Source organism: Schistocerca americana, chromosome 11 (genome assembly GCF_021461395.2).
Source record: "Schistocerca americana isolate TAMUIC-IGC-003095 chromosome 11, iqSchAmer2.1, whole genome shotgun sequence".
In the NCBI taxonomy this organism is placed as follows: domain Eukaryota; kingdom Metazoa; phylum Arthropoda; class Insecta; order Orthoptera; family Acrididae; genus Schistocerca; species Schistocerca americana.
Genome location: NC_060129.1, coordinates 92,776,779 through 92,848,867, shown reverse-complemented (window position 1 = coordinate 92,848,867; position 72,089 = coordinate 92,776,779). Strand labels below are relative to the sequence as shown.

Here is a 72,089-nt window from a genome sequence, read left to right as displayed (position 1 = left end):
TCCTGAGGAAATGCAATCCGAAAACAAAGGAAGTAGGTTACAGTACGCTTGTTCGCCCACTGCTTGAATACTGCTCAGCGGTGTGGGATCCGTACCAGATAGGGTTGATAGAAGAGATAGAGAAGATCCAACGGAGAGCAGCGCGCTTCGTTACAGGATCGTTTAGTAATCGCGAAAGCGTTACGGAGATGATAAACTCCAGTGGAAGACTCTGCAGGAGAGACGCTCAGTAGCTCGGTACGGGCTTTTGTTAAAGTTTCGAGAACATACCTTCACCGAAGACTGGAATAGAAGGGAGAACCGATAGAGGTACTCAAGGTACCCTCCGCCACACACCGTCAGGTGGCTTGCGGAGTATGGATGTAGATGTAGAAGGTCTTTTGCTTCATTGTTATTTCGTTTCGTTACGAATTACCGATCTGACAGTTAAACAGGTATTCTCAGAGTCTTAAACTTTTAATTTTAGTTTGTTTTGTGTCTGACTTGTCGCACGATTTAATATTTTGTACCTCATATCGGTACAAGGGCCCCCTGGTATGAATGGGCCAAACACACCCGCGGTTTGCGAACAGTCATACCACCATTATAACAACACACGTAACTTCTCACACGTCTGTTTTTATACACATGTTACTTTACGTCTCTTTTGTTTATTACACATGTAAATGCACGCATAAGCTGACAAAATGTTTTGATTAGTTCACAATCACTCCTCAGCCGTGTCACCTGGTTGTTGTTTGTGTATGTAGTTTGTTTTGAACGTCACTAGTGCAGCACTTCACAACATTTAGGATTACTCTTGTACTACCTCACTGTTTAATAAAATGCAAAGCTGATAGCTTGTCAACACCTCCCGTCACGCACGCACTGCATTCATACAGTCGTCGTGTTCCGTTAGGGTTTTCTGTTGTATGTTTGTCCACCTGTCACTTACAGCGTTCAGACGTCCCGTGTTTTCACGTTACTCGCTGCAGTTTGACACTACATCCAACACTTTTATGCATGTGATATTTCAACAGCTTCGTACATTGCATACGTGAAAACTTCACATTAATGCTTAGATATTGCTACACGCTACGGACTTGGGCCATAAATTTACGTACTATTTACAGGTTCAGTCTTTTCCGTGTATAACAGTTGTTATTCCTTGCTGTGGCTGCGCTCACCTATTTTTTGCAACTACACAGTTCGTGGATTTGTCGTTTGTTGAAAGGTTTTGGCCTTTCTACTGTCGCTACTTTAGCGTCCAGATTGTTCGATACTCAAAATGCACGTTCTGCACAAAGTTTGTATTTTGTACATTTGAAGAGCCCATTATGTAGCACCTTAACTTTTACATTATGTAGCACTAATGGTACATATTTAACAATAAGTCTTTATATTTCTCTAGGATTCATGTAGCCAGTGTCACCTCACGCAGAAAGGTCGATCAATTGGTCACCAAGACTATTCCGTTTAGTATATTTAACCATCATAGTTGCTCTCAACACTGATTCATTCTCTAGTGTTTACTTTGCTTTCTGACAACATTATCTGAGCTCATTACTGCCAAGTATCTAACGTCTGAAAGATTTATACCTTCCACCGTGATAGTTTACTATCAATACTTATGTTTCACAGTTCTGTCATTATGGTTATTCTATAATTCTTTGATACTGGTCTATGATTTAGAGGGGCATATTAGTCATCTGGGGACCATGCAAACTACCCACATTTCCTTACTCACACGCACAGGGTAAATGTGAAAATGTAATTCACTACTGTTTCTGTGTCAAAGGGAAGAACGCGTGCACGTGTTTCAACTTCACTGTGTACCACGCGGGATGCACTGCCGATGCTTTCAAAGTTCATCTTGAGAACACTGTCCAGTTAGGAGTAAACATTGCTTGTTCCTGCCCTCTTGCGCGCACCATAGTTGGTATTACAGTTATATCTGCACAAAATGTGCCTATCTTGTCACCTATATTTTTCTTTTTAAAAATTATCCAGGCTACAGCTAACCAGTCTTTTGAAGACAGGTTATTTTGCACCGAACACCTTTTGCAGGAGTGAAACGAATAGCTAGAATCGTCACTAGCTTTAACCTTTCGTGATTTGATTCATCGACCATGACAGACACACACTTAGCATGTTGAAATTCTGACTGAACTTCATGCATTGTGTAATGCGGTAAAACGTTCACTAAAATTGCCTCGCATTTTGTCCTTGAACATGCGAATTTCTTCTCGAATAGGTTTCCGACGAGAAGAGTCTTGCCGTTCATTGAATGGAAAGAAAGATTGTGTCTTGCGGTATGGAACCCAAACAGCACTTGTTCCGCGTTAGCCTTCGTGTGTTTGCAGTTCATTCGTTCTTACAGAGGAAGTGACGCAGCTACAAGTCCTCTCAGAAACTGCCAACAGGTGCTTCATTTTCTTTGTGCTTCGTTGTATCGGTAAGTCCTCAGTGTTCAGTGGAAAACACTGAATGACACAGCGTGCATACCGCCTTCGTACTCGCGGTTTCCATCAGGTAAAGGAATCCTCTTTTCAAGAAAGAAACTTTATTTTCCCCATATTAACGGGCAGGAATTAGTTTCACACACCGGACTGAGGTAAGCTCGTCGAACCGAGTGTTGAAACTGCCGCCAACTTCTCACTGTTGTAACAGTGCGAAGACATCGCGTCTGTTGCATCCACTGCAAATTTGTCATTTAGCAGTGAATAGCTAATTTGTAACTACGACTAGATAGTCCTATAACGTTCTTTAACGAAAACTTGTTACATCCGCGCGTCACTTCTGCGGTAGCAGATAATCGATACGAATCGCGAAACTCACGCGTAGGTCACTGGCAGTAAACACGATGACGGAAAATGTTCTGTTCTCACCTCTCCTCATTCCGTGATCAAAATAAACCTTCTTTATTCCATCTTTGCCTTCAAGACAAAGCAAGACTAAAGAAAATGTTAAGAAACTATGACGCTAAATTAATGTAAAAGTAAATAAAAACGAAAGTGAAACATCAAAGATAAGGTTACTGCTGATTACGAAAAACCGTTAGATTTGGCATCCCGTTGACTGTTCTGCGGGACAACGGGAGACGGAACGATATAGGAGTCCCTTTAAAGACCGGACTCGTGGTCACGCTAGCACAGGCCCTAGTGTGAACGCCCTTTAAAATGGCTCCTGTCACTACGTTTACATGCTACACGTCTTCCGAAAGACGAAAACCGAATTTCGGAAACGGTTTTTCGCCGCCGTTTTTACATGTTAAGGTCTGAAGCAGATTCGCCATCCCAGTTAAATATGTCGCCTGGAAAACGCATGTTGCAGTTTCTCATTTAGTCAGCACAGTAGCTATTTCCCTTCAGTTAGAGGAGGTGTAAATAGCTTATGTCTAATTTTTCTACTTGTCCTTCACTGTACATAAAGCCACTCCGGCCACATTAGCCGAAAATTTTTGAAAAAGAGACGAAGCCTGTCAGCCCAAGGATTTTTCAAAACCGGTTGCGTTTACGTGGGAGTGAAAATTGATTGCGCAGTTCGGAAAATCGGCAACTGGAGGCGGATTTCCAGAATAGATTTACGTGACTACCCAGAATCGGTATTCGGAAATGTGATTACGGTATCTGGTGTTGGGAGTCCCGTGTAAACGGGGCGGGCTTCGTGTTGCCAGCTGTGTACGGCAGTGCGAGACAATCCGGTGTGGGTGGAGGCAGGCGTAGACGCCTCGCCGGCTCTGCCGCAGCCGCTGCCTCGGCTGCCGGGGGCCGACCTGGCAACGCCGCAGTCGTGTCAAGTTCGCACCCCTCTCACGAGAAATACGCATTTCTTTCATAGTTCTCGATAGATGTGCCAAGTTGCAGAGTTCTTTGTACAAAATTTCAATAGTCCTGCAGAATTTAGCGAAGAAAACAAGAATACTCGAAAAAATTTCGTATCGAAAACATTCTTTGTCAGTTTTAGCAAAATATATATTCGTACAACAGTTCTGAACAGAACACCAAGACCTCTATCGAAAATCCTAATATCTTTTTGTGGCGATGATAGTTCATACAGTAGCTGCTTTGATCTTCGACCCACTGTCTCCACAGAAAGAAAGAAATTCGTACAACAGTTTTGATGAACACTTCTGGATAACACCCCAGGACTTCTATCGATAGTCATAACATTTTTTGTGGTTATAATAGTTTAAGATAATTGATTAATTGTGGAACTCACTTCCTCTACAAAAAATTGTCTATTCGTACGTTCTGATGACAGCTCTGGATAGCATTGTAAGAGTGCTGTCGAAAATACTAGTAACATATTCTGTGCTGGTAATTGTTTACGTAGTAACGGCATTTATTAAGGTTTGCTTATGAGCATTTCCCGTGAAGTTTGTACCCCATTTACGAGGGATATAAATTTTTTTCATAGTTTTTTATATGTATGCAATAGTTCTAGAGTTCCCTGCTCAAAACACGAATAGTTCCGCAAAATTTCGGGAAGGAAACAATAACTCGGCAAAATTTTGGTATAGTAAAAAATTAGTCAGTTTAGAAAAAAAATAAATTTGTGTAACAGTTCTGTTGGCAGTTCTGGATAGCACCGGAAGAGTTATATTGAAAATAGGAACATTTTTGTGGAGATAATAGTTTATGCGATTATTGTTTTAATCTGATACTCACTTTCTCTACGAAAACAAAATTCGTAGAATAGTTCTGACGAGAGGTCTGAATAGCACCCACAGAGTTCTACTGGAAACTATAACAACATTTTTTGTGACGATGACATTATATGAGAATTAATATGGGACTCACTTTTGTCATGTGAAAGTAATAAATTCGTACAAAAGGTCTGATGGCATTTCTTAATAGGACCCTAAGAGTTCTACCGAAAACTGTAATAACATTTTTTGTGGGGATAACAGTTAATGAGATAATATCATTTACGAGAGTCACAACATTTTTGTGGTGCCAATAGATTATGAAATAGATCGTGTGTTCAGTCTGCAGTGGGTGTGCGCCGATGTGAAACTTGCTGGCAGATAAAAACTGTGTGCCGGACCGGGTCCCGAACCCCAGGCTGTGACGAAGCAATATCGTCACAATATCCTTTCTTCCAGGAGTGGTACTGCTGCAATTTTCGTAGGATAACGTCTGCGAATTTTGGAATGCAGGAGATGAGGTAGTGCTGGAAGTACAGCTGTGAGGACGGATCGTAAATTCTCAATTTTATTTTGGAATTATGTGAGACATAAATAGTTTGCAGTGACTACAACTAATAAGGTCATCTGCGTAGGCGACAATTCCGTCTGACCTGTCATCCCCATCCAGAAGTTGTAGGAGGGGTTCGATTGCTATGTCCCAGAAGATGGGGCCGCAGATCGACCCTTGAGAGAGCCTTCGGTAATTCTTTTAATTTCTTTCCGGCTGTCCATCTGCCATTCGACCACTCGGTCTTTACAGTAGTCTACAGTGATAGCGGTACCTCCAGATGTCTTAGCCTCTGAAACAGTGCGGGCGACCAAAGATTATCAAATGCTCCGGCAATGACAATCATTATTGCCATGGCGTATTTCTGTTTTGTGGCGTTAACTATGTGCAGGGCCTGGTTGATGGCATCATCTATTGATCTGCCAGATCTGAAGCCGAACTGGTGTTGGCTCATACCCCTGGGAGCTCTGTGTGTTTGTAGGCGCTTACACAGTAGCCTCTCCTGAATCTCTGCTAGGGTGTTTTATTAGGCATATTGGCCTGTAAGTCTTTGGATTTCTTAATAATGACTGCTTTGGAGGTTTTCCATACTGTAGGTACCCTGCCCAGCCGTAAGGCACCGTTCAGTAACGTTGTTAGGTACGTGGTGATCTGCGGTGCTAGTTTTTCAGTGTTTCCGAGTGGATACCATCTGGTCCAGGTGCTTTTTTGTTTTTGAGCTCTGAGATTGCTAGCGCAACCTCTTCTTGCACAAAAGGACGGGTGACAGTTGCAGCGTTGTATGGTGTGTGTAGGTTTTCTCATAGTGTTGCATGGTATTGTGTGTCTGTATCAATAACGTCGTCAGGGAGCAGTTTATACAGCAGAAACGCCGCTGTATTCCTCCATCCCCTCATCGTGCCGTCATCCTGCCTTAGCGTTCCCAGAACTAGTGGCGTTTTTATCTTCTCTGTCAGTATTTTGTATGGTTCCCCCCATATATTTAGCGCTGTGTTGTTTCAAATAGTTCCCATTGTTGTCTACGCGTGTTGTAAAGTGTGTGTGTGTCTTGTGCATGCCTATATGCTTAGTCTTATTCGTCTGTCCCTATCTGCTATCGCCCTTTGATATAATTTTCGTTTGCGTCTTGTGTGTGTCTCGTGAGTTCTTTGGTCCATGGTACTGGTGAGCAATTTGTGTTCTTTGCTGTCGGTATTGAAGTGTTTTGTGCATGTTGTATTACCTGTGTTAACTTCTGTGCTCTATAATCGATACTTCCATTGATGTTTTCTAGATCGTGTCGTTGGATAATTTCCGTTAATTTGTTCCAGTCTGCTTTGCGCAACAGCAAGTGTCTGGTGTGTGATTTGGTCATTGTGTTCTTAGTGTGAGTTAGTGTGTCTGTTACGACATTATGATCTCTACTGGTTATGTTGTCGTGTACAGTCCAGTTTGTTACGTATGCCATTGCTGCATTATTTGCCAGCGTGAAGTCGATATTACTGCTCGTACCATCGAACCCTGCATATGTTGGTATAGGTCCTCCCGTATTCATTACATGTAATTGTGTTTCTTGTATTAGATCAGTGATTGTCCGTCCTCTGTCATCTGTTCTGAGTTCCAGAGGGTCGATCTGGAATTATGTCAGCACTTATCTCTAATTTTTTGCCTCTGGCACACGTTACTAGTTCTCTGATATAGTCTGCGTACGGCTTTATTTGATGGCTGTATTGGGCGTACATGGATGCAATAACCCATGTGACGTTCCCGTTAGTTATTTCTATGGTAACCAAGTGTTGATTGCATAACTGTGTTACCTTAATTAGAAGTTCTATTTAGAATTACTATTGCAGCCTTACAGTCATTGCTGCATGTTATTCTGGTAGCATGTTTTGGTAGACATATCAGTTGCCCGTTTCTATTATAAGGTTATTGTAAGCACATGATGTCTGCCTGCAAGTCTTGTGCTATTTTATGGATTTCCGCGCTGACTGTCGTACTGTTTTTTGTTTTTTGTTGTAAGATATTCATTTTTTGCCTATGTCCACTCAACGCAACAACCAAAAGTGAGCGCAAAGCACTTTCAGTATCACGAAACTCTGTCGTGTAAATATGGGCCAAAACTCGAAGGTAAAGTTGTTTGACTTGTGACTTACCTCCTGAGAAGCATTTCCACCTCGAAATCATGACCATAAAATGGTTTAAATCTATTCTCGAACAACACGAGGGCAGAATTACTCTTTCATGCAAAACAATATGACTATAAAACCTTTTCAAATAATCTGTTAAGCCCGAGCAATTGGCTATTGCTTTAGAAATGGCAACCAACAAAGCCTTACCGAAATCAGTTACCATGATTTTTGGTTTGGGATTTCCAGATCTGACGATTTCCATAAAGAAAAATGACAAGAATAATGCGTCACGCCTAGAGGATATCATCTGATAAGTTGGGCAACTGATTGATGATATTTGGATCTTTACTAGTGACGTTTACTACGCGGATGCGTATGTACTCATACAGGTATATGTACTTTGACTTAATTTCCACACAGTCAGCTCTGTTTGACAGATCCCCAAACCGTGATATAACTCGAAATACAACGCCACCCGTAGCATCTACTGAATCGTATACACTGCTATTCATTTGATGACAATATTTGTGCAAGTGACTTTGATCTTTCAGCCAATATATACAGAAGAATGGGTCCAATCCAATTGCGTGAATTTCGTCCAGTTGGTTGTATGTTTTGCAATTTGCAAGTTTTAAACAGGCTTACTAGTTGTTATACCAAATCGTTTGTCCCTTTACTCTTCTTTAGCCTTTCTCAAGACAACAGCATTGTGTAAATTTGGAGGAATCATGTCTCCGATAGAGGTATTTTTCGCTTCATCATTTCGCCTAAGAGCTGCAGGCATCCTGTTATCAACCAATTTCGTGCCACGAAGTTGTCTTCTTTTCAGGTGAATACTATCGTCTGAAAAGTTTGAAAGTCTGCAGTTTAGAATAATAACGTTGTCCTTTTTTGGCTTCTTTAGAGCAATCCCTTCGAAAGTGGCTCCACATTCTGTACATCTTCCTTTGATCTTCAAGAAGTACTTTGAACTTGAACATTCACACACTTTTCACGTATTTGAAAGAAAAGGCACATGCAATTTTGTGTTGTTCATAAATTTTATCAGCCATCAAATCTGTCCTTTTCCCTATTTCCAGTCTTGAAAGGCCGAAGTGGCCGTGCGGTTAAAGGCGCTGCAGTCTGGAACCGCAAGACCGCTACGGTCGCAGGTTCGAATCCTGCCTCGGGCATGGATGTTTGTGATGTCCTTAGGTTAGTTAGGTTTAACTAGTTCTAAGCTCTAGGGGACTAATGACCTCAGCAGTTGAGTCCCATAGTGCTCAGAGCCATTTGAACCAGTCTTGAAAACTTTCCAAGTTTTCTCTTTGTTGGTTTTACGGTGGACCATTTTTTCTGCTGACAGTAGTAGGTCAAATTGCTTTGTCATGCCCTTGTTGCACGAAAAACCAAAAACATTCCACGACTCACCTCTGCTGTCGTCTTTTTCTTCAACGAAACATTCCAGCCTGAAGGTCTTTCTAACAAAAGTAAGCAGATGACGACGATCATCTTTAATTGTTGTGTAAATATTCTTTGAAGACATTTTCGGACAGTTTTTGGAAGACCAGATGAGACGGAGTGAATTGAATGCCTCTATCATCGATTACTTTAAATTCCTCCATGCAGAGAAGATTGTACATTTTTATGGGTATTTCGGTTCATAAATATCACTTGCACAACAGGCAGCGACTTTACAACGGGCACAGACTGTACGAGAGCTGTGACTGAACGAGCATAATGATTATTCGCACGAGTGTGAGTAGTTTAGTTACGTTTAGTCATTGGGGGCAGAGCAAGGAGCGAAGTGCAGCAGTGGCGGGCGCCTTCACACGACGCGGCGCGCGCCACCCAAAAACTGCAGCTGTTGTTGTCGTCAGCTTTGATGCTACCGCGAGCAGCTTTGATGCTACCTCTATTGTAACTGCTACGCCGACGTCACTTGCCGATTGTTTAAAAGACGCAGTTCATGTGTTCATTGTTTCCAGATGTAGTGCCACGACGTTTGCATAGCTGCTGTGCTTTGTTTATTATTATTTTTTGGTCTTGATAGGTCTCAGGGACGTATCATAGTTTCTATTATCCTTCCATCGGGCGCAGCTGTTCAGATTGATACATGTGAGAATTTTGTGTAAATTACTTTTCATCAATTGGCAGCACTGGCGCCTTTTCGTTATAGCTTCCTTTCTCTGTACGCCTTTCATTGTTGTATGATTCAGTATGGACGCTAATGATCTCCTTACGAGATATGAGCCGATTGCTCGTTTTTATCCACTGTGCCGTTTCGTATTTCATTTCAGCAATTAATTTGTTTATCAACGTAGAAAGTCGTACAAAGCTGATCCAGAATGTGAAATGTGATTAAATTCTGTTCGAACTGTCTAATGGTCAGTGTCCGCTGTCTGAACGTCAAATATCAAATTAATACACTGCGCCTGGTTGCGTTAATTTATAGGAATGTTATTATTTTAAGTGGAACATACTAGATCATGTTGAAGAAATCCAAAGCATATTGTTCGACGAGGATAATATTATTTGATGCTGTAATTGCCTCATAGATGACGATATTTGTCTATTGTAGTTATGTATTGCAATCAGCAATTTGAGAGCGTCAAAGCTTCATTTCAGCGTGAGGGAGGGGTAAAATCAATAGATGTTATTGAATTGAAAGCCTTCATCAGTCTCTTGTTTTTAATTTTTGTTAACAAAAGCAGCAGATGAATCCTGGAAGATCTCTGTGGAGGTGATGGGGATGGCATTGAAAAATTTCACCTCGCAAATGAACGTAAAGCGTTTCAAATTTATTGTGGGGTGTCTTAGATTTTACAGTCGCGCTATTCGTGATGAAATGAGACAATTGGAGAAGCTAACAGCAATTCGGGAAATATTTACTGTTTGTACGCAACTACGAAGAATCTTATACCCTCGGAGAAAATGTTGCAGTAGACGAGAAGCTGGAAGGATTCTGTGGAAGGTGCAGTTTTCGCCAAATGTACGTATCAAAACAAACAAGTATGGATTTAAAATCTATGCTTTGTGGATTCTTAAGTATTTTACCCGTACAGTTTGGAAATATACGCTGTGTTGCAACCAAAAGGATTTACCAACTGAGCAATACATTTTGACGTTGTTCTGTGACTGTGTAAACCTACATATCAGTCAGGTCGAAATGTGAAAGCGGACAACTGGTTTACTAGTACTGGAATGATGATAGAGTTATGAAGGAAGAATTTTTCTTTTGTTGGCACGATGAAGAAAAACAAGCGTGAGATTTCTCTAGAGTTTCCTATCATTAAAAGAAGGGCGGCCCAGAGTTCCTGTTTTGGCTTCCACAAGACTGAACTCTGGTTTCCTCCGTACCTAAAGAGGAAGTCTGTGATCCTGGCATCACGTTTGCGTGAAGATAATTCGATAGATGCTGACTCTGTAGATAAACGAAAGATGATGTAAATTGTACAATAGCGTCAAGTGTGGTATTTTCACAGCGGATAAGCTGAATGCTTGGCACAACGCCGCAAGAAATGTCCGCCGATGGTCAATGGTTATATTTTTGTAATGATCAATACGGTTTGAATCTATGCACAAGTGATTTATCGTGGCAACAGTGAGAATTGTATCGTAAGGAAAGGGTCCTGAATCACCTATGTTATACATTGTTTTCTTCGCTAAATTCTGCAGAACTATTGAAATTTTGTGCAAAGAACTCTATAACTGTGACACATCTAGCAAGAACCGTGAAAAAAATGTATATTTCTCGAAAAAGGGTCGCTAACTTCCCAGGACTCGACGCGGCGTGCAACGGCGGTTGGCGTGGGTCAGTCGTGGAGTGGGGGAGGGGCCAGGCGGCCAGTGCCAGAAGGTCCTCAGGGGAAGGCGGGCAGCTGGTCCCGACCGCAGTTTCCGGACGCCGCGGCTGTTCCTTTGTTTTGCTCGCTTTTGTGTAGTCCGTCCCGTTAACTCACGAGAGAGCAACGTCAGCAAACTGCTCCTCTCTAATACATTGTCTTAATTAAAAAAAAAAAAATAGCATTGCTACGAATGGGGAATAGTGTGTTAAATTACTGAGTCGAGTGTTTCATTGCTCGTTATTTATCGCCGTTCTAGTCATTTAAGCGCTGAAAACCTGAGAGGGAATAACGTTGAACGAGCGGAAAATAGCGCCACGTTCAGTCGGACATTGTTTCGATGTGCGATTCGAGATTCCTTCAGAATTCTCGCACGACACATATTTAAAATAAATACAACATGTTATTTATTATGTCACTGCGTGGAAATAACGTGTCTTCATACGACACAACTTTGCGAAAGCCATCAACTGCAGCACTTTGGCATAAATGAGTTTTGGAGCGACACCACGTCTTATGCCTCCGATTCCGTGAGCCGTAGTCATCTCCATTACGGAATCTCCAGCAGAAATGTTTCACGTAAACTGAGCGAATTTAAACGTCCAAAATGCTTCGGTAATCCACTCGTAAAGTAGTATAACCTTAGGGTACGGTTTTCACGCAGTAAGAGAAGTATCAGTTGGAAGCTTAGCGTGTCTCGAGGAAACGGAACTGAAGGCGGTGAAATAACCGGACATTATTCAGATGGCTCTAACAAGGGAACCTCCCCATCGCACCCCCCTCAGATTTAGTTATAAGTTGGCACAGTGGATAGGCCTTGAAAAACTGAACGCAGATCAATCGAGAAAACAGGAAGAAGTTGTGTGGACCTATGAAAAAATAAGCAAAATATACAAACTGAGTAGTCCATGTTGAAGATAGGCAACATCAAGGGCAATTTAAACTTAGCAGTGCCGTCGTCCCGAGGTTAGCGTGGGCAATTGCGGAGCGAAAGGTTCTTGGTTCAAGCCTTCCCTCGATTGGAAAATTTAATTTCTTATTTTCAATTTATGTCACAAACTCTTATGTTTTCATTACTTTTTTGGGAGTGATTATCACATCCACAAGGAAACCTAACCAGGGCAAGGTAGAAGAATATTTTTACCCATTCGCCAACTTTACAAGTTAGGTGGGTCGACAACATATTCCTCTCATGTGACGCACATGCCGTCACCAGTGTCGTATAGAATATATCAGACGTGTTTTCCTCTGGAGGAATCGGTTGACTATGGCCTTGCGATCAACTGCTTTCGGTTCCCATTGGAGAGCCACATCCTTTCGTCTACTAATCGCACAGTTTTGCGGTGGGGTCGCAAAACACAGGCACTAAACTTATTACAGTGAACAGAGACGTCAGTGAACGAACGAACAGATCACAACTTTGCGAAAATAAAGAAAATAAATTTTTCGCTCGAGGTTAGACTTGAACCAAGGACCTCTTGTTCCGCATCTGCTCTCGCTAACCACGGGACCACGGCACTGCTCAACTTAAGAGTCCTTGATGTTGCCTATCTTGCAGATGGACTACTCAGTTTGTATATTTTGCTTATTTTTCCATAGTTCCACACAACTTCCTCCTGTTTTCTCGATTGATCTGTGTTCAGTTTTTCAAGCCCTATCCACTGTGCCAACCTATAACTAAATCTGAGGGGAGTGCGATGGGGAGGTTCCCTTGTAAGCACCATGGGACTTGACATCTGAGGTCATCAGTCCCCTAGACCTAGGACTACATCCATGCCCGATGCAGGAGTCGAACCTGCTACCTTATCAGCAGCGCGATTCCGGACTGAAGCGCCTAGAACCACTCGTCCACAGCGGCCGGCGGTTATTATTCACCCAGTATTTCAGAATGAGGCAGCTTAGCGATTTGCGGTACTCAACTTGCTATCAAAGACTGAGATATTTTTCTCGCTAACGTCATTCCCCCGGCCCTAAAAACAATGTTCTTGTTGTTGTGGTCTTCAGTCCTGAGACTGGTTTGATGCAGCTCTCCATGCTGCTCTATCCTGTGCGAGCTTCTTCATCTCCCAGTACCTACTGCAACCTACATCCTTCTGAATCTGCTTAGTGTATTCATCTCTTGATCTCCCTCTACGATTTTTACCCTCCACACTGCCCTCCAATACTAAATTTGTGATCCCTTGATGCCTCAGAACATGTCCTACCAAACGGTCCCTTCTTCTGGTCAAGCTGTGCCACAAACTTCTCTTCTCCCCAATCCTATTCAATACTTCCCCAGTAGTTATGTGATCTACCCATCTAATCTTCAGCATTCTTCTGTAGTACCACATTTCGAAAGCTTCTATTCTCTTCTTCTCCAGACTATTTATCGTCCATGTTTCACTTCCATTTATGACTACACTCCATACAAATACTTTCAGAAATGACTTCCTGACACTTAAATCTATACTCGATGTTAACAAATTTCTCTTCTTCAAAAACGCTTTCCTTGCCATTGCCAGTCTACATTTTATATCCTCCCTACCTCGACCATCATCAGTTATTTTGCTCCCCAAATAGCAAAACTCCTTTACTACTTTAAGTGTCTCATTTCCTAATCTAATTCCCACAGCATCACCCGACTTAATTCGACTACATTCCATTATCCTCATTTTGCTTTTGTTGATGTTCATCTTACATCCTCCTTTCAAGACTCTATCCATTCCATTCAACTGCTCTTCCAAGTCCTTTGCTGTCTCTGACAGAATTACAATGTCATCGGCGAACCTCAGAGTTCTTATTTCTTCTCCATGGATTTTAATACCTACTCCGAATTTTTCTTTTGTTTCCTTTACTGCTTGCTCAATATACAGATTGAATAACATCGGGGATAGGCTACAACCCAGTCTTACTCCCTTCCCAACAACTGCGTCCCTTTCATACGTCTCGACTCTTATAACTGCCATCTGGTTTCTGTACAAATTGTAAATAGCCTTTCGCTCCCTGTATTTTACCCCTGACACCTTTAGAATTTGAAAGAGTATTCCAGTCAACATTGTCAAAAGTTTGCTCTAAGTCTACAAATGCTAGAAACGTAGATTTGCCTTTCCTTAATCTTTCTTCTAAGATAAGTCATAAGGTCAGTCATGCCTCACGTGTTCCAGTGCTTCTACGGAATCCAAACTGATCTTCCCCGAGGTCGGCTTCTACCACTTTTTCCATTCGTCCGTAAAGAATTCGCGTTAGTATTTTGCAGCTGTGACTTATTAAACTGATTGTTCGGTAATTTTCACACCTGTCAACACCTGCTTTCTTTGGGATTGGAATTATTATATTCTTCCTGAAGTCTGAGGGTATTTCGCCTGTTTCATACATCTTGGTCACCAGATGGTAGAGTTTTGTCAGGACTGGCTCTCCCAAGGCCGTCAGTAGTTCTAATGGAATGTTGTCTACCCCCAGGGCCTTGTTTTGACTCAGGTCCTCAAGTGCTCTGTCACTCTCTTCACGCAGTATCGTATCTCCCATTTCATCTTCATCTACATCCTCTTCCATTTCCATAATATTGTCCTCAAGTACATCACCCTTGTATAGACCCTCAATATACTCCTTCCACCTTTCTGCTTTCCCTTCTTTGCTTAGAACTGGGTTTCCATCTGAGCTCTTGATGTTCATACAAGTGGTTCTCTTATCTCCAAAGGTCTCTTTAATTTTCCTGTAGGCAGTATCTATTTTACCCCTAGTGAGATAAGCCTCTACATCTTTACATTTGTCCTCTAGCCATCTCTGCTTAGCCATTTTGCACTTCCTGTCGATCTCATTTTTGAGACGTTTGTATTCCTTTTTGCCTGCTTCATTTACTGCATTTTTATATTTTCTCCTTTCATCAATTAAATTCAATATTTCTTCTGTTACCCAAGGATTTCTACTAGCCCTCGTCTTTTTACCTACTTGATCCTCTGCTGCCTTCACTACTTCATCCCTCAAAGCTACCCATTCTTCTTCTACTGCATTTCTTTCCCCCATTCCTGTCAATTGTTCCCTTATGCTCTCCCTGAAACTGTGTACAACCTCTGGTTCTTTCAGTTTATCCAGGTCCCATCTCCTTAAATTGCCACCTTTTTGCAGTTTTTTCAGTTTTAATCTACAGGTCATAACCAATAGATTGTGGTCAGAGTCCACATCTGCCCCTGGAAATGTACTGCATGACAGAACGGCGATGTACTTCCAACATGATTGATGTCCGGCACATAGCTCGCGTGTGGTTGAAGCGGTGTTGAATAGCTTATTTCATGACAGGTGGATTGGTCGTTGAAGCACGATACCGTGGCCCGCACGTTCACCGGATCTTACAATTTAAAACCTGGTTCCTAAATCTCTGTCTTACGGTGATACATTACCCGTGTTAAAATGGCCCGTTGACCAATTGCGGAAAAGGTCGATATCATGCTGATATGTGGCTATTGTGAACAAAATGCCCAATGGGTGTGTGCTACGTATGCTGCTCGGTATCCTGGTCGACATCATCCAAGTGTCCGGACTGTTCGCCGGTTACTTACGATATTTAAGGAAACAGGAAGTGTTCAGCCACATGTGAAACGTCAATCACGACCTGCAACAAATGATGATGCCCAAGTAGATGTTTTAGCTGCTGTCGCGGCTAATCCGCACATCAGTAGCAGACACATTGTGTGAGAATCGGGAATCTTAAAAATGTCAGTGTTGAGAATGCTACATCAACATCGATAGCAGAATGCTACATCAACATCGATAGCACCCATACCATATTTCTATGCACCAGGAATTGCATGGTGACGACTTTGAACACTGTGTACAGTTCGGCCACTGGGTGCAAGAGAAATTACGGGTCAGTGACAGATTTTTTCCACGCGTTTTATTTAGCGACAAAGCGTCATTGACAGAAAGCAGTAACGGAAACCAGCATAATATCCACTATTGGGCAATGGAAAATCCACGATCGCTGCAACAAGTGGAAATACAGCGACCTTGGCGTGTTAATGTATGGTGCGGCATTAAGGGAGGAAGGATAATTGGCCCCTATTTTATCGATGACAATTTAAATGGTGAATTGTATGCTGATTTTCTATGTAATGTTCTGCCGATGTTACTACAAGGTGTTTCACTGCATGACAGAATGGCGATGTAGTTCCAACATGATTGATGTCCGGCACATAGCTCGTGTGTGGTTGAAGCGATATTGAATAGCTTATTTCATGACAGGTGGATTGGTCGTTGAAGCACGATACCGTGGCCCGCACTTTCACCGGATCTGACATCTCCAGATTTCTTTCTGTGGGGAAATTTGAAGGATATTTGCTATCGTGATCCACCGACAATGCCCGACAACATGTGTCAGCGCATTGTCAATGCATGTGCGAACATCATGGAAGGCGAACTACTCGCGTTGAGAGGAATGTCGTTGCACGTATTGCGAAATGCATTGAGGTTGACGGACATCATTTTGAGCATTTATTGCATTAATGTGATATTTACAGGTAATCACGCTGTAAAAGCATACGTTCTCAGAAATGATAAGTTCACAAAAGTACATGTATCACATTGGGCCAACCGAAATAAAATGTCAAACGTACCTACGTTCTGTATTTTAATTTTAAAAACCTACCTGTTACCAACTATTTGTCTAAAATTGTGAGCCATATGTTTTTGACTACTACAGCGCCATCTATCACAAAGTGAAAAAAGTGGTCCAGCTAAAGCATTCATATTTATGTATGTAGTACATGAATATGTAATAAAAAATGGGGGTTCCTAATTAAAAAAAGCAGTTGATATCCGTTTTACCTAAGGCAGTACCATCTAGCGGGCCAACCATAGCGCCATCTGCTTTCCCCCTTCAAGCTAGGCAAGTTTCATTCTTTGTAGTTATTTCATCTGAGGCTTATTTCGTGAGATATTTGGCCGGTTCACAATCAATCACCACCCTGTACATAGATATAAAATTTCTGCAAAGAACAGTTCCATAAACAGATTCAATTATAAAGACGGAAATTGTATTTCTAGAACTATCGTGTTATATATAGCTTTGTATTTCTTGACATCTTGAACCAAACACGAAATGACTTCTTTTTCGCAGCATGTGTTGTCAAGTTTATACAACTGTGCACTGTGACTTTGTAATGACGAGACACTCACCTTTCACGTAACGGAGAATGAGACTCGAACAGCATCTTTCCTACAGGGCCGTGAAAGGAACTGATTAGCAAGAGGCGTGCAGTTAATGTCAGTATCTTTAAATTCATTCGATACCTGGAAAATGTGCCCTGCATACCAGTTTTCATCATATTTGAAAGCCACATAATGCCCAACTTGCAGTTGTTCCAACAAAGCATTTTCACAAGCTTCCACAGCAACAGTGCGCCCATTTGCATCTGTTTACAGCCTCTCCATTAGAAGGGTGTTAGTAGAAAAGTGCATGAAGTGACAGTGTTCCTGGATCTGTCCTCATCGTACCCCCCACCACACACACACACACACACACACACACACACACACACACACACACACACACACACACACATCCCCACCCCAGGGCTAACTAGTCAAATTTGACTCTTTTGTGATTGAGACATCTTTAAGTGAAGGTAAGAAATACCAACTGCAATGCCAAATACTTTTCATTATACTTAATTGTAGGACTGAAGAGTTACAGGGCAGAAGCTGAAGTCTGTACTGCTTCCCTGTGCAAGTTACAATATGTTTAAAAATCACAAATTTGAAGGACAGCACGGAAAAAGGATGCTTTTCAACATTTTTCATAAAAAGTTTGAATGATGGATTATACTTCTTACATGTTAGATCAACTTGATGGACTACGTACTATATGCATAAAAAACTGAGGTCAGTAGGTTAAGTCGTTACTGAGTATTAGGTCTCTGAAAATTGGGAAATTGGTGCCTGACTAATAACTGGGTGTGTACCCTTGAGCCTTCAAACCTGAATTTGTCAAAAATGGTTACAGTTAGGACAGTTTTACTGTTAATCCATGTAGGTAGCCATGTACCAAATATGACTCAATTCTGAGATGGGTCACCTTACCACCACAAGCTTCCATTCTCTTGTTCTCTGAACTGATCATCGTCCATATTTCATTTCTGTATAAAACTACACTCCAGATGAATATCTGTGGGAATGACTTCATGGTACTTCAGTTGACATTCTCCATTATCAATTCCTCCTTATCAGCCGTGGTTTTCTTTTTTTTTTTTCCCCCCCCCTATGCAAGTGTGTGTTCTATGTCATCTGTACTTCGGTCATTGTGAGTTATTTTGCTGCCCAAATAGCAAATTCATCTACGACTTCTCGTGTCTTGTTTCCTAATCCAAATCTCCCAGCATCGCCTGATTTAATTAAACTACATTCCATACCCTTGTCAAACAAAAAAAAAAAAAAAAAAATTCCAGTTTGGAAAATCAACAATTTAAGGAAAAGATGAATTGCTGCTTACTATAAAAACAAGACATTAAGGTGCAGAGAGGTGCAATGAAAAGACACCTACACATCATCTTCCATCAGAAAACAAAACAAACACACACACACACACACACACACACACACACACACACACACACACACACACCTCATTCACATATGACTGCCATCTCCAGCAGTGTGGACCAGAATGCACATCACATGGATGAGAAGCAGAGAGATCTATCCCACAAGTTCAGTACAACCTCTAATCCCTGCTTAAGCCTGAGGGCCTTCCCGGAACCTCTCCCCTGAATCCATTTCCGTCCTCGCCGCTACGACATCCTGCATACCCACCTTCTACACGCTCCCCAAAATCCACAAGCCCGACAATCCTGGACGTGCGATTGTGACTGCTTATTGCACCCCCACTGAAAAACTTTCGCTCGTCATTGGCTGACACGTCCAACCGATTGCTCGTAATCTAGCCTCCCACTTCCTTCGACCTCCTCGATCCCTACTCGTCACAGTGCACACCACCTCCCTGTGCACCGACATCCCTCACGTCCGTGGTGTTATCACTGTTGCTCGCTACCTTTCTTGACGTCCTTCAGACTCTGAACCCACTACCTCGTTCCTAATTCACCTTACTACTTCTCCTTTGAAGGTAAGATTACAAACATTCACAGCACAGCCACGGACACCTGCACGGAACCCTGCTATGCCGAGTCTGTGTATACTTCATCTAGAGGAGACCTTCCTAGCCTCCCAAAATGCCAAAGCCGTGGTCTCATTAAGGTTCACTGGTGATATCTTCACGATCTGGACTCACTGCCGCGACAACCTATCTTCATTCCTTCACAACTTCAACACCTTCTTTTCCATCCACTTCACCTGGTACTCCTCAACCCAGTGTTCCACCTTTCTGGGTGTTGAAACCTTCCTCTACGATGGCTCCATCCACACTTCTGTCCACACGAAACACACCAACTACCAACAGCACCTACATTTTGGCAGTTGTCATCCTTCTCGTACAGCCTGGCCACCTGGGGACGGCGTATCTGCAGTGACGAGAACTCCGTTGCCCAGTATGCTGAGGGTCCCAGACGTAGTTAGCAAACGGATCTCCTGTGCCATTTCCCTTCACACCCCCAATCCTCCCACCACCCCCCAGAACCGTCCACAAAGGAGTGGCCCCTTTGTCACCCAATACCACCCTGGGCCGAAACAACTGAGCTACATCCTTCGCCAGGTCTTCGATCGCCTTTCGTTGTGCCCTGAAATGAGGGACACCCTGCCCGAGATCGTTCGCACTCCTCCTAAAGTTACGTTCTGTCTCCCACCCTACCTCTACGACATTCTAGCTGATCTCTGTGCCACTTCCGGTGCCACAGGGATCATTCCCTGTGGAAGACCCAGGTGTGACACCTGGCCAAATCCACCAAAACAGCTCTTCCTATTCCAGTCCTGTCACAGGCTTATCTTCCCCAATCAGAGGCCACCTGAAAAAGCAGCCATGTTGTATACCAGCTCGGATGCAATCATTGCACAGTTTTTATATTGGTGTGTATACCAACCAACTGTCCACCAAGATGAACAGCCACTACTAAACTGTAGCCCAGACAGTGTAGCACATCCTGTGGCTCGACATGCAGCTGAACGTAACTCGCTCAGTTTCAGTGGCTGCTTCACTACGCAAGCCATCTGGAGCCTCTCATCTACCCACAGCTTCTCTGAACTGCACAGATGGGAATTACACTTACAACTCATTGTCCATGCCCGAAATTATCCCGGCCTCGACCAACGGTAACCTGTCGTCTCGCACCCTCCGTCTGATAGTTTGTGCCCCTTCTGTCCTATCACCTTCTCCCTATTCTCTCTTCCCACCCTCTCTATGTTCTGTCCTCTGCTAGTGCACCCACCCATAATTTCCAGATCCTCCCCTTTTTGGCTCCATTTTTCCCCACCTCCCTGCCCCACAGAGACTTGACGATATGTCTATTGGAGGTCTAGTCCCTGCACATAGCCTCATGCAGTGCTCTTCTCTCCACCCCTACCCCCTCACCTGTACCCTGCTATATGTTGTGCTTCCTGCCCCCTCCAGATGCTTGCATTCTATGTGACAGCTACATTCCTGTCCAAGCTGCCAGTGTGTGTGTGTGTGTGTGTGTGTGTGTGTGTGTGTGTGTGTGTGTGTGTGTTTTCTTTTCTAACATAGGCTTTGGCCAAAAGCTAATTGGTGTTTTGTTGTGCCTGTCTGCAACTTAACATTTTATCTTTACAATAAGTAGCTCTCTATTTTTTCCTTAGATTATTGATAATCCTTACCCTTGTTTTACTTCTGTAGGAGTTCGTCTTATAACACATTTTTCAAGACACTGTCCATTCCGTTCAGCTATTCCTGTAAGTCCTTCGCCATCGCTAACGGAACCACAATGGTGTCTGCAAACATTATGCCTCAGGTCTGTTCAACGTGGCAGTACCGCAGGCGATCTGTGATCGTGGAATTCTGTCTCTGGATTTGATTGAATTTATTTACATAGTGTTTCAGTCTTTTTGGTCATACATGAACCGTGATTAGGGGTGGCAATTATGTTAAAGACATAACATTTCCTATTTCAAGGAACCATTACATTCCAAAACCTTGCAATAAAAATGAGATTTTTCTGGGACTCACAGCTCAGATTCTGTTGGTGACAGAAATGTAGGGTCGTGTGTTTTGGATAGCCCTTGGACCAGGGACCATTTGCATTCCCAGCAAGAGGATTGTCTTACTGTAACTATCCTACAATACGAGGTCAAAATTTGGTTTTTGAGTGCCAAAACTGAGCTGCGTATTCCGAGATGGTTGTGCACACCAGACAGTTGTAATCCTTACAATATATTCCTAAGATCCTGATGTTGAACATCCGTTAAAATTGTTTTGATATCTTCACCCATTTCCGAGGTACAGAGATTCAAAGTTACTCTACTTATACACACAAAAGATGGACACGAGATGAAAACGTAGCTTACAAAGTTATTTAGCGAGGAGAAATATGCTGTAAAGTATGTCTGTTATCGTTGTAAGGGTCATGGGAACCCCAAGTTGTGGCACTGAAGCACGTGCAGATTTTTATGCACTTAAAATCCAGTCTGAGGTGTAAAAATAGTTTTGCATTATTTCAGTTTTGTGTAAGTATACAGTCAAAATTTAATGATCCATAAAGTTATTTTCATATCAGAGACATGCCTTGCTGTAGCAGGCTAAAGAAGGGAACCAGTGGAAAGGCCGAATATGCTTCCGTTTGAGAGGCTCTCGGCAGAAAATTGGGGGACTAGCTGCCTCTGCGTACGTTCCTCAACACGTTTAAAAAAAATTACCAACGTTTTTGGCATGCAAACATATCTGTGGTTAGAGAGGAGGAGACGGTGGCATTTAGAAAAAGACAGAAAATTAATAAGTACTGGAAAATAGTAAACAGTGGTTCTGCTCCAGAAAGAGTGAAGGAAAAAGTGGCAGAGAGAGAGAGAGAGAGAGAGAGAGAGAGAGAGAGAGAGAGAGAGAGAGAGAGAGAGGGACACTGCGGCAGTGGAACATAATAGGCAGATTGACGGAACAGTGCTCGGAGAAGAGTGAAGAAGACAGAGCCAGTGATAGAGAAACAAAGATGAGGGGGAAGTGGAAGTGGGTAAGAGCCAGTGATAATGAGAGATCAGAGTGTATGGCAGTGACAATGAGAAGAGACAGCAGCAGTGGGAAGGAAGTAATGAGGTGGTAGGACTAAGGTAGAGGAAGACGGAGACTGTGATGACGATGACTGTGCGAGCAGAAGAGCACAAATGGACTAGTGGGTGTTGAGTGCAGTACAGTAAGGGGAGGTTGTGGGAGTGAGAGGCGAGTTGCAAGCATGAATATGGTCAAATGCCAAATGTTTGAGAAAACTTGTGAAGGTGCTGAGGAAGGTAGACTGAGGTAGCCAGTACCATACTTTTCATTCAGAGGCTTTTAAACAGGAGCATATTTGCCCTTTTTTGTACTCATTTATTTACATAAATAAGAGGTTTTTTTATATGTCCGGCATGTGGAATTTCTGTTGGTTTTCAAAGGTTAATAACTGATGCTACATTTCAGATTTATGTTTAAATAAATGAGTAATTTTTAATCTAAATTTATTGAAGAACTGTTAGAAGTATTTTTTGTGAGAAATATTTGTCATGGGTCATTTGTTTTCTGTAAATTAATAAATATAGTTTCATAATAAGAATCATCCTTGCAGTTATTGTACATCGTATTGAATTTATCTCGAGGATCACTTTCTATGGAGTCATAAGATTTCCTCCATTCCCGTGCCTCTATTCATTTTGGTATTCTGCATCAGATGCTGAGTTCGCTATTAAGAAAACACCTATTATAAGCGTGGACAGAAAACTTAACTGAAAGCTACCTATTGGCACTCAAATAGCAAGCAAATATCGGAACGGCGTAACAGTGACGACAAATGTTAACAGAGTGTTGTCAACAGTAATGATTTAACAGTGGCAAAACAGTTGAATGTTTTCATTTGGTTGCTCCCACATATTGCTTTCATTCAAAGACTGAATGAATAATTACACTCAATATGTAAAATTAAAACTGAATGAGTAGATTGTTTTCCACCAAATGACTGAATTGATTTTCATTTGATTTTCCCCATTGCTGTGTTACAGATCTCCCTTCCTTGGAAACAATTTGAAGACGTTTCGGAAATCGAACCAGCTTCCTCCCACACCGAGGGTAGCCACATTAACCGCCCATCTGTGGAGCCGGTACGTCATTAGCTTTTTATTTCTTAATTTCCTTTCTAAATAATACTAAATATATAAAAAACCAACATGTTAACATATGGCACTCCTGACATTATAATGAAGTATAATGTTCTTCAGCACTAATACAAATGTGCAACACTTGATATGTCTTCTTTTTCCATTTGGAACACTGTTTCAAGTTGGCTGCCCGGGGATATACCACGTGTAGCATCCAGCAACAGTCAGCTATCATACTGACATCCCTTCGGCTCTGATACCTTACCTTCCTTTACTCTCTCGGTGGAACCTTTCACACTGCTTCTCACTCACAGAACCTAGATTGTTTTTGGAAAATAGGTAATTGGGAGTTAGTGAAATGCAGCATTGAGGCACCCAGTACCTTCAAACTATCCAGCACGTTTCTCATTATTTTGTTGTAACGGAGAGCTTGCCGAGAAACTTGCTGATACCTTCTTTAAAGGATATCTGAGTTGACCTTTCAGTGTTGTCGGTCTTATCTTCAAATGTTTTATCTTTCTTTAGTTTCCAAATGTCAGAGCTGTCAAAAACTACTCCATTCAGCTGAGCTTCTGGCAAAACTTTGAGATATGGAAAAGTGCCAATCACGCGAGCCTTTATTAAGATTTAAATCAAACTTCAGTAAAAGACTCATGAAGGTGAGCACATAGACAATATAATACAGGTCTCACCTCACACACTCATATTGGACAGTGCTGTTGTCTATTCGAAGAATGTAAACTTTTCGAAGAATGTTACATTGTCACGACTGTTAGAGGGCTATGAGCCCAGATACATTTTCAATGCTTATGAAACTGGCATCTGTTATAATTTACTTCCTGCAAAATCATATTCAGTTAAGGTAGAAAATTGCCACGGAGGGAAAAAAAGGTAACTATGCTGTTGTGTGTAAATAGCAATGGAAGTTGCCTCCTCTAATGATTCTCAGATGTTTCCAAAATGTAGAAATGCTGCTTTGTGCATATGAGTACAACCGCAGACCCTGGAGATACCAGAAATCCTTAAGACTTTTTCAGGCGTTAGATACCAAGATGAGCGCAGCAGAAAGGAATTGGACTTACTATTAACATATGCCCTGTACCTCCTAAGGAAACAATTAGTGAGGAATGTAAATGTTGTGTTCCTTCCTCCAAACTCTGCCTGGGCATAGTACACTCTGTTCAAGATAAGCACAAAATAGCAGTTTTGCAGAAGTCAGTTTCATTCTTTGAGAGGAAGGATGTAATAACAGTCAGCCTCATACAGCCTGTACAACTGTTTGTTGCTGTCTGGAATTCTATATCACAACAGACAATGTAAAATTGTTTCACAAAGGGTGACTGAGGTACATCAGTTGCTGCTGAGGCTGACATTGTTCCAGGAGGAGGATGGGGTAGAAAACTGATTTTTCTGAAAATGTCAGATTCCAGACACTGTTGTGATTAAGGTGTTCTGACTGCCATACCTGAGACTGATGAGAATAAAATGCTTACATTTATGCCTATTAGGTGCTGGCAGTAACAATGAGGAAGAAGAAGAAGAAGAAAAATAGGAGGGCATTGGGTCAGGTTTTGCTGCTGTTGTGCGAGGAATTGATACTGTCAGAAATTTCTTTTTGTCTTTTAATGTACATGACTGAATTCTAAATTATATCAACCAGTTGGAGCAACTGCAGTATGCTGGAAGGACAAACTGAACTAGACTTCTTGATTTTTTCTTTTTTTTTTTAAAGAAATTAAGGTTGCGTTCTGTGAAAATTGTCTATGTAGTGCTTTCAAATTTGAAGCACAGGATATTGGCAATTTTGTAATTAAATAACGCTTATTTCATCTTTTGGGATTATATAAAGTATGTATGGTAATGTAGGTTAAGATCCCAGGTATCACACACACTGCAGCCATTCACCCAGATGGGCCCTCATTTGCGAGTAATTGACGAAAAAATTCATAATTTTACTCGATGCTCAAGTAGTATACAGGGTGAGTCATTAACAGTTCCCACCTAGAATAACTCCAAAAGTATCATAGTAGCTGAAAAGTTTGTGGGATAAAAGTTGCATGGGACAACGGGGGCCATAATATGACGTTGGTTTTTTGTTGCTACGTGGGGTCGCGTCAGTTATGAAGGTCAACTGTGTGTGTGTGTGTGTGTGTGTGTGTGTGTGTGTGTGTGTGTGTGTTTGTTTAATGGGATGCTATAGTTCAGTACTTATTTTCTGACAGCAGCTGTCGAGACAAATCCAATGATGTGTAACAGTAAGGTCTCCGAACGTCAGCGAAGGTCACAAAGGTGGCATGAACATCCCATTTACAGGTGTTTGAAGGGATGACCATTGGTGTCAATGCAGAACTGCAACCTTCTTATTATGGATTGAGTGGCATTCCTTATCACTTTGGCACTTATTGAAGCACATGCTCTTACAATTCTCTCTCATATATAGTGAAAATAGTAAATAATTACCAAACACAGCATATCCGTCTAACGTGCCATTGATATATAAATAACATTAGACGGTTTCTCAATACAATACTAATAGGAATGGTAAGACTAGTATTGTCGAATCAAGCAAATGTGAATGATTTATTCCTTCAAAGAACAAGTCGTTATGCTTCTCATTTACTGAGAATGCCAACGAAATTCAGTGAGAGCTAGACACTTATATGCTGAAAGATATCTTCAACATACTCACCCTACACCTCATACATTTAAATATGTGTAAGATAAATTGAGAACAACTGGATCTTTAACGCATCGGAAACATATCGGGCAAAGGAAAGTTAGTAACAAGGAAGTGGAAAGTGATACTCTTGGTACTGTGGTTTGAGATCCTTGTCACTTCGTGTCAAAGACATTGTTTATAAAGACGTTCCAATTAAACTTGAAGATACGCGAGAGAGGATTGTCAGAGCATGTGCTTTGATAAGTGCCGAAGTGATAAGGAATACCACTCAATCCATGATAATAAGATTGCAGCGCTGCATTGATACCAATGGTCATCACTTCGAACACCTTCTGTAAATGGACGTTCATTAACCGCTATCAGAAAATAAGTGCCAAACTATAGCATCCCATTAAAAAAAAGAAAGGGGGTTGACCTTCATATCTCTGAAGTGACCCCACCTAGCAACAAAAAACCAATGTCCCATTATGGCCCCTGTTGTCCCATGCAACTTTTCAACTCCTATCATAATTCCAGAGTTATTCTTGGTGGCAATAGTTAGTGACTCACTCTGTATAACAGACTAGTTGTAATGGATAGGATAAGCTCTTCACGTGCAGAAGGTTGTAGAGTCAAATCTCAGCAGATGCTTTCCATTTTATATTTTTAAATCTTTCCATTTTCTTTTTTTTAAATATTTATTGAAATGACTTTGATCATTATTTTTCTTCAATTAATTGGTTTTAAACGTAATTTTTTTTATTCATATGTCACATCTTTTTAGTCATTATATGAATGTTTACATTTGTCTCGTTTTTCTCTTTATATGATTCTTTTTCCACTTGGAATTTTTGTGAATGTGAATCTGATTGTTTATCTATTATAATATTTAAATATTTGAAAATTTTGATCCATCAGTTAAAAAACAAAAGATGATATAATCTGTTTATATTCACTGTGCAATGGCGTCAAAAAAAGTATTTCTCATTACAAGATGCCAGATGTGCTTTCTTTTGGTAATTGTCATACAGACATTTAAAACATAGCCTAAATTCCCCTTGCACTATAGATGAAACAAAACTGGTGACGATTTAAGTGAAAGAAGGAATTACAAGTAAAGTTAAATGAGGAATAGAAATAATGGATGCAACAGTGTCAACGAAAAAATAGGAAGTCAAAACAGAAGAAATTAGATTGAAACTAATACATAAATTAATTGAAATCACATAAAGAAAGACTTCAAGCACAAAAAAATAATAGGAAAAAAATGAGAGCATATGAAGATGTTGTGATAACTAAAATGTGACAAAAGGAATAGAAATTTAAAAAAAATTACATTTAAACCAATTAATTGAATAAAAATAATGATTAAGGTCATTTTGATAAAAAGTGAAAAATAAGAAAAGATAATTAAAGTACCAGATCAGATTCAAACCTGTGACCTCACGCATGTGAAGCCACACCCTATCTGTCACACGTGCAACCCTCCGATGTCACATTCCATTTTTAATGCTGTTGAGCACCACGTGAAATTCTGAAGTTTTTTCCATCAGTTACTCTCAAATGAGGGCTCACCGGGATGAATGGCTGCAGGGTGTAATACGTAGGACTAACCGACATTACTGTATGGCCGGTTTCAGAAACTCGATCCCACCACTGGAGACCTCTCCTTGTCAGTTCTGGTTTCAAGAACATTTTTAGCATATGAATGTATCGAGGCACAGTAACAGGGACTGCGGCCCCATACTGTCGGAAAAAATACAGTCCAAGTGTGACGGATACTGATGAGTAAAGTGTGAATGCTCAGGAGCACAATAAAGCAGGTTTTGTTTACAGGTGGTCCCATTTGCTTGAAAATGAGCTTCATCACTCATCGGCAAAATCACTTGCATTCTACAAGCAAAGTCGTTGCATACAGCGAAATCAGTTGGCTTGAGTTGTTGCACAACAAGAAGTTTGTACTGATTGAATATTAATGTGAGCAAAATGTTTCTAACAAATTGATGACCGATTGCTAGTTAACTTGCATGACGGCTAGCTGACTGTCACGGGCATCTGGCTCTCGCATCCATTAGCCCTGTAACATTTTCTGGTACCATTGCATTGCTTCTTGGGCCTGAACACTTCGTATGCGTTATGTTCCCAGTTGATCTGAAGTTTTGCACCCATCTGAAGATTGTGTTAAGACTCAGGACAATCTCGTGTCATCTGAGATTGACTCGTACACAAAACATTTGCTGCGTAGCTGCAACAGACCCACCACTTCTGAAGAAGCTGTCATAGACGAACAAACGATGTTGCAAGTCACGCTGCTCCATTGTAACTGAAACGGTATGTCATGTGGAGGGGAACTACCCCCATCGTGACCTAAAACCGACCCTCTGCTATGTGTCATCCTGTAGTTGTGGTTCACTTACAGCTTTATCTTAATAGTTATGTGAAATATCGCCTGTTCCTGCAATGAAACTTGTACTTGAGTTTTGACTCCAGGCTTTGCTCAAAATTTATTGGTCTGTATGACTCACCTGATGTCGAACTCAAAAAGCAATTATCCTTACATTCACAATCACTTGGAAATGTTACACACTTACAGTTTTATTGTATTGCAGCTGTTAAAGTTCACTCACGTAATGGTGTGACACGACTCAACCCCCCACCCCCACCCCTCTAGAGCTGAGCTCGGAGGAAGTCTTGCCTGCTGTGCCGGAGCGTGTGCGTGTGATTAGTGTGTCATACTGTAACAATACGACTCAACATAGATGTAACAGAACTTCAATAGCGTATTTGACTCTATTGGTTACGGTAGAGAGATCGATCTTTCGGTCCTGTCTGTATATTTATATATAATATATCTAAAAACAAAGATGATGTGACTTAACCATACGAAAGCGCTGGCAGGTCGATAGATACACCAACATACACACAGAATTCTAGCTTTCGCAACAAACGGTTGCTTCGTCAGGAAAGAGGGAAGGAGAGGGAAAGACGAAAGGATGTGGGTTTTAAGGGAGAGGGTAAGGAGTCATTCCAATCCCGGGAGCGGAAAGGCTTACCTTAGGGGGAAAAAAGGACAGATATACACTCGCACACACACACATATCCATCCGCACATACACAGACACAAGCAGACATTTGTAAAGGCAAAGAGTTTGGGCAGAGATGTCAGTCAAGGCGGAAGTACAGAGGCAAAGATGTTGTTGAAAGATAGGTGAGGTATGAGCGGCGGCAAATTGAAATTAGCAGAGATTAAGGCCTGGCGGATAACGAGAAGAGAGGATATACTGAAGGGCAAGTTCCCATCTCTGGAGTTCTGACAGGTTGGTGTTAGTGGGAAGTATCCAGATAACCCGGACGGTGTAACACTGTGCCAAGATGTGCTGGCCGTGCACCAAGGCATGTTTAGCCACAGGGTGATCCTCATTACCTACAAACACTGTCTGCCTGTGTCCATTCATGCGAATGGACAGTTTGTTGCTGGTCATTCCCCACATAGAAAACTTCACAGTGTAGGAAGGTCAGTTGGTAAATCACGTGGGTGCTTTCACACGTGGCTCTGCCTTTGATCATGTACACCTTCCGGGTTACAGGACTGGAGTAGGTGGTGGGAGGGTGCATGGGACAGGTTTTACACCGGGGGCGGTTACGAGGGTAGGAGCCAGAGGGTAGGGAAAGTGGTTTGGGGATTTCATAGGGATGAACTAAGAGGTTACGAAGGTTAGGTGGACGGCGGAAAGACACTATTGGTGGAGTGGGGAGGATTTCGTGATGGATGGATCTCATTTCAGGGCAGGATTTGAGGAAGTCGGATCCCTGCTGGAGAGCCACATTCAGAGTCTGATCCAGTCCCGGAAAGTATCCTGTCACAAGTGGGGCACATTTGTTGGTTCTTCTGTGGGAGGTTCTGTGTTCGAGGAGATGAGGAAGTGGCTCTGGTTACTTGCTTCTGTACCAGGTCGGGAGGGTAGTTGCGGGATGTGAAAGCTGTTTTCAGGTTGTTGGTGTAATGGTTCAGGAATTCCGGACTGGAGCAGATTCGTTTGCCACGAAGACCTAGGCTGTAGGGAAGGGACCGTTTGATGTGGAATGGGTGGCAGCTGTTATAATGGAGGTACTGTTGCTTGTTGGTGGGTTTGATGTGGACGGATGTGTATTTATTATTTATATATAATATTGAATATAATAGAGGGAAACATTCCACATGGGAAAAATATATCTAAAAACAAAGAAGTGTAACAGAGCTAAAGACTCAGCGAAGTAAGGAACCAGAAAAAGAAATGTCGGGTACGGCCTTTCTGCCATACATTCCCAGAGTGACGGACAGAATCGGCCGTATATTGCGCAAACACGGCGTAAAGACGATTTTCAAACCGACAAGGAAGATCAAAGAGTGTCTTAGATCGGCGAAGGAGAAAAGAGACCCACTTGCAATGTTGGGAATATACCGTATACCTTGCACATGCGGAAAAGTTTATGTCGGAATGACTGGACGATCCATTAACACCAGGATCAAAGAGCATAAGCGACATTGCAGGTTGGGGCAGGTGGAGAAATCGGCCGTGGCAGAGCACGCACTGAATGAGACCGACCACGTAATAAAATTCGCCGACACGGAAGTTCTGTCTGTAGAGAAGCACTATCACACGCGCTTGTTCAGAGAAGCTGTAGAAATCCAAAAACACGCGAACAGTTTCAACAAGAAAGAGGAAAGCCTTAAGGTAAACGGATCCTGGCTTCCCGTACTGCAGCGAACGACCATCGCAGGTAGCAAGAGGAGAAACGCACCGGAAATGACTGCAGATAAGCCCTCGGACGTTGGCGCGCCAGATACATATAGCCTGTGGCCGCGAGCTCGCCTCCAGTTCACCACCGGCAATGGAGGGTGAAGCTTTGACAATGCCAGCCACTCGTGCTGGCGAAACGTCGGAAAAATCATTAGATGAACGTCGGCCGAAGAACCCGAGACAGAAGCCGATAGGCAGTTTGTCAACAAGTGGCCACGAAAGCCTTAACAATTTTGTATAACCAGAGACTCATGGCACCCCTGCTATACGTAAAACCATTTTGACACTCTAAATTAGTAATTCATTTATTTTATTTTTATGATTTTGGGTTTATAGCCATTCTCAGTTGCAAATTGACAAGCCTAAATGACATAAGCAACCATTGAGCATGACAGTTATTATAGGTCAGTATAATAACTGATCAGTTAGCTGTGAATATTGTTCTGTTTGTAAACAAACATATATGGATGGATTTATGTATCTCTCTCTCTCTCTCTCTCTCTCTCTCTCTCTCTCTCTCTCTCTCTCTCTCTCTCACACACACACACACACACACACACACACACACACACACACACACACCTCTCTCTCTCTCTCTCTCTCTCACACACACACACACACACACACACACACAAGCATGTGTTTGTGTGTGCATGCATGTCTAATCAGAGATTCTGTAACAATTAGAAGTGCAATCTGTGAATGGTGACTGATTATTAAAATAAATTTATAACAGTTTTCAAAAAATGTACAGAAATGAATGATAAGTGATGCAACTCACTGTTAGCCCATAAATACAAGTTGTCGTGACCAAACGAATACAGAAATAGTTTGCTTTTTAGTCACAGAGATATAACATTGAAGTCTCTCTGTGCCCAGTTACTGTTTGACACTGCACATTTTCTCACGGTGAAGACGGAATAAACGAGAATGCAACTGTCTTGTTCGCATTGAACGAAATTTGTGAGTTTTTCGGCTGAAGCGTGGACTGTAACGTGAAACTTATTGGAGATGTCACTCCTCCTCTATTGGAACAGTTTTGTAGTGGTGTACACTACATCAGTTGATTTTTGTCTTGCACCTTCCACAGTCTCACAAAAAGCAGCCTTTTTAAAGGCCACCTGATTCTGACAATCGGCCATTCCGCCTCACGAGTGCTACTTCGCACCAGTGAGATCGAGTACTCGACTTCCGCACTAACGCCGAATCACGACCAACCCTACGCTTCAGTAAGGGAAAAAAAGTCGACGGGTACAAAGCGACTGCAGCGCGACAGTTCAGACTTGTCATACTTGTGGAATTACAGTGGGAACGAAGGAAGCCCCACACGGAAGTAACACAGTACCTCAAATTGTAAAGTATTAGGCCTGTACTCACTCACCCTTCTGATCTGTCGGTGACCGGGCACATGCTATGAACTGCCTCATCTCGTGCTCCCTAATCCTTTTAAATTGTCGATGCCACACCCAGACTGGCAGTTGCCCTTACTCGCTTTCCAGGCCAGCCCTTCTCTACGCTGTGATTTCAGAATGTACTAAAGTTTGAACGGATTTATTAAACTTTTGAAAAAATGCTGCGAACTCGTGCACCAGAGGAATATATTGTTATTGCTTGTCTGGAAACACTGTACGTGTTTGCATCTTTGATGTACTGCTTGTCTTAGAGAGCAGTGACCCTATCTCCACAGTTGTGCAATTCCAACCTGCAATTATATGGAAGATTTTGCTTGCTCGGCACCCTGTTCTCTGTTGTGACATTATTATCTGACGGCTATTCTCCGCTTTGTATACGGTTACATCTGTAAGGAAGCGGGAACCCCACTACAAACTGCTGGAAGTCCTCATCGTCTGAGCAATGCATCCTTCGAGACTGCCGGTAATGAGGAATGTGGCCGTGCAAAGAATTATCGACTTTGGCTCTTTCGGGAACTTATTTTCGGGAGAACGTATGTGGTCTTGGACTGAATGACACCACCTGTATGTTACGTTTTGCTCATTATAAACAAAAATGAACGTATAAAGTGATTATATCTGAGTACACTTAATGCTCTAAATTGCCACAAGAGCTTCCTGTATAGATGCAAAAGTGTATGCTGCAAGGAAGATTTTCCTCTCAGATTTGGAAATGTGAGATTTTTCATCCAGATAATTCACTTCTTTTGGAAGCCTATTCAAAATGGTTGGTATAGAACACTGCACATTTTTCTGTACCATTCCACAGTTTCCTCTACTACTGAAGCTTTATTCACGCTGAATTTGAATACAGTTATGCGCATCCAGTATCTCGGACTTATCACACTAAATATACCAAACTAAAATTGACGGAACTTCACAAATCGAAATATGTTTCCTTTTTGGCAGTGAAGTTATAAACAAATATAGTGCATTGCATTACTGTCTTCGTTTACTCGAGCTTATTTTTCAATTTTTGTAGTTCATTTTCATGCTTTAATGCTCAAAATAGAGGCTGAGGCAACCATGTTGCAAAAGCACTAATTGAATGTGTTTCATCATCAGAAAGATTTGTATTCAATAATCTCCTTACCTCAAAGTATATTTACAGTTGTTCATCCACACGAAGTCACCACAGTAGTGTCAGTGAATGAGAGGTAAACAAGATAAAAACCGTAAGTCAATAAGAATTTCATGGTCACTTCCTTTGTTAGTATGCCATCTCCTTGCAATGTAGCCCATCAGCATCAGTGAAAAATAGAACCGTGTACACTGAGAGGGAAATTGGTAACATACGAGGTGTGTTCAAAAACTAATTGAACTTTTGAAATAGCACACCAACCAGCAGAGAGAGCATGCTGGAGCTACTGAGCACACCTAGCAGCAGGTTTAAACAACAAACAGCCATTTGCCTCGCATCGCTCGGACAATTAGCGAGCGAACGACAGCCGCTAAAGCAAGCACGTGTACAGCCTGCTCATCGGATTAGTGCAATGAAGGAGCCTGGAGAACAATTTGTGTGAGTGAGTGAGTGTGAAATTCTGCTACAAATTTGGCAAAGCTTTCAGAGACATTTCAAATGCTTAGCCAAGCATACGGGGAGGACTGTATGAGTTGCTCGCAGTGCTACAAGTGGTTTAAACATTTTCAACAGGGCATAATGTTGGTCTGTGACGCTTCCGGGTCTGGACGTCCTTCCAAATCGACAGATGATGGTGACGCGGATAGCGTTCGTGCCGTGATTCGTGGAAATTAACTGTTTGGGATGTTGCTCAGGAGGTGGGCATCAGCGTAGGATCGTGTTATCAAATTTTGAGTGAAATGCTTGAGATGCGTCATGTCAGTGCGAATTCGTGGCACGTTTGTTGACCGAAGATCAGAAACAGACCTGTGTTGAAATGTGCGGGGAACTGCTTGCCACTGTTAATGACAATGAAAACTTCTTAAGAACATCATAAAAAAGTTCATGAGAAGTGAGGGTCACTTTGTCCAAAGAAAAGCACGCATGAGTAGGTCAAAGATCAAGGTGATGTTGGTTTTTTTTGTGACCGCAAAGGCATTATCTATCACAGATTTGAACAACATGGTCAGACGGTAAACGGGGAAGTCTAACAGGGAATACTAGTGCGCACGATGGATGCTGTGCGCAGGAAGAGGCCTGAATTGTGGGAAAACCAGAGTCGGATGTCTCATTGTGACAATGTGCCGGCTTACGCGTCACTCCTTGTCTGCAGTTACCTAGCAAAACAGCACATTCCCATTGTGTCCCATCCACCATATTCTCAGGACCTAGCCCCAGCACATTTTTCCCTGTTTCTCAAACTGAAAAACACATTCAGAGGACGTCGTTTGCAAACCGTAGAAGAAACACAGGACAATTGACGAGAAACCTGTGAAACCTGTGTGCCATCCCACGAAAAGCATTCCAGGTGGTGTTTGAAAATGACAAGAAACAATGGGAACTGTATTACCAGTGGAGAGGACTATTTTGAAGGGAACAATGCTTGAAATGTTGTACAATAAGCAATAAGACTGATACAGCAAAAGTTCTTTTTTAAAATGCTGAACTAATGGGCTACATTTTAAGGTGACATAGTCACAGGGGAAATGATCACACAATTTTTATTGTCTTTTATGTATTTTTACCCTTTATCTTCTTTTGAAATTTATCATTGCTTTAATCCATATTCATTAAAATATCCTGTTTTAGGTGAAGCTCGGTTTCTTCAGAAGGCTATTTTTAAAAAAATTGTAAAAATATAAGTCGAGCAGTGTCTCTTATCTTACAACTCGCATCCTCCAGGACTGGATTTGTGAGCACGAAGGCTAATTGTCGCGCCTCAGCTGGTCGCCACAATCGTCAGATGTCAATATTTCTGAGTCTCTGTGCTCTGCTTCAGAGAGACGGATACTCGGTCGCTATCCTTCTCCGTCATCGTTTTCTGAACCTGCCACTATTTTGCAGGAAGAGTGGTATAAGACTGCTTCAAAAATCGTGCTAGAGCTGTATTTATCCGTTGCGAGATGACTGGGAGCTGTTTTGAATGTCTACAGGTTTCCTACACCGTATTTGGCATGCTAGTGTCTTGTGTTTTTGGTGTTTCCATATACCCCCTGTGTGTTTCTTATTTATGTACGTGTGTTGTTCATTACTGTTTGTTATTTTGTTACTTGCTACGACCCATCAAGTGATCTCCAAGTCCTGATGTCATGACGAATGGTGTCCCTTCGTGAACTCCCAGACGTTGTTTTGTTCCTCAGTTATTCCAGTGTCCTCCCAGTGGTTTCTTTGATGTCTCCTATTCATGTCCTCCTGTCTTTTCCTCTCTGTGACCTTCCATCCTTCTGAGCAGTACAGTTTATTGTAGTGAGTCTTAGGCTCCTTCTCCAAACATATATTCCAAAAGAATCACTTTTCTTGCTGTCCACTTTTTTATTGTCGACTACTCGTATCTGTACAGAGCTGTGGGAAAGATCAAGGTTTTATGTATTTTTATTTCCTCAGTGTCGACAGTTTCACTGCCTGTAGTTACTTGCCTAATTTAATTTTAGTGGATTTTTCAAATTGTTCCATCCTTGCTTCAACAGTGTAGGAGCCGCTTTTTGTTCTCGTGAATCCTAAATGTCTTTATTCCTGTTCTCACAAAGTCAGTAATATAATTTTTGAATCTTCTGTAATGCAGCACCTCTTTGTCACAGGAACCCGAGTGTATTATCGTGCAGGAATAAGATCTGTCACGACGCCTTGCAAACTGGAGCGCTACGACCCAGACAGGTAGGAACAAACTTACGTTTCCAAAAAGTTTTTTTCTTTCCTCTTCATAACCATTTATATCTAATTTTAAGACGAGGTTTTGTAGTACTGACAAAACCTGACACTGGTTACGATGATACACACTAGCTCGTGCTAAAGTGTGTACTGCTGCTACTAGTAGGTGCGAGTGTCACATGCGTGCAGATATTGGCTGCTCGACTTCAGAATGTGAAATGTAGCAATATTTACACACACATTTATTTTACTCCTGTATAACTTCTAGGATTATTTTCAGTGACATCAAAATCCATAGTTTCTGACTTCGTATAAACCCAGACACGGAAAAAAAGAAGCTCAATCAGTTATATTTTCCTCTCTAGTATGTTTATTTTACTACTAGCTGTAAGATCTTACTAATATTTAAATAAAGTAAAGTAAAACTGACTTGTATACTTTGCATAGCCTAACATACAATTCAGGGTAACAGTGTGGTCAAAGCCAGGAGCACATTGTATTTTTGCTGAAGCACAGTAATTGGGAGTGAAACACTCAGCACTTTCCAACTTCGACAAAGACATCATCAAGTTGCTATGTATCGGAATCTCTAGCTGCAATGACAGTTCCGAATAGTACCTGCACTTGTCGTACAGTGTACAGGGTATATCAAAAAGAATCATCCTATTTGGCACTACTGTATTTCTGGAAAATAATAAACATACACATAGAATTTTGTTTTTTGACGACCTCAAAAAGTTTTTTGTTTATATCTTTTCTAGGTGTTCAATACTCTCCCCTTGAGATGCACGGCATGTCAGTGCAGTATTCAAATTGCTCCCACACATGCAGCGACCATGTCGAGTAACTGCTTCCACAGCTGCTGTTATGCAATGTCTCATTTCACTCACTGTTGTTGGTTATGGAGGCACATAAAGAAAGTCTTATATAAATCCTCATAAGAAATAATCGCATGCCATCAGGATTGGTTACGTTGGAGTCCAGTAATGTAAGGCCAAATGGTTTGGTCCAATGCAGCCGATCCGTCGTTCACTAATCCTTTGACTTAAAAATTCCCACACTTCCAGATGCCAGTGTGGAGATGGCCCATCCTGTTGGTAAATGAAGTCATTCGAATCAGTCTCCGACTGCGGGAAAAGGAAGTTCTTAAGCATATTGAGATATGTGCTTCCTGTAACACTGTTCTCGGAAACCCCCCCAGGGGGTCCACAACTCTTTTGTGGATACGTGCATAGCGAGCACGGGATCCCGAGCTAATGTGGCCTACCTTCCTTTCCGGGCTGCATACCTTCCCTTTCCGCATCCTTCCCCATCCCGCATCTTCGCCCCTCCTCCCCTCACCTCTGGCTCTTTGCTTCCCTTTCTCCCCATCTGGGAGTATGGTTTGTGCCTACGTCCGGAGACGGACGCTCGAAACTGTTCCAACTTCCTTGCTTTCTACACTTGCAAGTCTTCGTCCTTCCTCTGTCTTTTTCTTTTCCTTTCCTCTTCTCTTTGCCCTTTTCTCCGCTGCGGCGTTTGAGACCCCTCTTATTTCCTTTCCCTTTCTCTTTTTTCCTCCCTGTGCGTGTCTGAAGGCCGACCCACGCACTTCCATGCGTAGCCGGTGACGGGGTAACGCGTAATTCCCCGCCCCGGGTAGACAGGCAGGACACGTACCTACCCTCTGGTAACGGCCAGGCCCAGGGAGGGGTGATTACCCGAGCTGATACCTTCCGAAAGTGCCGATTGGTCCCTCCGTCCGTTTGTCGGGAGGTGTGACCTGAGGTGTGAACAATCACCTAAGGCGGGAGTGCCCTCAGTGAGGGCCCCCACAAGGGAGGAGCGCGCCATTGGAGACGCCGGTAATCATGGGGGATTCTTCTGCAATGGTTTCCTCACCTTCCACTATGTCTGCTCACAAACGTAAGTTCACTGAGTCTCAGCCACAGACAGTTCTTCCATCGTTGCCACAGTTCCTTGTTGTTTCTCGGTCTGACGAAGGTCACGACTTCTCCACGGTCAACCCTTTCATTATTCAGAAAGGTGTCGACGCAATTGCAGGTCCTGTAAAGTCTTGTTCCTGATTACGGAATGGCACCCTGTTGTTAGAAATTAACAGTGCCCTGCAGGCACAAAAATTGCTGCGTACTTCTCTGCTCCACACCTTCCCTGTCCGGGTGGAACCGCACCGTACCTTAAATTCCTCGCGTGGAGTCGTTCATACACGATCCCTCGATGGATTGTCTGACGAAGAAATTCAGCACTACCTGTCTGACCAGGGCGTAACGGCTGGTCATAGAGTTATGAAAAGGGTTGACACGAACATCATTCCAACCCGCACTGTCTTCTTGACGTTTGACAAAGTTCAACTCCCATCGAAAATCAAAGCGGGCTATGAGATAATTTCCATTCGTCCTTACGTCCCAAACCCTACGCGTTGCTATCGATGTCAGCGGTTCAATCACACCAGCCAGTCCTGTTCCAATCCGGCCAAATGTGCTACGTGTGGCAAGGATGCCCATGAGGGTGCTTGTCCACCTCCATCCCCTCGCTCCATCAACTGTATGGGTGACCACGCTGCTTCCTCTCGAGATTGCCCCGTTTTTAAGGACGAAAAGCTCATCCAGGAAATCAGAGTGAAGGAAAAGGTGTCGACCTTTGCTGCTCGAAAATTATTCGCCAGTCGACAGCCCACCGTGCCTCAGACAGGAAAATACAGCACTGTCCTGGCTTCTCCTCGGCCAACAAAGGAGGCGGCCACGCAGACTTGCGACCTCACCTTCAGTGCCACGGTTGTCAGATCGGCCAGCGCAAAGATCGCCCGTTCAACCTCACCACTTTCCCCTGCCCTCTCTATGGTTCACCTTTCGTCGGGTTCTGCCAAATCTCGAGCCCAAAAGTCAGACACCAAGTCTTCGAAAAAAGAGCATACTCGTGAAGAGTTTTTACGTACCGCAACATCACAACCATCGGTTCCTCCTTCATCTAAACATCATACTTCCAAGAAGGCTACAAAGAAACCCAGTTCCTCTCCTTCTCCGCCAAGGCGTGTCCCATCTACAGCACCACCTGGCGGAAATCGCCCTCGGCCGTCTTCTGTGTCGCTGAGGTGCACTGCTGGTGGCCGGTCAACTGGCCGATCGCTGGTGGCAGGAGCTGCTCCTGACCAACCTATGGATCAGGATCTTCTGCCTTCGGCTGAATGCCACTCCATGCTGTCGGTCGCAAGCTCTGAGCAGTCGTTGAGTTGACAGCACTCTTGGTCACATTCCGTCAATTTCTGTTCACCCTATGTCCATTATCCACTGGAATATCCGCAGCATTCGAGCCAATCGGGATGAATTGTCGATCCTCTTACGATCCTACTCGCCGGTCATCCTCTGTCTTCAGGAAACAAAGCTGCGTCCCCATGATCGCTTTGTTCTCCCTCATTTTCAGTCCGTCCGATATGACCTCCCCTCTGTTGAAGGCACTCCCGCCCATGGAGGACTCATGATTCTTCTCCATGATACTCTCCATTATCACCCAATCCCCTTAAACAGTTCCTTCCAAGCTGTCGCCGTCTGCCTTTCCCTCTCTGGATACACGTTCTCTCTTTGTACTGTATACATTCAATCGTCCACACCAATGGCACGAGCTGATCTCCTTCATCTTCTTGGTCAGGTTCCACCCCCATATTTGCTGGTTGGGGACTTCAATGCCCACCACCCACTTTGGGGATCTCCACATCCTTGTCCACGTGGCTCCCTATTGCTAGACGTCTTCCACCAAGCGGATCTAGTTTGCCTCAACACTGGGGTCCCCACATTTTTGTCTGCCTCCACGACAAATTTATCTCATTTGGACCTTGCGGTCGGTACTATTCCGCTAGCTCGGCGCTTTGAATGGGTCGCCATTGATGATACACACTCGAGTGACCACTTTCCATGTGTCCTTAGACTGCAGCCTCAACTGTCGTATATGCGTCCGCGACGCTGGAAGTTTGCCCAAGCCGACTGGACACTTTTTTCGTCTCTAGCGACATTCGATGACCGTTGCTTTCCCAGCGTCGACGATGAGGTCACACATATTACCGACGTTATTCTTACAGCTGCGGAACGTTCAATACCACGCACCTCCGAATTGCCCCGGCGCCCCCCAGTTCCTTGGTGGAACGAGGCATGCCGTGACGCAATACGTGAGCGGCGACGTGCTCTTCGCATTTTCCGTCACCATCCTACTTTGGCCAACTGTATCCGCTATAAGCAGCTCCGTGCTTTTTGATGCACCCTGTAGTACTACCTGAGCCTCGAATCGCAGCTGCTTGCAGTAGTCTGCATTTGTGGCAATATCCTTATAGAGAGAAATGAGGATCATTTATAGGAATAGAATTACTATTGCATCTTGCCTCAGTGGTTTTGTAAATGTTGACTAAGTTCTTAGATGGACTTAACATTCATAAAATTTAGGAAATACAATTTTGTAATAAATTATGTGCCCAAAGATTTTTTAAAATAAACTAAAACAGTCCATCAAACAATGAAACTCCTGGATGGAATGTAACAGTATTATGAAAAGGAAGCTTTCTACGCATGCCGAGTTGTAAATAGGCACAATAAAAAGACTGTTACAAATAACCTTTCGCCCTGCGAGGTCTTCGTCTGTTAGTAAAACAATCCATGTTAGGTACTGGAACCTTTTTTTAAAGAATTGTTTCATCTGGAAATTTGTCTTGATTTTTTTTTTCCTCCCTATCAGGAATAACTGAGATTGACAAATGTTTTAAAATGGCAGCTACTTGTGCCAACAGCTCTTCAATAACAAAAACTGGCAACAAATAATCAAATTATTTAAAAAAATTAATAATGTGTACGTATATATAATCTACCACTTGCGGAATATTTAAGATTGGGATCATTTATTAACTGTCTTTCAGAACAGATTTGGTTTTTTGCATATAAAATCATTTAAATCAAAGCACGGTTCGTGAACCACATTTACATTTAAAGACAATTCCAACACATTGCACAATACCCCGGTTCAAAATTATTCTTCTCAGTATGAAAAAATACTCATATGATAATTACTGGTTGGTTCTGATTGATAATACGTCCCTGTGTTCGCTCATCAGTATTTCACAAAATTACCAGCAGAACACAGCGCATTGCCTTATCAGGACACAGTATAGGACAGTACGGCAGTAATTGGCTTCCATTTCCTCAGTATATGTGTGCAATAGGCCAGCAACTTCAGTACAAAACTTATTTTGCTACCCCCAAACAGTACAGTGGTGGTATAACTTAAAAGGCACACCACATGAAATATGCCAGGCTCCAGAGGGTAGCATATTGTTGTGTGTGCAGTAAACAAATGGTCTAAGCACAGGGGCTTCCCAGATACACCGTGACCAACAACAAACCGCGCTGCTGCTGCGGTCGCAGGTTCGAATCCTGCCTCGGGCGTGGATGTGTGTGATGTCCTTCGGTTAGTTGGGTTCAAGTAGTTTTAAGTCTACAGGACTGATGACCTCAGATGTTACGTCCCATAGTGCTTAGAGCCACTTGAACCAAACAACTGAATAATAATGCAGTCATCAAGACAACATGGTCGCACACAATGCTGGGCCTTCCAGCCACATTTCCTTCTCTCCTCTGTTCAGCCAACGCCTGGAATATGTGCTGCACATTCCCCCTTACAAACAGGCAGGAACGGTGAGTATTTTTAGCTCACTTCAGTGCATGCTGTAGGAGCGTGTGCCAAATGAATGTCCTTCTGTCTTGCTTGAAATCGTCTATGGCTTTACCAGAGGCCACTCAGTGAATCCCACCATGTTTTCCTCTACTAGGGTACAGCAGATTTCATTTCCTAAACCATCTGTTGGAGTCTGATATATTTCCCACAATGTCAATATTGATAAGATATTTTTGCTAGTCATCCGCGTTAACTTACATTTCTCTACATTTGTAGCAAGATGCTGTACACGTCCCCCCCCCCTTCTCCCCCCATCAGTCTTCTGACTCTAGCACTTGCAACCTACGTGCTCAGTTATTTTCTGGCTGTTTTTCAATCTGTCTCTTCCTCTACAGTGTTAGCTCTGTTTAGCTCTCTAGCACAACGGAAGTTTTAATAGATGTCCTATCATCCTAGCCCTTGCTCTTATCAATATTTTCCATATATTCCTTTCCTTGCCAATTCTGTGGAGAGATCGTCTCATTTATTACCTTACCAGTCCATCTAATTTTCAACGTTCTTTGTGGCACCACAACTCAAATGCTTCCATTCTTCTCTTTCCCAGTTTTCCCATAGTTCATGTCTCACTACTTTAAAATGTTGTGCTCCAAACGAACAATTCCACCAATTTCTTCCTCACATTAACGCCCGTGTTTGATACTAGTAGACTTCTCTCGACCAGAAATGCCATTTTACCTGTGGTACTCTGTTTCTTGATGTACTCCTTGCTCCCTCTGTCGGCGGTTGTTTTGCTGCGTAGGTAGCAGGACTTCTTAACTACATTTACTTTGTGGTCATCAATCGTGAAGTTAAATTCATCACTGTTCTCATTTTTGCTACTTCTCATTAAGTTCTTCTCCTTTGATTTAATCTCAATTCATATTCCGTATACATTAGCCTGTTCATTCCATTCAGCTTGCCCTGTAATTCTTCCTAACTTTCACTGAGGACAGCTATGTCATCAGTGGATCTTATCATTGATATCGTTTCATCTTAAATGGAAGGTTCAAGAGTGGAATTAAAATTCATCACCGTCATTGCGTCTTTGGTGTATAGATTGAACAGTAGGGGAAAACGACTACGTCCCTGTCTTCCACACTTTTTAATCCGAGCACTCTGTTCTTGGTCTTCCAGTCTCATTGTTCCCTCTTGGCTCTTGTACATTTTGAATGTTATGTGTGTTCTTACAACTTACCCTTAATTTCCTGAGAGTTTCATACATCTTCACAGGTTAACGCTGTTGAACACATTTTCCAGGTTGACAGATCCTATGAACGTGCTTTGATTTTTCTTCAGTTGTGCTTCCATTATCAACAGTGACATCACAACTGCTTCTAGTGCTTTTACCTTCCCCAAAGTCAAATCAATTGATGCTTAACACGAGTTCAATTTTCTTTTCCATTCTTCTGTATATTATTCTTGTCAGCAACTTGGATGCATAAGCTATTAAGCTGATGATGTGATAATTATCGTACTTGTCAACTGTTGCAATCTTTAGAATGGTGTGGATAATCTTTTTCTGAAAGTCAGTTGGTATATTGCCAGACTCACATTCTACACACTAATGTGAATAGTTACTTTGTTATCACGTCTCCCAATCATTTTAGAAAATCTTACGGAATGTTGTATCTCCCTTTTGCCTTATTTGATATTAAATTTTCGGAAGCTGTGATTCTGATTCTAATACTAGACCACATATCTTCTCCATATCGACTCCTGTTTCTCCTTCTATTACGACATTAGCCAAGTCTTCCCCATCATACAGGCATTTCCTACTAACTGCTCTCTTCTGTGCATTTAACAGTTGCAGTCTTAATGTTACCTTCTGTGCTTTTAATTTCACCAAAGTTTGTTCGACTTTTCTATATGTTGAGTGTTCCCAACAACCATTTCCTTTCAGATTTCTTCTCTTCTTTGTGGTCATATTGCCTTAGCTTCTGTGCGCTTCCTATTTCTCATTTTTAAGTGACTTGTACATCTGTATTTCTGAATTTCCCTGAGCATTTATGTACTTCCTTCATTCATCAACTGAAGTATTTCTTCTGTTGCCCACGGTTTCTTTGCAATTAGCTGCTTTCTGCCTTTCCAGCCTCTGTGATTATTTGAAGAGATCTCCATTCCTCTTCAACTATGCTACCTCCTGAACTGTTCATTATGGTAGTATCTATAACCACAGAGACTCTTCATCACTTATACTACTATATCCCACTTCTTTGCACACCGATTCTTCCTGACTAAGTCTCTTAAACTTCAGCCTACTCATCACTACTAAATTGTGATCTGCATCCGTATCTGCTTCTGTGTACACCTTACAGTCCAGTATCTGATTTCTGAATCTCTGCCTGATGATGTTGATGGTATGTAACTGACATCTTCACATATCTTGCATCCTTTTCCAAGTGTACCTCATCCTCTTGTGAGTCTCAAAGAGAGTATTCGCTATTGCTAGCTGAAGTTTATTGTACATCTCAACTAGTCATTCTTCACTCTCATTCCTAGTACAAAGTCTGTCTTCTCCTGTAACCCTTTCTTTTACTCTTTCCCCTACAACTGCATTTTTGTCCCCCCCCCCCTGACTATTAAATTTTCATCTCCCTTTACATAGTATATTAAGTGTTGAGTATCATCATATAGTTTTTCTACATGTTCATTGTCAACTTGTGATGTCGGCATGTATACCTGAATTCTCATTGTCTGTGCTGTTGTTGGTTTCCTGTCTGTTGAGAAGTACCCTGTCACCGAACTGTTCACAGTAGCTCACTGTCTGCCCCACCTTCCTACTCATAATGAATCCTACTCCTGTTCTGCCATTTTCTGCTGCTGTGGGTATAACCCTATTCTCTTCTGGCCAGAAGTCCTTGCCTTCCTTACATTTCACTTTAGTGACCACCACCGTTCCAGATTGAGCCTTAGCATTTCCCTTTTTTTATTATCTGGCTTTCCTACTGCATTCAAACTCCGTACGTTCAACGTCTTGACTCGTATAATGTCATCCTTTTGTTGGTTATTCAATCTTTTTCTCACGGTCACGTCACTCGTGGCAGTCTCCCCCAGGTATCCAAATATGCACTAGTCAGGAATCTCTTGCCAAGATCATCATGATATTTTGTCAGTTACCGGCCACATCTCCTGTTGATGCACTTTGTGTGTCTAATGCAGTGGTTTCCACTGTCTTCTGCATCCTCATGCCTTTGATCATTGCTGATTCATCTGCCTCAAGTGGAAGCTTTCAAACTCAATGGTAAGAGAATTCCCTGAACCTGTCTGCTCCTCCACCCACTTTTGACAAAGCTGTTGACTGAGTAATGGTGACGTCTTATGCTGGAAGTCTTCGGCTGCCAACGCTGACGATTTTTATTCAAAATGTAAGCGGTGACAGGCTTTGAACCCAGCACAGAGGACATTTTTGATTGCTAATTAAAGACGATACAGCTAGACCATGAAGTCCAAAGAGCAGGGTATGATTTCCAGTCAGATACCTCCCAGGGGGCTCACATTTCTTTCGTGAGTACGTGCATGGTGAGCACGGGGTGCCAAGCTAGTGCAGCGATCTTCTTTCCAGGGCTGCATTTCCTTGCCCTTTCCCTCCTTTCCTCTCCTTGCTCCTTCCCCTTTGCCCTCTCCTCTCCCTCTCTTGGTGTCCTTGTTTGTTGGCCCCGCTATCCTCCTGGTTATGTTGGTTTTGTAATTTGGCTTTGTTGCATAATCACCTCATCCTTTTGGCATTCCCTGGTACCCCCTGGGGATTGACCTCCATTCTGTAGTGTGAGCCATTTGGGTAAGAACACCTTACCTAGTGTCTCCTATGTGTGCCCTCCTAGTTCATTCCACCTGTTCTTTCATGTCGTCCTCTGATGCTAGGGTGCATAGCCTGCACGGTAGCCAGCCCGTGTGGTGGCGTCGCTAGTACCCTTTTGTTTGAGCTCCCTGAACACACAGGGATCACACATCTGATACCTGAGCTGTGACCACCTCAGGTAAGCCTAGCAGTGGTAGCTTGTCGTCCTGGAGAATCAGAACTCCAGGGAATGGCCACCGTGCCAGACAGCCCTTGCTGTGGCTGGGTGGTGCATGTGAGGAGAGCCCCTGATTGGAGTGGGTGGTATCAGGGCGGACAGTATCCAAATGAAATACATATGGGTCCAGAACTCAGGCCGTTCTTCTGCGGCCGTCTCTCCGCATGGAACTGATTATTTTAGTGCTGCTTCTCCTGTCCCTTGGGCGTTCCCTTCCTTGGCTACACCCTGGGAGGAGGGTCAGGCCCGTCGGCTAGGGGTGAAATCTTTTCCCCGCTATCTGGTTTGCACCAGGACTGATAGGGATACTTTCAGCAATGCCAAACCTTTATTTTTTGTGGAACATTGAAGACAAGTTTGGCGAAGTGGACTCCCTGAGCAAGATGCGGTCGGGTTCGTTGCCGAACAAAACTGCTTCAGCTGCCCAGTCTGCGGCCCTTCGTGCCTGTAACCATCTTGGCACAATTCCTGTGTCCATTAGCTCCCACCAGTCTCTAAATATGGTACAAGGTGTGATTTTTCACAGGGACCTCATCCTTCAAACTGATGAGGAACTTCGGGACAATATCAGAAGGCAGGGTGTTCACTTTGTTCGGCGTGTTCAGAAGGGTCCTAAGACAATCGTGCGTTCCCTCTCCTGTGCGTGTTAATTGTCACGGCAATCATTCTCCACGTTCACCAGATTGCGCAGTATATAAGAAGGAAAAGAAGATACAGGAGTATAAGTCCCTTGGTCTCTTAACCTACACTGAGGCTCGTAAGAAGTATGCATGTCTTCACCCTGTGTCGATGACTAGTTCGCTTTAATTTCATCTTCACCACTTCGTCCCCCCTTCCTTACCCCAGTCCCGAACCCCTGTCCTACCCCACTCCCCTGCGGCTGCCACACCCTCTCCTCCGGGCACTGCTCCTCCTCCCCAGCCGGAGAAGTGACCCACTTCTTCGCCGTCTGCAGGTCAAGGGCGCCCCTCCCGGGATATCCCTTTCTGGCACCTTCCAGGCCAAAATTCTGCTGCCACGCGACGACCGCGAGAACCATGGTCTGTCGGTCCCCCGTTTGCCCGATCTCTTTCTGTTCCCGATCTTGCTGCAGCTGGCTCCTTTATGCCACACAGCCCTCCTCGATCTCAAACAGAAAAGAAGAAGAAAAGAAGTCCCGGGACAAGAAGCCTCAGGTGTCACCAGAGGTCCCATCTTTAGCTTCGCAACCCAATTCTGACTTGTTGATCATGGATGTCGCCTCCTCCTTGTCGGTGACGGTTGGTGACTGGCTTTAGCATGTTCAACCCCCATTTGAATCATTGTTCTATGGTTATCCAATGGATTTGTAATGGGTATTGCCATTACCTACCGGAGTTGAAATGCCTTATTTCGTCTTACTCTGCAGCTTGTTTGATTCTACAGGAATATCATTTTACTGATGATCACTCACTGATTCCCTGTGGGTTACGTGTTTTCTGTTGAAATCGGGTCGGCCCCGTGTGGGCCACTGGTGGAGTTTGTACATTGGTCCGTACAGATGTTGCTAGCACGTGGATTCCTCTTCAAACTGCATTGGAAGCGGTTGCTGTTAGGTTCCACCTGGACTCACAGGTCACGGTTTGCAATCTTTATTTCCCTCCTGACAGGTCACCTACACCTGCTGACATAACAGCCCTTCTTCTGCAACTTGTTCCTCCCTTCCTCCTTTTGGGGCAGTGCATTTCTATCCAGACGAGGTCTTCTCATAGAGCAGTTTCTTGCAGACCACGACTTGTACCTCCTTAATGATGGCTCCCCTATTCATTTCAGTGCCAGTCGTGGTACCTTTCCTGCCATCGATCTTTCTTTTCCTTCTCCCTCCCTCTTCCCTTCATTACACTTGTCATCACACGACGACCTTTGTGATTGTGACCATTTCCCATTGATTCTTTCACTTCCTTCCCACTCCCCGATGGGAAGGCTACCTCGTTGGTCTTTCCAACGCTCTGATTGGCATCGATACACTGCACAGGTTGTTTTTTCTCCCTCTGTCGGGTTGTATTGACGACGTCCTACGTGACGTGTCTGACGCGATTGTTCGCACTGCTAGCCATTTGTTTGCAGTATTTTTTGAACTTCGCAAGGCTTATGACACGGCTTGACGCCATCACATCTTCCTTACAATTCATCAGTGGGGTCCACTGTTGTTCCTGTTGTATTGGTAGTTTAGTGTTTGGGTTGGTACTGTTCTTGGTTCTCCACAGACCCAGGAGACTGGCATCCCACAGGTTTCTGTAATGAGTATACTTCTTTTCCTCATTGCTATCGATAGACTTGTGGCCTCTGTCGGTCCTTAGGTCGCCCCTGCTCTGTATGTGTATGATTTCTGCATTTGGGTTAGTTCCTCTTCGATGGCCTCTGCAGAGCGGCAGCTCCAGGGAGCTATACAGCATGCCTCTGCATGGACCCTCTCACACAGGTTTCAATTCTCTCCTTTAAAATCGTGGGTGGTCCACTTCTGTCACCGTACTACGATCCACCCCATCCGGAGCTCCATCTCGATGCACAACGATTACCTGTGGTCCCACAGTTTCGTTTCCCGGGTAGTCTTTTCGACAACAAGCTCACTAGGCTGCCTCATATCAGACTTCTGAAGGTAGGATGTTTCCGTAAACTCAGTTCTTCGCTTCCTTGCCCACAACTCTTGGGGAGTGGAAAGCTCCATCCTTCTCTGCCTTTATCGTGTTCTAGTGCTGTCTCGCTTGGACTATGTTGTCAAGTTTATGGTTCGGCTGCTCCTTCCACACTGTGCCTGCAGGATCCGGTCCACCATTGCAGTATCCTTTTGGCCATTGGTGCCTTCCCTACTAGCCCAGTTGATAGCCTCCTGTTTGAAGCTGGGATCCCCCCCCCCCCCCCCCCACACACACACACACTGTGTTGTCTCCGCATCGGCCATACCAGACTGACACACGGTTTTCTTTTGCGTAATGAGCCACCCTCACTTCGTGGTCATGTAGCCTTCCACTGAGTAACCCACATTTTGGTGGAATGCCCCCTTCTTTTGGCTCTGCGTACTAAGTACAGATTTCCCCGCACTTTACCTTTAATGTTGGCTGAGGATTTCTGGATAGTCGAACTGGTACTCAGTTTCCTCCAGGAAAGTGGTTTTTATTCTAAATTTTAAGGTTTTTAACCTCACTTTGGTGTTGGGGCATGGCGGTGAGGGCTGGGGTATCTCCCACTGTAAGCTGTATCTGGAGATTCCCGCTCCCCTCCTTGGCCAAGATCCTATTTTCTTCCCCCTTTTACTCTGTTTTTTTTTCACTTTTTAGAATTTGTTAGTCTCCTTTTGCCATGTGCACTTCTACATTCTAGCGGTTGAACGCTTTTAAATAGCAGGTGGTCTTGCCCCTACTGCTTCAGAGGTGCGATATTTCCTGCCTCTAGCATAGCCAGCGGGTCGCTCTCTTGCTGACTTTGCTCATTTTGTTTTGACGACATGACTGCTGTTTTACATTTTTTAGCCTTTTCCCTTCTGTTGTTCTGACTTTTATGAGATGTCAAACTGTCTGAATGGACCACATTTGAAACAAGTGACTGATGACCTTGCTGTTTGGTCCCTTCAACCCTAATCAACCAATAACCATCCAGTCAGATATCCAGTACAGAAGATGCTGTGAGCGGAGACAGTAATTCAGTCAGCACAGTACCGTGGTCACACAATGCTGGGCCTTACAATCACATTCTCGTCTCTGTTCAGCCATCACCCAGATTACGGGCCATGGTTTCCTTTCTACAAAACACACAGGTATGGTGTGCTCTAGTTACGTCACTGTACTGGATACTGGAGGGGCAGGTGTCAAATGTCTACCCTTCTGCCATGGCTGCAATTCTCTCCGGCATTATCGGGGGCCACTCCAGTGAATCGCACGAGTTTCCTTGCACTAGGGTGTGGCAGATTACATTTCCTATCTGTCTAATTTGGTCTCTAGCATGTTCCACACCGTCAGTATTGGTGTGACGCTTAGATCTAAGTATTATTTGTTACTCTCTGTCTCTCAGATTCAAATGCTTCATATTAAGTCTTTCTTTCTCTTTTATTTTTTTTTTTCTTCTTCTTCTTCTTCTTCTTCTTCTTCTTCTTGAATGTGTTACACTACTGGTAACACAACAATTTATAAACATTGTTCGTGAAACAATATTACCTATCCTGTGTAATCCATTTTTTATTCTAGTGGTAGCCTGTACTGGAATCTTCTGTCTGTTTTGTCCAGCTTAATTTAACATGAAAATTGATGTTTGAGGAAGAAGTACATCACCTCTGCTATCAAGAGACATCACATGCGTATATGGTTCTGTCTGCTTTAGTCAGAAGCAAATTTTGAAACAACTCTTCTGTAAGTTTTGTATAGCTGTATCTGTGACAGGCTTCATGTGTTTTTCATTGCACGAGGTTCGTTCAATAAGTAATGCCTTAAATTTTTTAAAATGCTATTAACATACATAGACAAATGTCCCTGTTGGTCCCTCCCATTTGATGTTTCAAACCGTTCTCGCAGATGGCAGAGCAGTAGTACAGCGTCAAAATGGCGTCTACACATGAGTTCCATTACAAGCAGTATGCTGTTATTGAGTTTTTGTGCGCAGGAAAAGAAACCGTTGTGAACATCCATAAACGTTTGTGTTCAGTGCGTGGCAATGCTGCAGTTCTGCAGTTGATAGCACAGTTGGGCAACGGGTGAAGAAAGTTGCACACTCAGGAAATGGCAGAAACAAGCTCCACGATCAGCCACACTTGGGACGTCCTGCCACAGCCGCTGCTCCAGACATGCTGAATCGTGTGGATGCCATTATTCGTGCTGACCGGTGCATCAAAACTTGACAATTGGCTCTAAAGTTGTCGGTCAGAATTGGAAGGTCGTCTGCAATGATCAGGACCCTCGGCTATTCAGATAGTGGTGCTCCTGATGGATTCGATTAACGCTCACAGCGGGCTACACGATTCAAAGAAGGGCCATTTCATCTTAACTATTAGAGCGTTTTGAGACCGGCGGAGACGGCTTTCTCTCACACGGATTGTTACGGGGGACGAAAGCTGGGAGCACCACTTTGTGGCAGAAACAAAAAGGCAGTCCATGGAGTGGAATCGCCCTCATTCGTGAGAAAAGAAGAAATTAGAGACGAACCCCTCTGCCAGAAAAGTCACGGTGACAGTCTTCTGGGATTGTGATGGCGTCATTTCTGTGGGTGTGATGGGAAGAGGGTCAACCATCAATTCAGGGCCATATCAGAAGACTCACACGAGAACCGTTACCGACGTGTTCAATCGGACAAGAATCCAGCAGAAATCTTGCTCTATTACAATAATGCACGCCCACACACAAGTCCGAGAGCCCGGGAATGCATTGCCCCATCCACGCTACAGTCCGGACCTGGCACCCTCGGACTTCCATCTCTTTGGGCCGCTTAAAGATTTTCTACGGGGAACACACTTTGAAGAGGAGGAGAGTGTCAGTCTTACAGTGGACACGGGCAAGACGTGTCGATGTATGTCACCAAATTCTGACTCTTACATTATGAGGAAAAAGAAAGTGGGGCATTACTTAATGAACGACCCTCGTAAGTTGAAAACTGAACTTGACGGATTGTTTCCCCTATGTCCCCCCCCCCTCACCCCCCTGTTAGTGATATTCCACTTCCATACATTATGTTCCAAATAACCTCAGAAGCGAGTCACAGCTAGCTGACTTCAACTGCTTCCAAAACTCTGCCCGGCAGTCGTGCTGTCAGTGCAGCACAGTCGCTGTCCCCTACGTTCGGGCTGTGGTTTGCGCCCCACTCTGAACAGCCGCCCCCTGTTTGCAGCGCGGGCTGTGGCTCCAGCAGTCCCAGCACCGCCACTCGGCCACTCGGCGACCCCGGACGCTCTCCTGCCCCGGCTGCCGGCCACACTCCGCCGCCTCCAGACGACGCGGCCGTCTCTCGCCTGCGGTGAGTGCTGCCGACTTGTACACTCGGTGCCGCGTCAACCAAATGTTACACTAAAAACATCTAATTTAAGCATTTTTGAAATTTCCGCTAAAGCTGAGCTTACAGTTGTCAGGAAAAATTATTTCTTCATTTAATAGGTGTGTTTAATGTAACTGCTGCTGTTGATGGTGTTTACGTATCTTAGAAATTAGTTCCGAAGGAAGTGGGTTCGGAGCCACGGTGTCAGTGCATTGCTATTCAACGAAACCTACACGTCACGTGAATGAGTATACAGCTGTGTCGAAGTTCTCACACGGAACCTCTTGAGTACGAGATCACAAATTCAGTCTTCAGTGAGGCTCATTGGATAGTATTAACAGTTGTGATGGGGATAAATATTAGCTGCTAATATTTGATGATCTTCATGAGGAGGGCTACAGAAAGTGAGTGTCCAAGACGTACAGATATAAACCTCCTATGAGACACACGTATTACACTTAACAAAATACACATCGTCGACATTAGAGAAATGTTCAGGACAGATAATTAACTTGAACAACGAGCACCAAATGAAAAACAGCGCGTCCCAGTGGTCACATAGGTTTGCACCATCAAGATCGAAGGTGAACACTGTCGTGGACCTTACCGTGGAACTGGTCTTCCTTCGAGGTGCACGTTCAGATAATGCGATAATACGTTTTATAGGCACAGAACAAACAAAACATCTAGAGGCTGAATTTTCCAATGATATAAATCACAATGTCGCACTCCTTTCAGGAGGGATAGTTTGCTCTGAGGGAGTATGATTTTTATACGCAGACCAGGAACGACCAAAGAAACTTGCTTTAACCAGCCATTGGTCAGAAGCAGTGCTCATACTACAGCTGTAGTTCTCTTATGCCTATTTTCCTGCTCTCGTTTGCTTTGAGGTAACTATTACCTAGTGCCCTTGCAAGATGGCGCACACGAGAAAGAATCGTAGGGGGGCAGAGCTCCTCCAACTTCTCGCAGCACAATAAATAGATTTGCAACCAATTTACCGACCAGACTCACTCGACATAATTGTGTACTGCTGCGTTAGGGCATTGATACTACCAGAGTGAGATTTTCACTCTGCAGAGGAGTGTGCAGAATTTGGAAGGTAGGAGACGAGGTCGAGGTACTGGCGGAAGTAAAGCTGTGAGGATGAGGTGCGAGTCGTGTTTGGGTAGCTCATGGTAGAGCAGTTCTCAGTGAAAGGAAAAGTTCCCAAGTTAGTCTCGGTCCGGCACGCAGTTTTAATCTGCACTGATAGTAGTTAATCTTGATATACCTCTCCTGGAACTTACAATTCCCTCTTATCCCCTCTTTTAACCACTTTATCTTCAGATCGCGGATGGTTGATGTTAAAAACAAATTCCTTACTGAATGATGGGAAAAGTTTGTCTCATCTACAAACCTGCAGTTCACTGTGCATTGTCGAGTTAACGCTTTATTTGAAATTTCGTTACCTGATTTCTTTCCGTTTCGTAGCACTCTTTCAAACTATGCCATTAGTATAGGCGTTGGTATGGGACACCACATGTTTTTGACTTGAAAATATTTCGGCGTGTTTTTGACTTGAAAATATTTCGGCGTGTTTTTGACTTGAAAATATTTCGGCGTGTTTTTGACTTGAAAATATTTCGGCTTGTTTTTGACTTGAAAATATTTCGGCGTGTTTTTGACTTGAAAATATTTCGTCGTGTTTTTGACTTGAAAATATTTCGGCGTGTTTTTGACTTGAAAATATTTCGACGTTTTTTTTTTCTGACAAAATATTTCGACGTGTTTTTGACTTGAAAATATTTCGACGTAGTTTTTTTTCTGGAGAAATATTTCGACGTGGTTTTTTTCTGGAGAAATATTTCGACGTGGTTTTTTTTCTGGAGAAATATTTCGACGTGGTTTTTTTTCTGAAGAAATATTTCGACGTGGTTTTTTTTTCCTGGAGAAATATTTCGACGTGGTTTTTTTTTTCTGTAGAAATATTTCGATGTGGTTTTTTTTTTCTGTAGAAATATTTCGATGTGGTTTTTTTTTCTGGAGAAATATTTCGACGTGGTTTTTTTTCTGGAGAAATATTTCGACGTGGTTTTTTTTCTGGAGAAATATTTCGACGTGGTTTTTTTTCTGGAGAAATATTTCGACGTGGTTTTTTTTCTGGAGAAATATTTCGACGTGGTTTTTTTTCTGGAGAAATATTTCGACGTGGTTTTTTTTCTGGAGAAATATTTCGACGTGGTTTTTTCTGAAAAAACGTTTCCACATATTTTTTTGTAAAAATGTTTTTGTCTTATAAAATTTCCACGTAAATTTTCTGTTAAATATTTCCAATTTTCTTTTTAAAAATTCGCTGTTGGTCTTAACGAAAACTGTATCGACAAGACTATTTTCATCATTTCCACATGTTTTACTCGTAAAAATATTTACTTAGTTTCTGCATGAGAATTTTCCGCATCTTCCCACTGCACATTTTAAAACATTTTGCGTAAAAGTGGTCGTCCCTTTGAAAAAGTCTTTTTGCGCAGAGCAGAAGATGGCAGCCCCTGTTTGGCAGCCACTTTTTTGGGAAACCTTGGCAACTTTAAGGGCAGCGGTATGGCACAAACCCGCATCTTTTAGACGGAAAGACGGCAGCCACCTTTCTGCAACGACATTTTGCGTCCACTTTTTTGTGGCCACTTCTTGAGATTTCCAGGCAGCGCTCAGTCGTCGCTCGGCTGGCACTTTTTCGTGGTCGCTGTTTAGCTACCACTTTCTTGCGAGCGCATTTTTGCAACGACTTTCTGCAACGACACGTGAAAATTTTAGAGGGTGTCCACCCTTGAAAATCAGACAGTTCTGATGTGCTTACAAGTCACCTCAATTATTTACTGGTTGATAGGTGTCTCTTCAGTTATCTCTATTTTATCATCCAGCAACAATCTGTACCAACAATCAGTATCATCAATGCATTCTGTAATCTCGCGGAAAGCATAGCTGTATTCTATTTATACATGTAGATTTTATTTCATTATTAAATAACACCCAGGGAAGTGTATCGGTTATTGTGTATTCTCTTCTAAAGCCATAAGCGTATCGTAGTTACAGTTAAATTCCTTACCTACAGCTGTACTTACAAAGTTCTTTGTTTTCTTGTGTGTTGTTATCATATCGTTGGTTATTATGACTTTGTCTTGTGAACCATGTACCAGCTCGGCCATTGTTTCCATATTCAAAACCTTTAGCACTACGGTAGTTAAGAGTGAAGCCTTGTAATTTTGGTAGTCTGTTTACCTCTGTACGTTTTGTATGCACAACTTTTTGGTCCTGTTCCTGTCCATTCAATACCGTAATCATCTTTACCAAACTCGTCAGTCGATTCACAAAGCGTGCAACCTGTTTCTACAGTATTCGTACCATCGTCGATATAAACAAGAGTGTCTGTGTCGTAGGACACAATTTTATCACCTAACCTATCGAGCATATCGTACGGCCTCATTCTAGTGTTGGAAGTGGTGAAGGTGGACACAAATAGGTTGGTACTTGTATGGTCTTAGACATTGTACTGATATATAACTTGGATTACACAGGTATGATTTCAGGAAAATTAGTGAAAAAATTCCATCAGGTACAGTTGTTTCAGAAACAGCTTCTCTAGTTTGAGCTTTTTTTCGATATCTCAGCACTCTAGTGAGTTTGAATTTTGGTTTTTAGGATCTCCGTAAACTGTTACTTAGCCATTTTTATACTAGATGTACGCAAAATAAAAGAGTAATCAGGAGAAACCAGCAGTATTTTCATGTCAGTGCCTGTCTGCTGCACTGCCCCTTCCCCCGCCATCACCGAGCAGTGAGCTTCTGCTGTTGTCCTCCAGTTCACAGTACCTCTTCACTCTGTGATGTTCACGTGATGTTGTTGTTGTTGTTGGTGGTGGTGCTTTAAACTAGTGACTGCTTCCTTGTGCTGTGAAGTTGTTCTATGGACAGTGGCTACCAGAGGATATATAAATTCGGCACATCGCTTGTGCTACATTTGTGGTAACTATACCGTTAAAAAGCAACAAACAAACATTTCCGATTTTGTTGAAAAGGTATATTTCGCCTATTTCGGTATAAAGTTAGGTGATCAAGATAAGCCTTGGGCCCCACACAGTTTGTCCAGTGTGTGTTGAAGAACTGAGGCAATGGTTTCAACGTAAAAAGCAGTTGGTACATTATGGAATACCAATGGTTTGGAGGAGCCCAAAAATCATAGTGAAGACTGCTATTTTTGTTGTTGCAATGCAAGAAGACAGAGATTGCAATGATTCTGGCACAACCGATCCCATTCCGTTCTCACAAACTGAGCTGAACGATTTAGACCTAGGCCTTTCTATAAAATCGGCAGACGTTTTAGGATCTAGATTGAAAGATAAACATATATTGGCACCAGGTAGATCCTTTTCTTCGTATCGATCGAGGGAAAAAGAGTTTGTATCTTTCTTCCCTCAAGAAGGTGACATGGTGTTTTGCAGTGATGTTCCCCCTGGACTTATGGCACGTTTCAAAATAGAATATGCTCCTGATGAGTTGAGACTTTTTATTGATTCTTCAAAACAAAAAAAGCCTTAAAGCAGTACTTCCACACAACGGCAATAAGTACGCTTCTATACCAGTTGGACACTCGGTTTACTTAAAACAATGTTACGCAGGCCTTGAACTGGCTTCAAGCAAACACTGCTATTCAGACCACAAATGGACATTACGTGCTGATTTAAAAGTGATTTCAATGCCGTTTGGTCAGCAAAGGGCTATACAAAGTTCCCTTGCTTTCTCTTTGAATGGGAAAGTAGAGATAGAAAGCAATACTACATCAAAAAAGGTTGGCCCTTCAGAAAAACCTTACAAGTAAGGGTTAAGAACGCTGATAGGAAAAGCCTTGTGGATCCCAAAAAGGTGTTACTTCCACCACTTAACATTAAGTTGGGACTGATGAAACAATTTAAGACATTGCCAAAAGAAGGGGAATGCTTCAGATAGCTTTGTGGAGAGTTTCCTGGCTCATCCGAGGCAAAGCTAAAGGAAGGAATCTCTGTCAGACCAGACATTAGGAAACTAATGACAGATCCCAAGTTTGTGGACAAAATGGAAACATAAGAAAAGACAGCATGGACATCTTTTAAATTAGGTGTTACAGGTTTCCTATGAAACATGAGAGATCCAAACTAAAAGACAATAGTCGCAGACATTACTTTAAGAAGCGGGCTGTAACGTGAGCTTTAAAGTTCATTTTCTCCACTTGCATCTTGACTACTACCCTGCAAACCTTGGTGATGTAAGTGAAGAGTAGGGCGAAGAGATTCCATCAAGACATCCAAGGAATGGAAAGAATATATCAAGGAAGACTGAACGTCAACATGATAGCGGACTACTACTGGATGATAAAAAGTAAATGATCCTCAATGAGCCCACAGCTGGAGAAGCAATAAGAGGAGCTTTGACAGAAAGCGAAAGCATTATTATAATGACTTGTGAGATTAAAGAGAAGTGGAAGTGTGCGGGAAATATAGTTCAGAACTTATTTATAAATAAAATAAAATTTTATTGTTGCTATACCTAAAAATACTCCTTTTTTGTGAGAAAATCTGACTTGATTGAAAAAAATTGGATTGCATTTTTTAAATTGTCGTTGAAAAGTACATCTGTCAGTTATCAAATTTCAAGCAACTTCCAAAAAATATTTTTTTTCAGACCTGTGTTATATCTTCGTTGATCGGTATGATGTTAGTTGTCTCCCTTTTATTTTGTGTAAGAGCTCGTACCATTGCTCAATGTTGTCTATAAATTCTGTTTGTGACAAGTTCTGTCTCTGTCCGAATTTTCCCCAGAGGGAATTGTATATTTTGGCCACAGCCCGCTTGCCATCGTTCGGTTCAGTATTGTTAATGTCGTGCGTGATGTCTTGCTTGCCCTCGATAGTTCGACCGTATTCTTCTTTAGACTTCTAATTACCTTCCCAAGGACTAGTTTCCAGTTTGACCTTCATGAAGGTTTTTACGTAGTTTGTGAACAGTCAATTACTTTCCCATTCAAAGTGCCACATCTCGTAAATTTCCTGTATGGCTTTGTTGAGCTCTAAAGTTGTCAAAGTTCGTACAAATGCTCGCTCATAGTCACTATGGTTGCAACTACTATCAGGCTTTTCTTCTACACTTTTCAAATGTAGAGCAAACAAAAGCTTTCCTGCTCAACAGGAAGCACAGAGTGGTACAAGCCGTGAAGCACAAGCACTTTGCATTTAACGAAACGAAATCATTCGTCGTCATATTTTTGTGGCCTCAGTATCTGTACGGGATGACCAACAGATAATCGTAGTAAAACATCGCTGTCGGATATAGCCTGCCCATGTCTATATATCGCAGCTTCTTGCCTGAAACCTTGAATTTAGCAGCGTTTGTTCTTGCGCCGAAAAAGACATATCTAGGGTTCAGGGGTTCTATGACATTTACGTTCTCTTTTGAATTATTCCACTTACAGCTCCATATTTCGACACAGTTACAACCGGCGTTCCTTGACTTTTGTGTGAGGTCTAAGAGATCCATGGTTTCATTGTTGACCGTTGTCGATAGTATTGGGCGAATAACACACTGGACAGCCGTGCCAGAAGCAATTGTGATACTGGTAAACTGTTTTTGTGTTTGCGTTCTAGCTGTCAACATTTGCGCCACATTTTGTAACTTCTCCACCGTTCAATGCATTTTGTACATTTAGAAACGAATTTAACCACACAATTTACTCTTTGCTGAACATTTCCTTCTTTTGATGTTTGACTGCAGCAAGTAGGTTCAATGTATTATGACCTGCAAATAGCCATACAAACACCAGACATTATTATGTACTGGAAAGGATCAATGTTTCTGATTTCCAGGAAATATCTCCTAAATTCAAGGCAGCTGCGGCGCAATATGTCGTCAGGATGGAAATATTCGGAAAATCCCTTCTGGAAGTCAAACGTAATTTTCACCCACTTCCTGAGCGTGCCATTCTAAGAATGCTTTTCTAGCCTTACATATCACAATGTCAACACCGTAGTACTTGTTTGCTGGAAGTCGCCCTACATAATTTTGATTTGATTATTGAAGAAGTGTGGAAAGTAACCTTTTTTCAGCTCTTTCAGACTGAATGTCTTGGAAAACGTCGCGATTTCCTTGGATACCATATTTACTGGGATCTAACCCGTACTTTTTTCCGGTTTTTGTAATTCAAAAAACCGCCTGCGGCTTAGAATCGAGTGCAAAGTAAGCGGAAGTTGTGAAAAATATTTGTAGGTGCCGCCACAACTAACTTCTGCCGTCAAATATATGTAGCGCTACACAGGCATGCTTTGCAGGCACAAAGATGAATACTGGCGCCAAAACCTGTGCGTCCGTAAATAAATTAAAAGAAAAGGTAGAAGAATGTAAAAATTATGCGATGTATTCCTTTGTGTTTGCTGCTGTCTCATTTAAATTTTGTCTGCCTAATAAACTACGAAACTCGAGTGAGACAACAGCAAATGCGGAAGAATATACATACCATGTCATGTTTATATTCGTATTATTCTTACGTTGAATAGTGATAATGAGAAATGAAGCACAGCAACTGACTAGATTTTTAAATCTAAGATGACTTTAATTTCTGTGCAGAATGTGATGCACTAAAGAGGCGTGTGCAAAGATTTTCAGACGGAGAAAAATTTTCGCTAGAGACTAGTTCAGAACATCATCTCTCATACGCTGTCTATTATTTGGTTCTTGTTGGTCATTATCAAACAAAGCAGCAGTGTAATTGACAGCAAATAGCAGTCCCTTGCCAGTGTTTCCCTTATGAGACAATTCCTCTCTCTCTTTTTTTTTTTTTTAAATTGTAAGCCACGGTAGCGCGTATAAAAGCAAGCCATGCTGCAAGCGGCGACTGGTTGTAAACACTCATTGTCAGTATGCGACAAACAATGCATGACACAGTACAGTAATGCATTTTCAGCTTAGAGTGACTTAAACACTTATAACAAAGAGAACAGCACTCATAAGATCAAAGCAAAATAAGCAATCGATTGAAACCAGACGAAGCACGTGAGAAAGGAAGGGTACCCGTGTAATGCCTGACACACAGCAATGAATGTTTATAGAACATAGTTGCCTGGAGATAGCAGCGATTGCTTGTACATGATTACTTACTGATATAGCTTTACAGTGTAAATTGCCCTGAAGATGACCCCATTGCGGTTGGCGACAAAATAAATAATGTGACTGTCATTTTGATTAATTGACATAGAAATGGCTACTTGATAAAGTTTAACTGTTAAGCTTACGACTCGGACCAAACTACTGTAGCTGTATCTTCATCCATTCGACCTAAATTGTCTCTCACGTTAGAGTGGTCTAAGACTTTTCTCTCCCCTTGAATTTAGAACCTCAAATTTCAGGTGCAGCTTAGATTCAGAAATTTTTTTTTTTGTTTATTTAGTCTCATTTTTCGAGTGCGGCTTAGATTAGTTTCAAGTGAATATGGTAAGGTTTATGCTGTCAGTTATTCTGAGCCTTAGGGAAGATATTTTTAGCACTATAATTTTCGTTCCTTAGTAAATTGTTTTGATATTAATTCCGTTATTTACACAATACTGTAAAATAAAGTACGTATCATAAGTTTGTGTATTGTGTGCTATTCACGTATAGCCCCTGTTACTCTGTGACAGCAACCATTCGCAAAGTTCATTGTTCCTAAATTCGTATGTTTCCTTTGAAGTCGTGCACAGCCACAAAGTTTGGCTTGTGTATGCCTGTATCTTGTTCTGCTTCGAAATCGGGAAAGTAGTACCTCTCTTTGTAAGTGCATTTTTAAATTTTTTAGTGCCACTCCCATTGCAAGTATATTTGTTATTGCAGTAACCACCACGTCTTTTTCTCCTTTGCATGTAGCATTTGTTTTCACTTAACTTCACATGCTCATCAGCGCAATTTTGGCAATCAGAGAAGCCAGAGTTGTCTGCCGAGTCTGCTTCTGCCTTATTTTTTTACATTTTTCGCACTCGAAAATCTTTTCACATGCTCACTTGTGATTACCCATACACTCTTTACCAAAACAATACAGTAGTCTCGATAGTGCGAGTTCCCAATAATCCGAGCCTCTTTAATAAAAAAGAAAAAAAAAATAGGTTGCAATGATCTTTCTTTTCTTCACTGACATGATAAATAATGAAAGGGAGAGTACAGGTCAGTGACAAAGCAGACGACAAAGCAACCAACACCGACGATTAGCTCGCTGACCTGTTGCACGAACATCTGTCGTCAGTATGGCACGAAATACCCCGGCTGCTATCGATCAAAACTGGAGAGTTCATACGCCGCTGTAGTTCCCAGTACCTGTACTGTACAGTGTGTTCCGTTGTACACTTTACAAAGATGAGTGCTATAACAAAAAAGAGGAAATTTGTGCCTTTGCATCTAAGATTAGAAGCACTAAGGAGAAACAATAAAAAAACTTGCTCTCGGATATGGGGTAGCTGAAGTTAATGGTTGCTGACCGGCCAAGAAAGACTTAAATTGGAGCAGTTTTCTTCACAGAAGTGCTCACATGAATCTCAGTCGAAGTATAAAGATGTCACTGCAAAAAAACAAGTGTGTCATTGTTCATGAGGTTTACCCAACAGAGACAGAAGGGTCCTCTGATTTCCGGCCCAATCTTGCAAGAAAAAGGTTTGTTTATCAGAAACCAGCTGCAAGAAGGAGATAAGTTCGCTGCTAGTGTGTGTTGGCTCGACAAGTGGAAGAAAAGGTATGGAGTGCGTCAACTAGACGTATGTGGAGGAAAAACTCTCCGGTGACGCTCAGGCCATTCCAAAATTTATCGTAGAGTTTAAAAAAATCATAACTGACGAAACTGGGCTAAATTTTAAAATGTTACCAGCGAGAACACTTGCTTCTCGTAGCTCCTGGGCACAAAAAAAGCAAAGAGCGGCTCACAGTTATGGCAGCTTCAAATGCAACTGAAAACCACAAACTGAAACTAGTTGTGATTGGGAAGTTTGCCAAGCCAAGAGTATCCAAGACTGTATCCATCTCGGCTCTTCCGGTTGAGTAATGCCTGGATGAATCAGGAAATCTTCAAGAACTGGTTTTTTAACTCATTTGTACCTCACTGCAAGAATTTTTTAAAAGGAAGGGGACTGCCATGCAAAGCAATTTCGCTCATGGATACTGCGTCCTCATATCCGAGTGCAGGAGAACTGCAGTGCGACGATATGCGCGCCTTGTTTTTCCCACCAAACGTCACCTGCCCCATTCAGCCCACGGATCAGGGCGTTCTGGAATGTCTAAAAAAAAGTATCGACTGCGATTGCTGCAGTCAATGCTGCATTCCGAAGACAACGAAAGCATTGTAGGAGCTTTGAAGAAAATGACTTTGAAGGATGTCGTGTACTGGATTAGCGAATCTTGGAGCGAAATAGTCACACAATTTATAAGTTGTAGAGGAAAATTCTATAGGAAAGTATGCTAGACACAGAAACTGAAAATTCAGCAGATGAGGACGATCAACCATTGTGTAATTTAATCAGTGGATTGCCAGGGTGTGAAGAGGCAGAAGAGGTGGAAGGAGGCGAGTGGTTAAATTCGGACCAACGGTTGGAAGTGACACTCTTCTGTAATTGACACGGCTAACATTCGACGGCAGTGCGAGGGTGACGAGGCAGCGGCTGCACCGGTGGTGAGTCACATCGATGGCTGCGCTGCCCTCGAGGCCGCCTTATGCTACATGGAACAGCAGCCTGAGGCGACACCGATGGTGTCACACTGCCGCGAGCAAACGTCGCAGACACTTCACTATTACTTGGCTAAATAAATAATTATTGTTATTCTGCCAATGCAAATACGTGTGTAAATATTTGATTTTAATAAAGTTCAAATTTGAGTTGTATTGAAACTTCCTGGCAGATTAAAACTGTGTGCCCGACCGAGACTCGAACTCGGGACCTTTGCCTTTCACGGGCAAGTGCTCTACCAACTGAGCTACCGAAGCACGACTCACGCCCGGTACTCACAGCTTTACTTCTGCCCGTACCTCGTCTCCTACCTTCCAAACTTGACAGAAGCTCTCCTGCGAAACTTGCAGAACTAACACTCCTGAAAGAAAGGATATTGCGGAGACATGGCTTAGCCACAGCCTGGGGGATGTTTCCAGAATGAGATTTTCACGCTGCAGCGGAGTGTGCGCTGATATGAAACTTCCTGGCAGATTAAAACTGTGTGCCCGACCGAGACTCGAACTCGGGACCTTTGCCTTTCGCAGGCAAGTGCTCTACCAACTGAGCTACCGAAGCACGACTCACGCCCAGTACTCACAGCTTTACTTCTGCCAGTACCTCGTCTCCTACCTTCCAAACTTTACAGAAGCTCTCCTGCGAAACTTGCAGAACTAGCACTCCTGAAAGAAAGGATATTGCGGAGACATGGCTTAGCCACAGCCTGGGGGATGTTTCCAGAATGAGATTTTCACTCTGCAGCGGAGTGTGCGCTGATATGAAACTTCCTGGCAGATTAAAACTGTGTGCCCGACCGAGACTCGAACTCGGGACCTTTGCCTTTTGCGGGCAAGTGCTCTACCAACTGAGCTACCGAAGCACGACTCATGCCCGGTACTCACAGCTTTACTTCTGCCAGTACCTCGTCTCCTACCTTCCAAACTTTACAGAAGCTTTCCTGCGAAACACTCCGCACACTCCGCTGCAGAGTGAAAATCTCATTCTGTTGAGTTGTATTACTTACAATATTATAATATTTCTTTCTCCCATTTAAATTTCGATCGTCAGAGTTTTTGATAGTTCGAGGTGGTTCCGGTCCCGTTTACCTTGAACTATCGAGACTCTACTGTGTGTCTTGCACTTTCTGCATTAAATCCTTGGCTGTTTACGTTCATGCTTTGGTCTTACCACGCAAGTTGCACACATTTCCTTTATCTTTTTTGCAGATGTATTTGTCCTTCTGATTGCAGGATTCATCACACGTCTTGCAATAGACATTCTGCCTAAAAAACTCTTCATATTTTTGATGCCATTGTGGTGGTCATTATTTAAGCACAAATAGTGTTGCTCCCTTTTCGCCGCCAGAGGAATGCATAACTGTGTTAAAATTGACAGCTGAAACAACTTTAACCTGAACATTCAAAAAAAGCTGCTGCATCGTCGATATCGTCAAGACTGAAACCTAACCTTCAAAGTTCTTTGAGTCTCGCTCACAACTCTTTTGCTAATTCTTCCTGCGGAGCTCTCCCTTTCCTAGTGTAGAGAGCGTCATTATATGTCAGTTCCTCGCACAAGTGTGTTTCTAGTGATCATTGCTCGAGGACCGCACAGGCTATCGTTGTTGGTTATTTTGTTTATACTTGTCTTGCCAATTATATCTTTAGTAATATTTACTATTTTTGTTTCCCTTTGAACCTTTACCTCGACCTATTTCGTAGACCTCAAAGTAAAATTTGGTGTTTGTGTTTACATTTTCATTGGATCATTGGATGTTATTATTATTTCAATCTGGTCAAGAGCTGTGAAGCGTTGCCTTTTAAACTCCTTTTCGATGAAATTGCATGATTAAAATCATTTTCAGCAACTGTTTTCATTTTGTCCCCTTACTTGTAATTGGGCAATTTTCTTACTGCATTTATAGCTGCGTGTATAGCCTTTCTGACAGCTTTCATTTGTTACACGGGATTACCTTTCTTTGAGTCTTTCTCACTCATGTTGTTTCTTTCCATATCTATCCTAACTTCTTGAGTCCAGGCTATTGTTGACTTCTTGTCCCAAAGATATCTAAAAATCTGTTTGGTTAACCTGTTGCTGTTCATTCTCTGTAAGTGTCCAAAAAATAGCAGTCGCCTCTTTTGTAGTGTTCCATTTATGTTTCCAATGTTGCGATAAACTTCTTCATTACTTCTTAATTTCCATACCTCTGTATTTTTTGGTGCCCAAATATTTTTCGAATTTCTTTCTAGGACTTCAATTTTGTATACTTTGTAGTTCAGTACTAAACATTCATTTCCATAAAGAAACTCTGGTTTTACTATAGTATTGTAGTGCCGTATCTTTAAATTTTTAGACAGGCACCTTTTGTTGCAGATATTGCTTGTTATTTCACAAGTGCTCTCCATTTTATGTACTCTTTCTTCTAAAACAAATTTTTCTAAGCCATTTTGTTGCATAATTTCTCAAATATTTAAATTTATTTACCATCTTTATCTGCTGCTAGGGATTCCAGAGCATTTTTTATATTTGTCATAAAGTTTTTCTAGATATTCAACCTGCTTTGTTTGCTATTTCTTCCAAGAGACTGATTTGTATTCCAGAATTTGTTAGATTTTCAAAAAGGATGGCAAAATCATTCGCAAATGCTAAGCAATGAATTTCAATGCCTTTGGTTTTAGTTCCCAGTCTGATCGGTGATGGCTTCTGCTCTTTCAGTTTTTGTTTCCACTCTCTTACTGTTTTCTCTAGTGCACAGTTAAGGAGAGTGGAAACAAGCCATTACCTTGCCTTCCACCTGTTTTTATGTCGAATGCCTTCGATATATCATCCCGAAAATTTACTTTTGATGTGGTGTTTGTGAGCGTTTCAACGAATAAGGTTTGCTGATTTAGATTTGATGGCAAATTCTCTGTTCACTCTTCATCAAGCGTTGCCCTATCAATCGAGTCAAATGCATTTTTAAAATATACAAATGTTACAACTATATCTTTGGACTTTGTAAATCTGTGACGAATTACTGACTGTAGGTTGAAAATCTGTTCTGAGCAAACTCTGCCCTTTCTAAAACCACTGTCATACTCTCCCAAATGGTTACAAAGTGTTGCTCCTTCCATGTTTAATAGTAGTGTTGAAAATTTTGTTACACATTATATATTTTTTTAATCCGTGTTTCTGCTAATTTAGTTTTCGTGACACTGTTTGTGTGCACGAACTGCTGCGAAGCATTCCCTGTTCTAATCTGTGGCACACTAAGGGAAGCAGGATGTCGCGGCGTTGTCAGCAGCTGGTCTCTTCCGTCAACACATGTCGCCGACGTTTGCACCGTGTAAATTACTGCAGTACATGTTTTGCTTTACTCGTTACGGAAATGCAGATGGGACGGTCATGCCAGCAGAAAATTAGAGAGAAGTGAAGTTTTTGTTTAGTCTCTTCAAACGAGCTGCAACTATCTGGCAAAAACCACACATTTCGTGCGAGAAATAAGGTGACTGTAGGTGCTTTCAGAAAGTGCTGCATTGCCGCACCAACTGTACGTACAAGCTGCAAATGCTTGGCCTCGCTCCCTGGTCTGCCTCAGGCTAGCGAGTCGCCACTGTTCCTGTGTTCTGCCCCCCCCCCCCCCCCCCCCCAGTTAAAGACGGGCGACAGGTGCAAGAAGGAGCAGCTCCCATCACGTCGCGGATCGTCGAGAGAAAAAGAAAAAAATCCCTACGGGGTTTCCTTCACGTGGCACCGAAGGTTTCGCCCTTTTTGCATCAACAATTTTAATGGCTCTCGACACATTAAAAAATTCTGCTAACAACTTAGCCTCACGGAGATATTTGATGTTATCCAGTTCGTCTCTGGTGTAGTCATCATCCTCGATATTGAAATAGTTCATGTGGTAGTCGATGATCAAGTTTTCCTTCATTCTTTGGTACAAATTTATCGAATTTGCATTGTACTCGACCCTCGGCATTTCTTCACTATTTGGGTGTTTGACCGTGATGCTTTTGCAAATTTCTTCTCTGCACTCTGATGACCCGGTAAGTGTAATCGCAGTCATCGTCAAATAATTTCGAGAGTATGAACATGTTTCAAATTTTCATTTTTAGGGACAAGATGAGGTAGTAATTGATGTAAATTCTGAATGTGCTCGTCACTAATACTGTTCAAACTTTCGAAGTGAATTATGTGGCCTCAATACATCTCTTTAACTCTGCACTCACTGTGTTTTCTAAGGGCAGGCGTACACGGAAGACTTACTGTCGCGCAACCATTCCGTCTTTGTTGCTTTATTGTTGCTTCTGCTTTTGAGAGCTCGCACACGATGAGCAACTGTTTCCTGACAGCGGACCCGTTTTCAAGGGTTTCTGTAGTGTAGCCGAGCAGTGCTCAGGGAGGGATTGTTTTGGGACTGCAGTGGTTTGTGCTGTCATCATTCGACAAAGGTCAAAACGGAAAAGGAATTACTGGATTCGCCAACTTACGTCTGAAAGACTAAAGGAAGGGAAATTCACTTTAATATTTCAACAGCTAAGATGTTACCCAGAGAAATCCTTCAGTTCCACACGAGTGTAACGTCATTTGACGAGCTAGTCCCAAATCTGGGGCCTGCCATCGCCTACCGAAATACAAATACACGCCTCCTACCAAAATACAAATACACGACAGGTGATTCCACCCGAAGAGGGGCTCAGTGTTAAGTTACGGTAGGTTGCATTAAATTACACATTTTTATTTAGCTTGATATTTACTAAATCCAGCAATCCAGTTAGTAACAGTAATCATTACATTTTGTATAAAAGAGGGATCCCCAAACTGTTTTGGTCAAGTGACCCTTTTTCCAAAATGAACTGTTACCTCAGACCCCCATGGCCAAATTACTTACTTTTAAGATCAACCCCCTTATTCATAATGGTCAGCTAACTTAAAACAGCTGCTACAGAGTGTTATTTTTCATTCTGACTTAGGCCAATAGAAGAAGACAGAGTGAGAATTAGCAATGCTTCAAGTTAGCAGAGTATTATGAATAAGGGGGCCTATTTTTAGTTTTTTCTTATTGATACAAAATACCTAGATACTAAGGTACCAATTGGAAAAATTTGCACTTGGTTAAGTGAGTAAAGTTGACTTCATTTTCTCATCAAATGTCCACAGCAGTTTATAGACCATGCTCGAGTTATACCTGCTGTCAATATACGCAGCTATTTTAAAATCTATTATATGTCCCATGGAGGATCTGTTCCATGGCAGTGCAATAGACTCTGATTTCACTACGATTCAACAATATTGAAAAACTTATTTGTTCTATCCACAAAACATTTTTAAGAAGCGTAAGATGATGATAATGTTGAAAGTATGTCAATAAAAGCAACTCTGTAAAATAAAAACTTGTCTGCTTGGCGTTCTTCTGTGGAGGATGTCCTCAGATTGTACTCATTTACACACAGTTCTTCCCACACTTTGCTTTTCAAATTAGCGTCAGAATAATCTTTCAAAGTTTCTATATTGAACAGTGCAGGTCTGTTTTTTACTTCATTTACGATCAGTTCACTATCGATGTCTTCGTCCCTTACAACAGCCAGTGTACAAACTCGCAAGTTTCCAACTGCAGGCAGCAGAGATGGCAACTGCATTGTCTGCCGTGCACACGCGCTCGTGTATCCTGCGGGGGGGACAGGACGGAGGCAGTTGGTTCGCCATTCTGTCGGCGGCCGGAGCTACTGAAAAGTTGTCTCTGGGGAGTCGCTGTGTGTGTGGTCTTACATATGATTGTACAGACTCTGTGCAAAAGACGAGGCAGTTGCACGACAAAAGTTCTCCCTTGTGCGCCCGCCCTAATGGAAGGCAAGACTTCGTCAAACACCCAATCACTAAATTTAACAGTGAGAGACATTGTTGACTTCAGCACTAACATGTAGAGTCCGGTTTCATTGACAAAATTTGTCGCTTGCAGCTACACTACAATTTTTTTATTGTGAGGTATCTTTTTCTCTAACATTATCTTTCAAGGCGTGTCTAGAATTTGCATACTCGAGAAATTCACATACATCTTTCGCCTCGAACGAGAGATCATTCTGTCCATCTAATTCTATAATGTCGCCAGTGAATCATATAACTTGGCGACTAAGGAGGACATTTGTACAAAATTACAAATGCTAGCACGTAAATACAATAAATTGATATAAAACATACCTAGAGCTCGATTGCGAGTGTAAGATTCTTTCAGGAGGTAGATACAACAATGTGCCGAATTACGAGGAATATGAAACGCTGAAAGGCACACTTAAGATATATAAAGGTTAAAAGAATGTCAATGGCTGTGACGTTCACGATATCGAATTCCGATAAATTCTTACGGTTTATCGACGATAAGATTCACAGGAAACGTGAGACCTGTTTCTTTTTAAAATTTCTCCTTAAATATATTTGCAGAGTACGATTAAAAGCTTGTTAAACAAGTGAAGAACAGGACGTTTGAACAGCTGAAAAGTTAGTTCCATGAGTGGAAGGCGAAGCCGATAACAGAATACGAGGAGTATAAGAAAGGCGTCCAGCCTGTGACAGATAAACTGAGTGCTTTAGAGAAAGAAGTTACTGGTGCTGTAGCGAAAAATGGAGAGTTTGAAAGAGCTAGTTCCTTCGGAAGGGAATTATGACAAGGTGAGTCCTATTCCGCCTACAACTGAGGAATAACCTTTCGAAAGAAGTTTATTTGTCGATGATGATCGGATCACGCGAAAGACACGTAAGAGGCTTGAGCCCGCGTTGCAGCAAATTGAGGAAGAAGACCGGGAGGAGATGAAGGCTGTTAGAAACTAAACACCTTATGTTGGGCTGAAAGTATCAAAATACTTGCGCGGTCTCATCGTACAGTATTTGGCTTAAGATTTGACAGTCGAAAGCAATGCATGGGCGGTTCCGAAGTAACGTTTAACAATGACACTATTTCTGTCAAAGGTAGCAGTCTTCAGTGCCAGCAATGAATTCATGAAACTGCTAACCCGAAAAAAACGTAGCATTCGAAGACTACACGCCTGATGACCGTGAAGCATATACAACTACGCTGAAGGAAACTAATGCAATATTTCACCACTATGATCCAAATACGAATAAACCCAAGTCGAACCGCAGTGAAAAGTACATCATCATTATTCCGATATAGCACTCGTTCGTCTTGTGTAGTAATTCTACATCAGTGGCCAGTCACCAGTAATAGCAAAAGTTCAGTATATAGAATTCATTCTGGAAACAACCCCCAGGCTGTGGCTAAGCCATGTCCCCGCAGTATCCTTTCTTTCAGGAGTGCTAGTTCTGCAAGGTTTGCAGGAGAGCTTCTGTAAAGTTTGGAAGGTACGAGACGAGGTACTGGCGGAATTAAAGCTGTGAGAACGGGGCGTGAGTCGTGCTTGGGTAGCTCAGTCGGTAGAGCACTTGCCCGCGAAAGGCATAGGTCCCGAGTTCGAGTCTCGGTCCGGCACACAATTTTAATCTGCCAGGAAGTTTCTGTTGAGTATGTTTGGATGAATGACCTCAGATCTAATCGACTAGGTGATAGTGGTGCACGGTGAAGAGAATGCAGCTGGTAGGTCGCTGGGGTTTGCAGAAATGGAAGAACAGGGAAGCCGGCATGAAGTGTTCCGGACAAACCGGATGTGTGACTGAAGCGGACTATGGACCCATCAGGCCCCTTTCATTGTGCCACCTGCGTACATCTACCGTTTTTAGCAAAGTGTTTATCGGTATGCCTGAACGTCCAACGTTCTGCTTTAAATTTTTGCTCTAAAGGGGATATGCAGGCTGCTAGCTCAGGGTGTATGCGACCCGGGAGATCCGCGAAAAACCCGGGAATTTTTTTATCTGTGAGGAAACCGGGAAAAACCCGGGACTTGTTTAGAATTGCGGGAAATTTTCATTGTTTTAGTTTTGAGTTAAATTTTTGAGATTTTTGTTGGTAAGTACTAATATTCTAACTAAGGATAAAACTGTATCCCGCTACTGCAGAATAATACTGCAGCAACAAAACACGAACGACAGAAAAGAAACGAAAATAAAACTTTAGTTTCGAAGGAAATGCGCCACATACAACAACAAAACACAGTGCTCATACAAGCGTCTGCCAACAGCAAAGTATGTCGGAGGCTTTAGGAAGACTGTGCAGTGCTCGATTACAACAAATTGCCTCCGATGAGCGTCACGTGACAACTGTTTGAATTGGATTCGTTTGAAGAGTTGCGTGCTGCCTCTCGCGCATGCGCAGTTGAGTGGCGTGTGAGCAGTCCCTCCTCCCTGTTGTGGTTACAGAAGTGTGGCTGGGAGCCGCCATCTGACGTCGCCGCCCTTGGGAAATGTGGTGGATCCGGGGCTGGTGCAGAGAGCAGCCAGCTGTGGTGGGCAGGTGGGTCGCCTCCACGTGGCCTGTCTATACGTTCAGAGGTTTTACTGTTTCCTCTTCGTTTATTGCTCTCACGTTAAATTAAAACAAAACGGATTTTTGTGACCTGGAGCTGTCAAATGAATTAAAATATAGGGCTATTACAAATGATTGAAGCGATTTCATAAATTCACTGTAGCTCCATTCATTGACATATGGTCATGACACACTGCAGATACGTAGAAAAACTCAGTTTTGTTCGGCTGAAGCCGCACTTCAGGTTTCTGCCGCCAGAGCGCTCGAGAGCGCAGTGAGACAAAATGGCGACAGGAGCCGAGAATGCGTATGTCGTGATTGAAATGCACTCACATCAGTCAGTCATAACAGTGCAACGACACTTTAGGACGAAGTTCAACAAAGATCCACCAACTGCTAACTCCATTCGGCGATGGTATGCGCAGTTTAAAGCTTCTGGATGCCTCTGTAAGGGGAAATCAACGGGTCGGCCTGCAGTGAGCGAAGAAACGGTTGAACGCGTGCGGGCAAGTTTCACGCGTAGCCCGCGGAAAATTGGCTCATGCCACAACTGGAGACCGACAGCGCTGACTTCATCTTTCAACAGGATGGTGCTCCACCGCACTTCCATCATGATGTTCGGCATTTCTTTAACAGGAGATTGGAAAACTGATGGATCGGTCGTGGTGGAGATCATGATCAGCAATTCATGTCATGGCCTCCACGCTCTCCCGACTTAACCCCATGCGATTTCTTTCTGTGGGGTTGTGTGAAAAATTCAGTGTTTAAACCTCCTCTACCAAGAAACGTGCCAGAACTGCGAGCTCGCATCAACGATGCTTTTGAACTCATTGATGGGGACATGCTGCGCCGAGTGTGGGAGGAACTTGATTATCGGCTTGATGTCTGCCGAATCACTAAAGGGGCACATATCGAACATTTGTGAATGCCTAAAAAAACTTTTTGAGTTTTTGTATGTGTGTGCAAAGCATTGTGAAAATATCTCAAATAATAAAGTTATTGTAGAGCTGTGAAATCGCTTCAATCATTTGTAATAACTCTGTACTTTCGCACAATTACCGAGGGCTAAAATATGTTACTAGTTTCATATTTTATTTCCACCTTTCTGACAGTCAAGCAGTAATCGATTTCCAGAAGAGTGAAGTTATTTTTCAAGTTTCACTAAAGAGATTTAGCTTTTAATAATCTTTTCCGCTCAGGCAGTCTATTTATTTGAAACAAAGTGTTTTATTTCACACTATTGCCTAGTTTCAACTGTTCGCTGCACATCGAGTGCACTTATGGTATTATACCATAATAAAGAACCAAAGATGATGTAA

General features: G+C 42.6%; 1 long non-coding RNA gene and 2 other non-coding genes across 3 annotated transcripts; 1 reads left to right on the top strand and 2 right to left on the bottom strand.

The window, feature by feature from the left end:
• Positions 1-23,296: 23,296 nt before the first annotated feature.
• LOC124553613 lies at positions 23,297-51,584 on the top strand. The gene is made up of 3 exons (XR_006968082.1): positions 23,297-23,325; positions 35,913-35,988; positions 51,519-51,584. It is a non-coding gene; the product is annotated as an uncharacterized LOC124553613 (long non-coding RNA).
• Positions 51,585-62,585: 11,001 nt separating this feature from the next.
• Positions 62,586-62,660, bottom strand: Trnas-uga. Its single transcript has one exon. It is a non-coding gene; the product is annotated as a tRNA-Ser (tRNA).
• A 527-nt stretch (positions 62,661-63,187) lies between these two features.
• Trnal-caa lies at positions 63,188-63,262 on the bottom strand. The gene has a single exon. It is a non-coding gene; the product is annotated as a tRNA-Leu (tRNA).
• Positions 63,263-72,089: the final 8,827 nt, after the last annotated feature.